The following is a 72,089-nucleotide window of genomic DNA, read 5'->3' as shown; positions in this document are numbered from 1 at the left end:
ATGATTGAACCCAAAGCTAAGCACTTCTCCCATTGCAAGAAAGATCAATCTAGTAGGCCAAACCAAAATGATAATTCGAAGAGACTTGCAAAGATAACCAATCATACATAAAAGAATTCAGAGAAGATTCAAATATTGTTCATAGATAATCTGGATCATAAACCCACAATTCATCGGATCTCAACAAACACACCGCAAAAAGAGTTACATCAAATAGATCTCCAACAGGATCGAGGAGAACTTTGTATTGAGATCCAAAGAGAGAGAGAAGAAGCCATCTAACTAATAACTATGGACCCGAAGGTCTGTGGTAAACTACTCACACATCATCGGAGAGGCTATGGTGTTGATGTAGAAGCCCTCCGTGATCGACGCCCCCTCCGGCAGAGCGCCGGAAAAGGCCCCAAGATGGGATCTCACGGGTACAGAAGGTTGCGGCGGTGGAATTAGGTTTTCGTGGTGCTCCTCGATGGTTTTGGGGTATGTAGGTATATATAGGAGGAAGAAGTAGGTCGGTGGAGCCACAAGGGTGAAGGGCGCGCCCAGGGGGGTAGGCACGCCCCCTGCCACGTGGCCTCCTCGTATGTTTCTTGACGTCCACTCCAAGTCCTCTGGATCACGTTTGTTCCAAAAATCACGCTCCCGAAGGTTTCATTCCGTTTGGACTCCGTTTGATATTATTTTTCTGCGGAACACTGAAATAGGCAAAAAAAATAGCAATTTGGACTGGGCCTTGGGTTAATAGGTTAGTTCCAAAAATAATATAAAAGTGTATAATAAAGCCCATTAAATATCCAAAACAATCAAAAATTATGGATACGTTGGAGATATATCACCTAACATGTCATCTCATATTCTTTTCTTTATAGCATGGACATTTGGACTTTTATATGATTCAAAGCAATAGTCTAGTTTTGACATGATGACTTAAATACTCAAGCATATTAACAAGCAACCATGTCTTTCAAAATATCAATGCTAAAATAAGTTATCCCTAGCCCATCATGCTCAATCATTGATCCATTCATGAAACATACTCGCATATTAACTACACCCAATACTCAAGTACGATCATAATGCCTCCTAGTTGGTGCTTTTATAAGAGAAGATGGCAAATTGAAAATAAAAATTGCATAAAGTAAAAGAAAGGCCCTTCACGGAGGGAAGTAGGGATTTGTAGAGGTGCCAGAGCTCAAAGCGAAAAACTTAGAGATAAAAACATTTTGGGAGGTGTGCCTTTCCCACCAACAAAAACGACTTAGAGTTCCCCTCACCATGAGAATATATCATAGGAGGTTCCCAGACATAAAATAAAGTTTATTCCTTTTCCACCATACTTTCACTTTTCATGGCTAGCCGAATCCACAGTTGCCTTCCATACCAACACTTTTTAAGGAATTTATTATTTGACAACATAAAATAAATTCATTTTTCATTTCGGGACTGGGCATCCCTAATACCTTTTCCTTACTCTCGTGCAATGACAAGTCAATAAACACTCATCATGAGAATAACACATCTAGCATGAAAACTATTAGCCACCCCTCACCACCTCACGAGCGGTACGAACACACAAAAGAGAAGTTTACCACATATAGGTAGATATAGTGGACTCATGTGGCAAAACTAGTTTAAAGGTTTTTGGATGCACAAGTAGTGATCACACTTAGTGCAAAATGAAGGCTAGCAAAAGATTGAGAAGCGACCAACCAAGAAACGAATAATCTCATAAGCGAGCATTAAGCATAATTAACACCGAATAATGCACCACAAGTAGGATATAATTTCATTGCATGACTATTGACTTTCATGCTTGCATAGGGAATCACAAACCTTAACACCAATATTCTTACTAAAGCATAATTACTCATCAACATGACTCGCATATCACATCATCATATCTCAAAACTATTACAAGGAATCAAGTTTATTTTGTCCAATGATCTTCATGAAAGTTTTTATTATATCCTTCTTGGATATCTATCACTTTGGGACTAATTTTCATGTGTTGCTTTTGATAAGCTCAAACAAATATAAGTGAAGATCATGAGTATAATATTTCTTTCTCTCAAAATAATTTAAGTGAAGCCAGAGAGAATTTCTTGAAAATTTTACTAACTCTCAAATAAATCTAAGTGAAGCAAGAGATCATTTCTTCAAAAATACTAAAGCACACCGTGCTTAAAAATATATAAGTGAAGCACTAGAGCAAATCCATAGCTCATAAAAATTTAAGTGAAGCATAGAGAGCAATTCTAACAAGTCATGGCATAATTTTGGCTCTCTCAAATAGGTGTGTTCAGCAAGGATTCAAGACTTAAAAAGCAAAACAAAACAAGAATATCATACAAGACGCTCCAAGCAAAACTCATTGTATGTGACGAATAAAAATGTAGCTTCAAGTAAAATACCGATGGTCATTAGAAGAAAGAGGGGATGCCACTCAGGGCATCCCCAAGCTTAGTTGCTTGCTTCTCTTTGGATAATAACTTGGGTGCCATGGACATCCCCAAGCTTAGGCTCTTCTTACTCTTTACTAGTGGTTGGGGCGCGACCTGGGCGCGCCTCCTCTGCGGTCCTTTGCGCACCTACCTTGATTGTGCAGTTGTGAACGTGCATATGCGTGCCAGAGTAGCTCAATTGTTAAAATATAAATAGAGTTAACACAAGCTTAGCAGAAAAGTGTTCAATCATCAGGCATATCAAGTTAATAGGTCCATATTATCATATAGTATGTGACAGTCTTACAAGGTGGATGATAGAGCACAACATTAAATTGAAATCAAAGCCTAACATGCTCCAAAAGATAGGCAAGGAGAAGAGGAATGGCAATCAGGTGGTCAGCAAACCCCTTGTACAAACTTCAAAAGATTAAATCCCTACTCATGGAAGAAAGAGAAAAAAATTCTAGGAAAACAGAAGGATTGGAGGACATGGGAGCAGTCAAACCAAAGGATCTTCTGATTGCTGCATCGCCGACATCCACGCGAGCCACATCTCGCTGGAATTGTCCAAGCCGTATTCTTCCATCGCACCACCACTTCATGTGTTTGTCGTCAGGCCTGGCTCCTCATCTTGAAGCACAACATGCTTGGGTCTGTGCCATTATCTTGCGGCTTGAAATTATCTGAAACCAACGGCATTATGGTTAGATAAAATGCATCTGAGAGTATGGATTGACATGCCAAGTATCACACGGCAGTCCACATAATAAATATACAGGACTACAGAGATTGCTTCTATAACACATGGCCGACAGTAGAAATATCAAAGCACCAACCTCACAGTTAAGGGATCCACCCTCCTCTAGAGACAACTTGGCATCCCGAAGACAATCATTTTTTGGCATACAACTCGATTGCACCATTTGATGTGCTGAGCTCATCCAACCACATTGGCCTGCTACCAGGAGCACAAGCATTGCATCGCCATTCGCCAAAACACTTCACGAGATCTCCCTTTCTATAGTTCTATTTCCTGCCATCCATCATGTCCATCATGCTCGATCATACCCTTGCTAGCACATTTCCCTGGTGGAAAGAATCATGTATTAGAGTCGTAACCATGGCATTGCTTAGCTCGGTGCTATTTCAGAAAATTATCCTACAGAACTACTAGCATATACATAATATGATTAAAAATAGCACAGTTTGATGCTATGCTTTTGAATTGAACATCACAATTACCTAGATTATTTATTTAACATGGAGATTAGAAAATGGATAGAACATCAGCTCTTTTTCGTCCCTAATACAAACATCACTCAAAGAGAGTTTAACAAAGACTTCGAATTTAGCATATACAATACAAAATGACATTGAAATTCACTCCTGAATTCCAATAACCGATAATCTTGCTTTTTAATTGGGCCGTTAATTTTTCATAAAGTATATGCTTGAAGTTGTTGATTAAGAGCGCACTGTGAGAAGATCTTTGAATTTAAGTTCCAATCCAACAAATGGAAACTAAGTAGTACAGATCCTTAATTGCTAAAAAGCGCAGGAAGATGAGCGCCTCATGAAGGATATGGGAATGGATGCATAAAAATTCTCCATGAGAATTTTTCTAGGTATGATATTTTTTAGGATGGATAAAGGTATGTAAAGTACAGGATATAACACTCACAGGGTTAAATGACTCTGCTCCGTCAACGCCCACATAGACTGAATAATCCCCCAGCCTGCAAATCCCAAAAGGCATTGTTATCGGGCTAATTCGAACTGCGATAACCAATTCAATAGAAAACTAAATGGTGCTTTAGTGCTTCACCTCTGTAGTAATACTACGTAGGGGTCAGCGCCAGCATACATGTTGGCATTCTTGTACTCCTGCTGCCCTATTGTTGCCCACTGCCCTGCGGACGACACCTGAGGGTTTGGAGATGCCACCACATCATTCAGCCTGCCATTGGGTGCTGCCGAGACCTGCACCACGATCCAAATTCAGACAATGGAACGCCACCATAACATGCAGCAACATAGCTCAATGGTACAGCGGACAAATGAACGCCACCATAACATCATATTAGCAAAACAAATGAGCATGCGGAACACATCTGGCAGAAACACTTAATAAACAACAATATAATTTATTTGTGAACACAATCATTAGCAGCCAATAGATAGACTTAATCTTATTAGAAATAGGATAGTTTGATTTCATAACATAATTGTGTTATTACATGAGGCACAAAATCTGAAGCATTTCAATCTACACTCCAAATAACAATAGCCAACGGCATGACTAATAGACTATCAAGGAAAAACATGAGGTTCATTTGTTTCTTTAGGCAACAAAAATATAAGATAGAATGTCTTCCTGTAGATTAGCAACATGAGGGATATATGAGCATACAAGGTGTACTCCAACTTAGATTGCACCACACACCTCCATTAGCGAAATGACCCATGGCAGTATAGTATCAGGAAAGTGAAGTACATCAAAATTTTGTAAGATACTAAGAGCACATGATAAGCTCACATAAAAAAATAGTAAGATATGGATTTCTTGAATGTCAACAAAGTAATTGGAATTCCAAAAGTATGACGTCTTAATTATTACACAGATTAGAGATATCCATGGCAACCATGTAAAAATCTGATGCTATTAAGTATCTTGAAAATCTTTGTAGCTGCAAAGCATACTACAGATGAGAACACCATATGCAACAAAGTTAGTGCCACTAGATATGGGAAGTTGATCTCTTTCGAGGATAACACCCACTGTAAATCAGGGCAAACAAAAACACTTAACAATGCTGCAAAAATATGAAATGGATATTTGTCATAGAAATAGAATCCATCATCAGTACTTATAAGCACAATAGCACATCAATGAAATTATGATAGCACTCCCGAACAAAGCATCACAAATAGAAGTATGTTGGAAAGAGGTTTCTCAATCTTTTTAGCGACGCATTCCGCAGTAGACCAGGTCACGGCGGTCAGTGGCGACGCCGACGACTGATAGGTGTGTGACGAAGAGGGAGGGGAAATAGTGCCTCCATCCTCCTAAGAATAATGCTAGCTAAAAATTGCACGTATGCAAGCTAATACCTTATTACAAAAGCAGAATGACCTGTGTAATGGTGTTTTGGACACCTACAGGGCATTATAATGGGTAAGCCGACATACAAATCTCAGAGAACCATATGAGATTCAGAGGTAGGTTGCTATTTGTAGTGTTTCTAAACAGAGGTGGTGATGTATTGTTTGAAATTTCGAAAACCAGCATCATCTAATCAATGTAATTACACTTGAAAAAATTTCATATTTTATCAGGGCACATCACTTTATTCACTCTCGGTGATATCATGCATGTCCTTCAGTTTATTCATATGATCATGGGCATGGTGTGTTTGGATTAACTAAGCAAACATATGAAACTGTGTACTTGCACAACGTTAGATCATCACTCGCATAACTGAAGAACATTGCATGGCAGCAAAATTCTTGGACGAAGTTTATTCAAATGAAGGTACCAGTTACCCATTCATGAATCCACTTCACATTGTACCAAAAAAACATGCCCTTCCATATTTTTCTGTTTTGATATTACCATGCACAGATATCGGATGGCAGTAAAATCGAACATGCATTTGGGTCGTTAATGTCAGGTGTATTGTTAAAAAAGACCGGTGTGCTAATATTCGCTGCATCGGTTCAATTAGGAAAACGTTCATCGCATCATAAAGACCGGTGTACTAATATTCTTTTGAGACTTATATTTAGGAATGTAGTGTCAGTGCTACATCTACCTGGCACTTCTGGTGAACCTTTCCCACAGATTTAGAGGAAGGACATATTCATACTGAAAACCAATAGAAAGTAGGCTAGTTAAATCTCAAAATGATATCTCCCACGATATTTAGAGTACAGTCAAGACCATTAAGCATTTGGGTTGAATAGATTTGCATACAAAATAAATATGCAGGCTGGCATATGTTGATAAAATAAGCTGCCCCCTGATGACGCTACAGAAATAGCAAGTGTATAGTTTCAACTTTCACTAACACTGAAGACTTAAGCTCATGAATATTTTTTCTCAAACACACAACTAAATGTGTGTTTCCTCAGTTACCTCAGGAATTTACAAATACTGTAAAAAAACTACAAAGCATGAACAAAGAAGGCTCCAAAAGAAAGTATGTTTAATGATGATATAACCTGGTAAGTTAAATCCTCAATGGCTAAAATGGCAGCCACAGAAAGAGCATATCTTAACAAAGTACCTCGTAGAGCACCCTACAACAAACCTCTAAAATGATTAGCTGTATTCAATCATTCTCAGTGCCTACAGAAATAAAATCATAAATAGTAATCAGGACAAACTGTTTTTTGCAGAAGTGCACTCTAAATTCAGATCTAACATTTTCAAAAATACAGTGATGCTGAAGAGGAGATAGCTTGCACAGATTTGAAGAAGTCACCATCATCCCGCATTGGCCATCCTAGTGAGAAACAATTAGATGTACTGAAACAGAGTAGGATCTATTAGAGAAAATTTGAAAACGTGTGTCGGTATGTGACCAGAAAATAAGGCCATAAAGAGACCACAAGCACTCATTTAGATAATCATAATTACACCATGTTGAATGTGGTGTTTTCCCATGCTGGATTTTTTTCTACCTCCTACCAAATATAAGAGAACCATCTCCATCACCAAGAAGCTTCTTCCTTTCTTACAAGGGTATATGTTGGACCCAGAGACATTTTTTTTCTTGCATCATTATGGGAATCCACTGCCCTGACCCCCTTCTCTGTATCTGTCTTTTACATATTTTGTTAGCCATGAAATTTGTAGCAAAAATTTTAAGAAGCAAACTATGACAGAAAAGTGTGAAGCATAGTGACAACAGAATTAGCTCACCCCTTCATACTACTATAGAGTCAAGTATTTTTATATGATCTCTGGTCAGTGTAAGCTGATCTTTAATTCCAAAGGCAAGTGCACCATCGGCATGTGCTTCTGCAAAAATGATCACTGAAGCAATCATACCAGAAACCCATGAAAATGATCTATAGTGTGTACAACAAGAACAAGGGAAAAAAGGACCACAAATGGGCATCCAACACGACCTCGGCCAGCAGCGGCGAACTTTTACATTGTTCAAATCGACGTGCATGTATAATAGGCAACAACAGAATTTATTTATAAACACAATTATTAGCATCCAACGGACACTTCAAGTTTTTAGAAATAGGAAAGTTTGATTTCATATCATAAATTGTGTTCTTTCATAAGGCACAAAATCTAAAGCATTTCAATCTATACTCCAAATAACAATAGCAAACACCATGACTAATAGAATATAAGGGGAAAACATGAGGTTCATTTGTAGCAAAAAAAATTAAGATATAGTGCCTTTCTGCATATTAGCAACAGGAGGGATATAGATGACCATACAAGTTGTACTCCAACTTAGATTGCACCATACACCTACATTAGCCATAAAACTTAGGAATAGTGCAGCCTATTTTCAGGATGGAAACTGCAACTTCTTCAGCTTTAGCTTCCCAGATTTGTTTTCTTAGAGTAAAGTGAAAGATAATCAAAACAAGACTTTATAGATAATCAAAATAAGAACTCATTCTGGCGAATTTAAGGTCATACTCTTATCATGACTTGCAGGGCAGGGACAAGTTCATGCTTACCATACGCACACGAAGGGTTTAAAAACATGGTATAATTACCTAAAATGTGCAGGTGAATTTCCAGTTTGCTCCTTTATGTTAGTAGCCTTGTCCAATGGAAATTTGAGACATGTCATCCACCGAGATCAGGAATAGCCAAGTCAAAGGGGAGACAAAGTGGGGTTTGGGAAGAAGGAGCCATGGCCCGTGAAGCAAGACAGAAACTTTACCCTTGGGGTAACTACATAGCTCCTCATGGGCATGTCAAGATCAATAGGGAGGGGGCGGGGGTAGCAAGTGACCGTACGTAGGCTCCAGGATGAGCTGCTGGCCGGCGAGCGCGTTGTCGACCTGGTCGACCTCGGCCAGTAGCAGAGACCTTCCGTGTGTGCAAGGTCGACGACGGGGATGCTGGCTCCATGGACGTCCTCCTCTGGGCATGGCTGCTACCCGGCGGCGCGGGCGCGGGCGCGCTAGCTCTCTTCTGCGGCGAAGCCTGCATGGCGAGGGGACGTGGCGGCGCGGGAGCTCCTGGTGCGAGATGGAGAGGCCGCGAGCATGGGGAGGGCGGCAGCGGCAACCCTAGCTGTGGGAGAGGGAGGAGAGGGGCGTGTGTTTTGGGAGAGGAAAGGAAAAGGGATCGAGATGATGTTCTGTCTCTCTATTTCTTCTCGACAAAGCGAACGAGAAGCGTCGGGCGTTCTTTTTTGTGACATGGACACAATGAGACATTCAGTTGGCCACCATGAATAGAAATGCCCCTTCTGATGTGGACAAGGCGAGCTAGCACCATTTACGTGACTGTTAATGGATTGAATCCCTTCATCCATCATAAGATAACCCAAAACTTGAAAACTTCAATCACACAAAACTACAACAAAACCTTCGTGAGATCCGTTGGTATAAGAAAACAAATCACTAATATAAGTACTGTATCAAACCAATTCATATTTTATTTTTGCATTATATCTACCGTATTCCAACTTTTCTATGGAAAAACTCATCAAAGAAAATCATATAGTCATCAAAACAAGCACACAACGCAAAGAAAACAGAATCTGTCAAAAACAGAACAGTCTGTAGTAATCTGGATATTTCGAATACTTCTGTAACTTCAAAAATTCTGAAAAAATTAGGACGACCTGAGCAATTTGTATATTAATCTTCTGCATAAAGAATGGCTATTTTATCACACCCTGTGATTTTTAACAATTGTTTTTCTGAGTGCAAAAGTTTCTGTTTTTCAGCAAGATCAAACAACTATCACCCAAGAAGATCCTAGAGGCTTTGCTTGGCACAAACACTAATTAAAACACAAAAAACACAATCATAACAGTATCATAATTGTGCAAGCACTCAAGAACAGAAAGCAAAAAGTAAAAATAAATTTTATTCATTGGGTTACTTCCCAACAAGCGCTATAGTTTTACGCCCTTAGCTAGGCATAGATTTCAATGATGCTCACATGAAAGATAGTAATTGAAACATGAAGAGAGCATCATGTAGCACGTGAGAACACATTTAAGTCTAACATACTTCCTATTCATAGGCATTTTATAAGCAAACAAATTATCAAAAGAAGCAAAGACTAGCATACGCAAGGAAGAAGGATAAAACATAGACAATCTCAACATGACGAGAGGTAATTTAGTAGCATGAAAATTTCTACAACCATGTTTCCCTCTCTCATAATAATTATATGTGGGATCATATTTAAATTCAAAAATATAGCTATCACATAACATATTCTCTATATGATCCACATGCATGCAACGTTGACACTCTTCCAAAATAGTGGGATTATCATAAATAAAGTGATGGCCTCTCCAAACCCACTTTTGTCGAAAATTTCATAAGATTGAGCACTCCCCAAATATGTGGGATTATTTTTAGCTAAAATTGACACTCTTCCAAACCCACTTTTAATATTTTCACATGCATATTCATCATGAGGTTTAAATAAATTTTCAAGATCATCAGAATCATTATCACCCCAATCATGATCATTGCAATAAGTAGTGGACATAGCAATATTAGCATCCCCAAGCTTGGGGTTTTGCATATCATTAACACATTTGACATTAATAAAATTTATAATAACATCATTGCAATCATGCTTCTCATTCAAGGAGCTATCATGAATCAGTTTATAAATTCCTTCGTTAAACAGTTCATCACAATTTTCAGATTCATAAATCTCAAGCAAAACTTCATAAAGATAATCTAGTGAACTCAATTCACTAGCAATTGGTTCATCATAATTGGATCTTTTGAAAAGATTGGCAAGTGTATGAGGATAACAATTGAGTTTTAGCAAGCGAAGATGCAAGCAAATAAAAGGCACATGGTAACACAAGCAAGGAGAGCAAACAAGAGATCTGACAAGAAAAAGGCGAACGAAAAAGAGGCCGAATAAAACAGCAAATTTTTCTGAAGGGGGCGGAGATGAAAACGAGAGGCAAATGACAAATAATGTAAATTGTGAGGAGATGAGATTTGTGATTAGGAACCTGGTATATGTTGAAGATCCTCCCCGGCAACGGCGCCAGAAATTCCTTTTGATGCGGCTTGAAGCTACGTCGGTATTTCCCCAAGGAGGAAGGGATGATGCAGCACAGCAACGGTAGGTATTTCCCTCAGTGATGAAACCAAGGTTATCGAACCAGTAGGAGAACCAAGCAACACAACGTAAACAACACCTGCACACAAATAACAAATACTCGCAACCCGACGTGTAAAAGGGGTTGTCAATCCCTTTTGGGTAGCGGCGCCCAAGATAGGCAAATGGACGTGAGAGAGTTGTAAATATTGATAGATCCAACGCCAAATAAAATAAATTGCAGCAAGGTATTTTTGTATTTTTGGTTTAATAGATCTGAAAATAAAAGGAAAATAAAATAGATCGCAAAGGCAAATAATATGAGAAAGAGACTCGAGGGTCGTAGGTTTCACTAGTGGCTTCTCTCGAGAAAATAGCAAATGGTGGGTGAACAAATTACTGTTGGGAAATTGATACAACTTCAAATAATCATGACAATATCCAGGCAATGATCATTATATAGGCATCACGTCCAAGATTAGTAGACCGACTCCTACCTGCATCTACTACTATTACTCCACACGTCGACCGCTATCCAGCATGCATCTAGTGTATTAAGTTCATGGAGAAACAGAGTAATGCAATAAGAACGATGACATGATGTAGACAAGATCTATTTATGTAGAAATAGACCCGATCGTTTTATCCTTGGTAGTAACGATACATACGTGTCGGTTCCCTTTCTGTCACTAGGATCAAGCACCGTAAGATCGAACCCACTACAAAGCACCTTTTCCCATTGCAAGATAAATAGATCAAGTTGGCCAAACAAAACCCAAATATCGGAGAAGAAATACGAGGCTATAAGCAATCATGCATATAAGATATCAAAGAAGACTCAAATAACTTTCATGGATAAAAAGATAGATCTGATCATAAACTCAAAGTTCATCCGATCCCAACAAACACACTGCAAAAAGAGTTACATCATATGGATCTCCAAGAGACCATTGTATTGATAATCAAAAGAGAGAGAAAGCCATCTAGCTACTAACTACGGACCCATAGGTCTACAAAGAACTACTCACGCATCATCGGAGAGGCACCAATGGAAGTGGTGAACCCCTCCGTGATGGTGTCTAGATTGGATCTGGTGATTCTAGACTCTGCGGCAGCTGGAATTGATTTCCGTTGACTCCCCTAGGGTTTCTGGAATATTGAGGTATTTATAGAGCAAAGAGTCGGTTCAGGGGGCACCCGAGGTGGGCACAACCCACCAGGGCACGCCTAGGCCTCCTGGCGCTCCCTGGTGGGTTGTGCCCCCCTCGGAGCACCCCCCACCAGGCGCTTCTTTGGCCCACTGGATGTCTTCTAGTCCAAAAAAATCCACAAAAAGTTTCGCTGCGTTTGGACTCCGTTTGGTATTGATTTCCTGCGATGTAAAAAACATGCAGAAAACAGCAACTGGCAATAGGCACTATGTCAATAGGTTAGTACCAAAAAATGATATAAAACGACTATAAAATGATTATAAAACATCCAAGAATGATAATATAACAACATGGAACAATAAAAAATTATAGATACGTTGGAGACGTATCACTCCACATGTCGGCGTTCATCGTCGTGTGTGAGGCTCTTCTCCGCATCCCGCCACACTTCGGCCTATGGCTCAAGGTTTTCAATCTGAAGACGAAGGTAGTCGACGAACATGGCGGACTGTGGCGGGGCCATGGTAAGCAAGCTCCCCAACGCTGTCTGGCCCAAAGGGGCATTCGTTCAGACTATCAAGGTGTGGCGGCAGGAGTGGTTCTACATCACCGAACCCCGCGACGCCAAATGGGCGGCCACGCCTGACTTCAGATCCGGACCCCCCACGAGACTCACCTCATGGACCGCCAAGGGCCTTGATTGGGGATCCCAACCGGAGGTGAAGATGCTACAGAAACACATCTCCAACGTGTTGGGTACAAACACTGGTCTCACAAATGTGATTCAAGTGATGCTCTTTCACCGTGTCCTTCCCTACCAACTCCGGGCATCCCCCATGTGGGACTTCAATCTGGAGGAGCCACGGACCTTCAAGCGCTTCTTCGGCACCACGCGTGAAGACATATGGAAGCAGCTCTTCAAGGCCCAAAAAGGTTGGCCGATGAAGACCGAGGACATCGGACTCGACAGTGAGAACCCGGCCTTGGTGGTAAGCATAATCTGTCCGAAGACTTATCCGGTCAATACTTCAAATATAATAAAGATTATATCGCATGCCTTCCGTACAGGGCTGGACGGCGAAGGCGGAGCGGACCAACTGTCCGGCGCTGCTGCCTGAGAACCCGGCCATCCCCAGCTAACAAAGATGTTGGTCCCGGCGCCGGAGAAGAAGGCCAAGAAGAAGAAAGGCAAGGAGGCCAAGGGCAGCCCCCGCCACAAAGGTCCTTCGGACGCAGTGTCCGGAGAGACCGAAGCCCTCTCTTCCCACGAGGGAGACGAGGAAGAAGAGGAGGAGGTGGAAAGCAACTCCCCCCATAAGGGGAAGAAGAAGAAGAAGAAGAAGAAGAAGAAGAGGAAGAAGAAGAAGAGGAAGAAGAAGAAGAGGAAGAAGAAGAAGAAGAAGAGGAAGAAGAAGAAGAGGAAGAAGAATAAGAGGAAGAAGAAGAAGAGGAAGAAGAAGAAGAAGAAGAAGAAGAAGAGGAAGAAGAAGAAGAAGAAGAAGAAGAAGAAGAAGAAGAGGAAGAAGAAGAAGAGGAAGAAGAGGAAGAGGAGGAGGAAGAAGAAGAAGAAGAAGAAGAGGGCGACCTCTGAGGACCTGAAGGGGGAGGCGCCCAAAAGAGGGAAGGTGACCCTCCCAGAAAGTTCAGACTCAAGAGCCCGAACTGGTCCCCAAGAGACCTCCCAGGGTGAATCCCCTTGTTTATCTTCAGTCTACCTGCTTTCATTATATAAGTTATTTTGTTATTTGCCTTTCAACCCTCCCCGCGAGCTCCCACGGACTCCATTATCGGAGGGGAACTCTCTACCACCTAAAATGGTAGAGAGTGACACGCCGTCGTGATCCCCCTTGCCTATCACCATGGAGGACACCGAAGTGTCATCCCGAAGGACCTCTCCTAGCCGAGGGGGGCGAGCGAGGCCGTCGAGAAGGCGCCCGAGGTTAATACCTCAGTCGCCGAAGAGCTAGGGGAGGCGACCCCTGACAACCGATGGCGGGGGGCCCCAACAATCCAGGCCCCAGCCGAACACCATTCCAGAGACCAATGCGGCTCCGGGATCGAATAAGCAGCCCCCTTCGAAAGAGGGGGGAGGAGCATCAGCTCCATCAGCGACCTCCACTAATCCGGAGGTGCCCAACGCTCTGGAGGAAGCACTGCAGTGTGCTTCCATCGTGGCGGAGCACCGCACCCTGATGGGTGAGGTGGTGGAGAAGGTTCAATTTGCTAAGAGCGGACTGAACAAAGCCTTCAACAGCCTACTGACAGGCTTTGAGGTATGCGATGTAATATTCTAAAAACTTTTCATATAGAGGAATATACTTGTGTACAGACAGTAGCCCCCGAGGCTCTGTCCGGTTTAAAGAAACCGGTCAGAGGATCCACATAGTATTCGGGAGAGTAACGTGCTATGCTGTTATTGTAATAGGCTTCCCTGTTGGCGGCAACCGCCCAGGCCGCAGAAGTTTCCGAACTCAATCGAAAGCTTGAGGTAGCCGATGAGGAAATCAACCGCATTAATAAGCGGTTCGATGAAACGCAAGGTATGCGTATAATGTTTAAAAAGGAGTTTAATTTTATGTCAGAAATATGTATGTTTAGAGGTTAACTCATGGAATGCTTTACGGCTGGCGCAGCCGAGGTCGAGACCCTCAAAGGCGCCCTTGCCCAAGCCAAGAAGGAAGCGGAGGCGAATAAGGCAGCCGCTGATAAAGCGGCTGCTGAACTAGAGGCCGAACAAGTTGCCTGCCGCCAACATGAAGATCGGGTGGCCAAAATCGAGCAGGAGCTGAAGGATGCCATCAGCAAATGCGAGACATTGGAGCAGAAGACTTCGGCCCAGTCCCCCGAGCCTGCCAAGTCTCTTCATGATGCCAAAGAGGCGCGGAGCGAGTCCCGGAGCGCTCGCGAAGAGATCCACCAGGCAAGGCGGATAGCGGCTGGTAAGGCCTTTCTTTTGCAAAGTATCTTTGGAGGTCAGAGGTACACTTTGCTCACACGAGTGTGGAGTTCTCCAGGCGCGTTTGCGGATCTTCCAAGAGTGTTGCCGATGCCGCACAGTTCTTCCGAGCTCAGGAGGTAAACTTGACCGAGAAGCTGTTCTGGTCGCAGTATCTTGCGCCGGAACACCCGGTGCTTCTGAACGACCAACTGAAGCAGCTGACGGAGCTGCATAGGGTGGCAGGCCTGGCCATGAAGGACGTAATAGTCCAACTCTGGTCGGTCGAGCCGATTCCTAGCAGCTAATTCGGTTTGGTGAAGCGGCTGGTCGATGCGCGGCCGCGGATTGATGTTGTGAAGCGCTTGGCCTGCATAGAGGGTGCCCAGATGGTCTTCGCCCGCGTCAAGATGCAATGGGCAAAGATGAAGGCCACCGAAGTGGCGACCGCAGGTCCGCCTGAAGGCAAAGATCATCGGAAGTCGGAGAGGTACTTTGATGACGTCCTAGAAGGAGCCCGAGTAGTGGAGGGCCAATGTTCTAAGGACGTGATATTTGATTGGATGTGTTCGGGTTGTACAAACTATGTTATAAACCCATGTTGTGATATATCTATGTTTGCGCCTTTTGTTTCAAGCTATTTTTCCTCTTGTGCGGCCGTTTATTGTTATATTTCTGAAAGTTGCCAGTCGTCGGCTTCAGCCCCCATGTAGATGCTACAGGGGTGTTCGGCACAACACGTGACCACGCTTTATCCAACGTCTTGGTCCATAAAGGAGGTGTTCGCGAGGTCAACCAGACAATCAGACTATGTGGCTTTATTACTTTCACTTAGCCATAGGAGTTTGACTGTGGAGCTAAGTACAAGCCCCCGGTGCGTGTGCGGCTATCCGGACTACGGTGCCTTTTCCACGCGTCTGGACGAAGACCGGCCCTTCGTATAACATGGGTTGAATCACTAACGATATGTAGTATAATACCAAGTCACCGAATCGCCGACCAGCTCTCGCCTATCATGACAGTCACTTTTCTGCTTTCTCTACTGAGGTACTTGACCGGACGAACCAGAAATACAATCGCAGTAGTTCTCCCTTTACTACCTTAGCCGAATGAGCAAAACGTAAGGTGGTAAGCATAGGAGCCGGGCAACCCAACTATAGACCAAAGACATGACTCGGAGCCGATGCATATAATGCAATATCCAGGACACAGAAGAGTTCTCTATAGGTGTTCAGACTTGAAATGTGCAGGGCCGAATACAGCCCCCTGTGTGAAGGTCGGATTAAAGCATGTGTGGCAGTATGAAGTAGGGAGGGAGTATAGGTGATAAAATAAATGAGTACCAAACAAAAGTGGTGATCAACTGCTTCCTTAATACCCTCATTAATACGTCGAGACGTGTTATTGCAGATAATGCCATAAATACCAAGGCCATTTTACATGCCAAAAGTTTACACAAGGGAAAGGTTTACACAGGGCCTAAAATTAGTGATTTGAAGATCCCGATGGTGCCCTGCCGCACGTCTGCGTCATTTCTCCTTGGTGAAAAATCATTTGAGAGGAGGAGTTGATGGTCGTCTGCAAGAAAGAAGGATCTAGAAAAGAGCCCATGTACAACCGTAGAGTAGGCAGATTTTGAACGAACCTGCAGTGGGAAAAATATTTAAGGCCCGAATAGGGTCAAGCCGTACTATAGACCTTTACGGCAGTGTGCCTCCGGCCCTGCCCAAGGTATTTTGAGTGCGTAATTATGTACGCGCGGTACGTATGCCGCAACCTTATGGGGCGATTGGCGGAGGCTAAACTTGTAGGAGATATGCCCTAGAGGCAATAATAAATGATATTATTTATCTCCAAGTTCATAATTATGTTTATGTTCCATGCTATAACTGCTATGGTTCTCGATTCTGCAATAACACGAGGCTCGGAGGAAGACTCATATGCATGTGTTGAATAATAAACGGTAAGAAGTATTCTTAGTCTGGCCTCTAAGACTAGCTCAAGTGTTGCATGATGGTTCTGTTTTCCTGATCATGGGCATGTCAATGCCAGCAACTTTGAGAGCACAATGTTAAGAGAACATTTGTGTTGAATCGACCCGGATTGATGTTATGCTATGAGATTCATTCGTCACAAGTTAATGGTACATAACACAGAGATGGTTAACGTTTGCATGATTCCTTAGACCATGAGAGTATCGAGTTTCTTCATGCTTGCTTCATGAACTTTGGGGTTTGTTAAACGTCATCCGTAAATGGGTGGCTATTACGGCGACTTACGGGTTCATGGAAAAGTATGTCAAGTAACTTGATAGCTCAAGATTGGGATTTGCTCCTCCAAAGATGGACAGATATCTCTGGGCCCTCTCGGTGTTACGGTATCCATCATCATCTGGCCAGACACTTTGTGATTTGATCACGGGGATGCCGGAACACGGGAACGAGAAAAGAGAACAAAACCGGTAACGAGGTAACTTGCATGGTGGACAAATTGTTCGTCCACGGGGATGCAATAAATCTCACCTGGGTGTTTGTGACATATCGCGAAGCAACAGGAATAGCTCACTGCAACTGGAGGTTCACTCGAATATTCATTCGTGTGGGTATAGGGGTCAATATGGGTGTCCACGGCTCCGATGTTGATCATTGATCGGAAGGGGTTCCGGGTCATGTCTATACTTCACCAAACCTATAGGGTCACACGCTTAAGGGTCATCTATCTGCTGAATACTAGATAGGGAGTCTGAGAGAAATTTGCCGAAAAAGTTTCGGAGACAATGGAAGAGTTCCGGAGAGAGAATAGCGAAATAGTTTCGTAACACCGAAAAGTTGTTTCGGGATATACCATTAAGTCAAATTGGTTTCGGGACACGCCTGATAATTCTTGGAGGGTGCCAGAATTATTTTGGAAACTTCTGGGAATTTTTGGGGATAAAAACCGAAAATGTTTCGGAGCTGCCGGTACCGCTTTGGTTGTTTTTCGCAGATGAACTTCACTAATCTGAAATTGTTTCAGAATGAATCCAAAATCATTTTAGTGGGTAATGGAATTATTCTAAGACCCACAGAAATATTTTCGGATTTAATGGACGGGAAAAATTGTCGTCATGGATAGTGAAAACGCATTCTTGTTTGCTTTTCGCAGATGAAAATCACTAAACCGAAATTGTTTCGGAACGCGTTGAAAATTGTTTTAGTGGGTACTGGAAATGTTCTGAGCCCACATAAATATTTTCAGTTCGAACGGATGCTGAAAAATGTCGTCATGAATAGTGAAAGTGCTTTTTGGTTGGCTTCTTGGAGAAGCCACCTTGAGGGCCTTTTGGTATTATCCCCTTGGCTTCTTGGAGAAGCCACCCTTGGGCTTGGCCTATAAATAGGGGTGGAGGGGGCTGCCTAAAGACACACTCTTTCTCACATACAAGTGCCATGCATGATCTAGCTTCTCTCTCCCTCCCGGCGAAATAGTTTCGTAGAGCCGAAAGGCTGTCTGGGTTCCGGTGGGAACTAGTTCTGGACGGCGAAGCCCTGCCGGATAGATGACACCGTATGTGTGCAACCCCGTAGAGAGGTCGTAGTTTCGATCCTTTTGCCCGAGGGGCTGTTTTGAGAGTGCCTCCCGAAGGGCTGTCCAAGTGACGGTCCAAGTTCTGTGAGTCCTCCCGAAGGGCTGTCCGAGTGACCGTCCGAGTTTTGAGGGTCCTCCCGAAGGGCTGTCCGCGACACAGTCCGAGGGACTGTCCGACCGCCTCCCGGAGGGCTGTCCGTGGGGCGGATGAGGGTATACATCCTCGCGGTTGGGAGGTTGTAAATCCTAGCTGCGGGGATCTGCACCGTCGTTCTTCATCGACTCTACTTCCGCTGCGCTACGAGTCGGTAACGAAAAAGATCAAACCTTGTATGTAGTCTCCATAGTGGTCCTGGGCTGGTGCGTAAGTCGGAAATTTTTTGTTTTCTACTACGTTTCCCAACGAAACTGCTATTCAAGCTCCGGATCCGCCGAGCTATCGCACTGTAATGTGGATCGGACTCACTTAGCGGTGTCATGGGTCTTGATGACCGATGAGCTATTCGGCTTAATGAGGCCGCCCTATACCTCGGCTGCTAGGGCCGCGGTGTGCTCCTCAGTACGGAGGGAGCGCTCCATATTTCCATTTATTATGATGACACCATGCGGTCGTGGCATTTTGATCTTGAAATAAGCATAGTGCGGGACTGCATTAAAGCGGGCGAAAGCAGTTCATCCAAGCAGTGCATGATAACCACTGCGGAAAGGGACAATGTCAAAGATCAATTCTTCGCTTTGGAAGTTGTCCGGAGAGCCGAATACTACTTCCAGTGTTAAGGAGCCCGTGCAGCAGGCCTCCTCGCCGGGTATCACTCCTTTAAAGGTAGTATTACTGGGCTTGATTCTTGACGGGTCGAAACCCATCTTACGGACAGTATCTTGATAGATCAAGTTGAGGCTGCTGCCGCCGTCCATGAGGACTCTAGTGAGATGGTATCCGTCGATGATAGGATCGAGTACCAGGGCCTCCATGACGGATACTAGTTGGGTGGTCCCTGCGATCAAAGGTGATCGGACAAGCCGACCATGGGTTGAATTTTTGGGCGACGGGCTCTACGGCGTAGACGTCCCTTAATGCGCGCTTGCGCTCCCTCTTGGGGATGTGGGTGACATATATCATGTTCACCGTTTTCACCTCGGGGGGAAACCTCTTCTGTCCCCCAGTGTTCGGAGGGCGAGGCTCATCATCGTCCTCGCTTTGAGGTCCTTTCCCCTTATGTTTGGTATTTAATTTACCAGCCTGTTTAAAAACCCAGCAGTTTCTGTTTGTGTGGTTGGCAGGCTTGTCAGGGGTGCCATGAATCTGCCAAGGCCTATCCAGTATTTTATCCAAATTGGATGGACCGTCCCTATTTCCTTTGAACGGCTTCTTCCGCTGACCGGATTTAGAGCCACTGAATCCGGCGTTTACTGTCGTATCCTCTGTTTCTTCATTGTTGTTCCGATGCTTGTTTTTGCTACGTCGTGGCCTTCCATTGACATCCCTTGGCTCAGAGCTGCCGGGGTCGCTGGTACTGTTGCTTCTACGAGCCAGCCAGCTATCTTCGCCCGCACAGAAGCGGGTCATTAGTGCAGTAAGAGCTCCCATAGTTTTTGGCTTTTCCTGGCCGAGGTGTCGAGCGAGCCATTCGTTGTGGATGATGCGTTTAAATGCCGCTAAGGCCTTGGCGTCCGGACAGTCCGTGATTTGGTTCTTTTTAATTAAGAACCGATTCCAAAGTTTATGAGCTGACTCCCCGGGTTGCTGACTATGTGACACAGGTCATCAGCGTTCGGTGGCCGGACATAAGTGCCCTGGAAGTTGGCCTTAAAAGCATCCTCTAAGTCTCCCCAGCTGCCAATGGAGTTCTATGGGAGGCTATTCAACCAGTGTCGTGCTGGTCCTTTTAGCTTTAGAGGGAGGTATTTAATGGCGTGGAGATCATCTCCGTGAGCCATGTGAATATGCAGAAGAAAATCTTCTATCCATACAGCGGGACCTGCCATTCCATCGTATGGCTCGATGTTTACGGGTTTAAACCCTTCTGGAAACTGGTGCTGCATTACCTCATCGGTAAAGCACATGGGGTGTGCGGCGCCTCTATACCGGGCGGAGTTCGGATGACATATGTGTTCGGGGCTGACCCCGGATTTGGTTATGTTTATCGTGCCAGGCCTGATGGACGTCATCTCGTGCTAGAGCGCGTCCTCTTGATCCATAGATTGATCTAGTCTGGTCGGCTCTATTGATCAGGTACTGACGTAGGTAGTACGTGTAGCCCGGAGCCGCTATCTCCCTGCCTCTATGGCAAGGGGGCGCAGGCTGGTATTTGGCATAATTGACCGTTTTGTCCCATCCACGTGGCGGTCGGATCCGATTGATCAGCATGATTGTATTTTGACGGTATTGGCTCAAAGGCCTCATCGTCGAATTGCGGCAGTAGCCTGCGTTTGGGATAACTTTTTGTTTGGTGCTCAAAGTCATATCCTTCTTCGGCAGCTAGGACCTTGGTCCATCTATCATTGAGCGTATCCTGTTCGGCTTGAATCTACTGTTGTTTCCTTTTCAGGCTCCGTGTGGTGGCGATGAGCTGTCGCTTGAAGCGCTCTTGTTCGAGGGGTTCCTCTAGGACGATGAAATCTTCGTTACCGAGGCTAACATCCTCTTTTGAGGCCGGTAAATAGTTACTATCTTCCGAATCCTCATGACCGACAAGTTCGCCGGGGTTGACTTGACCCTCTTCCCTCTCATCTTGCTCCTACGTAGGCTCAACGGGGTGGTCAGAGTCTTTGGCATTGTCCGGAGTGTCATTATCTCCGGTGTCGGTGTTTCTTTCCCTCGCCTGACGCAATCGAGAGCGGCGCCGCTGACGTCGGCGCTTTGGTGGTTCATCGACGGGCTTATCCTCATCTGGGTCTTGAGTACCATCGTCGTCCTTCTTCTCAAGCGTGTCCACCATGTATACATTGTAAGTAGAAGTGGTCGTCCAACGCCCAGTGATAGGCGGGTTTTGACCTGGTTCGGCTCTAGCATCGCTGTCCATGCCATCGATATCTTCGGAGGCGTAGTCTAGCATGTCGGTTAGGTCCTCGACAGTGGCTATTAAGTGGGTGGTGGATGGGACGTAAAATTCCCTGCTCTTAGCCACCAGTTCAAGCTGGGCGTAGTTCGGAGGTGATACTTCCGTGATGGCGAGAGATCGTATTAGGTCCAGTGTTTCGTCTAAGAGCAAAAGATGGGCAGGCATCTCCGGGTCTGAGGACCTAGGCTTGGTAATAACCACTTGACCGAGCCCAATGGGCGCAGACCTCGAGAGTTCGGAGTTGGATTCCAGAGGCGAGTTCGGCTTCCTGATGATGGGGAGAGTCCCGTTTGAGCCCGGGTTCGCTGATGGCGTGGTCGCATCTGGGTCTCCGGCTGGAAGCTCCTTGATGGGAGAGAGTCCGGCGGGGTTTATCCTCCCATCTTCGGACGAAGTGGTCCGCCCCGGATCTAAGGCCGAAGCGGGCATGAGCGTCGACCCCTGAACGGAATCTGATGGTGGATCCAAAGGGCCTCCTTCATGTGGGTAGGGAGCGGCGGCCGAGGCCGTGAACCCCTTGAAGATCAGGTCTCCTCGGATGTCCGCGATGTAGTTCAAACTTCCAAACCAGATCTGATGACCAGGGGCGTAGCCATCGACCCGCTCGAGGCGACAGGTCGAGTTGACACACAGCACGAAGCCGCCAAACACAAAGAGTTGTCCAGGGAGAAAGGTCTCCCCGGAAACAGCGCAGTTGTCGATGACAAGGCGAGTCATCGATCCTTCTGTCGGCAACACAACAGAACTCTCAATGAAAGCACCAATGTCAGTGTCAAAACCGGCAGATCTCGGGTAGGGGGTCCCAAGTTGTGTGCCTGAGGATCAATGGTAACAAGGGACAGGAGGGACACAATGTTTACCCAGGTTCGGGCCCTTTTAATGGAGGTAAAACCCTATGTCCTGCTCAATTATATTCGGTGTATATAAGGGTTAGAAGAGTCGATCTACCTCGAATCGTAATGGCTAAACCCTAGCTGTCTAGCCTATGATTATTCTGACGGCCTATACAGACTAAACCCTCCGGTTTATACACACACCGGAGGAGGCTAGGGTTGTACAGAGTCGGTCACCAGAGGAAGGAAATAACATATCCAGACACCAAACTTGCCGTCCACGCATATAGGAGTCCTACCCGGACACAGGGGATAGTCTTCTGCTTTATCTTCACGGCCCATCAGTCCGGCCCATATCAAATAATCTAAATACTCGAGGACCCCCTAATCTAGGACTCCCTCATTTACTACGCAGAAAATTAATACCAAATGGAGTCCAAACGTAGCGAAACTATTTGGATATTTTTTCTGGACCAGAAGACACAAGTTGGGCCAAGGAAGTACCAGAGGGAAGCTCTGAGGGGAGCACAACCCACCTGGGTGCGCCTGGGGGGCCAAGCACGCCCTGGTGGGTTGTGCCCACCTCGGCCGCCTCTTGCGCCGCCTCGTTGCTCTATAAATACCCCAATATTCCAAAAACCCTAGGGGAGTCGACGAAACACAATTCCAGCCGCCGCAAGTTCCAGAAACCACAGATCCAATCTAGACACCATCATGGAGGGGTTCATCATCCTCATTGGTGCCTCTCCGATGATGCGTGAGTAGTTCATTGTAGACTTACGGGTCCATAGTTAGTAGCTAGATGGCTTCCTCTCTCTCTTTTGATTCTCAATACAATGGTCTCTCTCTTGGAGATCTATTTGATGTAACTCTTTTTGCGTTGTGTTTGTTGGGATCCGATGAACTTTGAGTTTATGATCATATCTATTTTATCCATGAAAGTTATTTGAGTTTTGATCTCTTATATGCATGATTGCCTATAGCCTCATATTTCTTCTTTGAATCTTTGGTTTAGTTAGGCCGACTAGATCATTTTTTCTTGCCATGGGAAGAGGTGCTTTGTGATGGGTTCGATCTTACGGTGCTCAATCCCAGTGACAGAAGGGGAAATGACACGTATGTATCGTTGCTATTATGGATAACAAGATGGGCTCTATTCCTACAAGAATAGACCTTGTCTACATCATGTCATCGTTCTTATTGCATTACTCCGTTTTCCATGAACTTAATACACTAGATGCATGCTGGATAGCGGGCGATGTGTGGAGTAATAGTAGTAGATGCCGGAAGGAGTCGGTCTACTAATCTTGGATGTGATGCCTATATAATGATCATTGCCTGGATATCATCATAATTATTTGAAGTTCTATCAATTGCCCAACAGTAATTTGTTTACCTGCCGTATGCTATTTTTTCTCGAGAGAAGCCACTAGTGAAATCTATGCCCCCCGGGTCTCTTGTTTATCATATTTGCCTTCAAGATCTATTTTTATTTGCTTTTATTTTCAGATCTATTAATCCAAAAACCAAAAATACCTTGCTGCAATTTTTTGTTATTTATTTTATCTCGCATTCCCGCTAGAGCTATTTATCCAATCTACTACAATGTTATCTATCTTTTTACCCGGGAGGGATTGACAACCCCTCTTTTACGTCGGGTTGCAAGTATTTTTTTCTTTGTGTGCAGGTACCGTTTACATAGTGTTGCATGGTTCTCCTACTGGTTCCATAACCTTGGTCTCATCACTGAGGGAAATACCTACTATAGTTGTGCTGCATCATCCCTTCCTCTTTGGGGAAATACCAATGTAGTTCAAGCCGCATCAAAAGGAATTTTTGGCGCCGTTGCCGGGGAGGCATCATCAACATCTATCAGGTTCCTAATCACAAATATCATCTCCTTGAAATTTACATTATTTTCCATTTGCCTCTCATTTCATCTCCCCCACTTCACAAAAATTTGCAGTTTTATTCGCCCTCTTTTTCGTTCGCTGTTTTCTCGTCAGATCTGTTTTCGTTTGCAATATTGTTTGCGTGGTTGCGATGTCTCAAGAAAATACCAAGTTGTGTGATTTTCTAATACCAATAATAATGATTTTATTAGCACTCCAATTGCTCCTCCTGCCACTAGTGTGGAGTCTTGTGATATTAATGTGCTTTGTTGAATCTTGTTATGAAAGATCAATTTTTCGGTACTCCTAATGAGGATGCCGCATCCCATCTTAACACATCCATGGAATTATGCGATATGCAAAAGAAAAAAGATGTAGACAATGATATTGTGAAGTTGAAATTATTCCCGTTTTCATTGCGAGATTGTGCAAAAATTTGGTTTTCTTCTTTACCTCGCAATAGTATCGATTCTTGGGATAAGTGCAAAGATGCTTTTATTACTAAGTATTTTCCAACCGCGAAAATTATTTCCCTTAGGACACAAATCATGAATTTTAAGCAACTTGAGCATGAACATGTTGCGCAATCTTGGGAAAGAATGAAATTGATGCTAAGAAATTGTCCTGCTCATGGTTTGAATCTTTGGATGATCATACAGAATTTTTATACGGGTTTGAATTTTGTTTCTAGAAATCTTTTAGATTCCGCCGCGGGTGGTACTTTTATGGAAATTACTTTGGGTGAAGCTAATAAATTGCTTGATAATATTATGGCAAATTATTCACAATGGCATACCGAAAGAGCTCCTACTAGTAAAAAAGTTAATTCGATTGAAGAAATAAATTCTTTGAGTGAAAAAGGTGATGCTCTTATGAAGTTGGTTCCTAATAAAAATGCTCCTATTGATCTTAATGATGGGCCTTTGTCTACTTTGATTGAGCAAAATAGTGATGCCATAGATGTGAATTTTGTTTCACGAAACAATTTTAATAACAATGCTTATAGAGGTAATTCTAATCCTAGACCTTTTTCGGGAAATTCCTCTAATAATTATGGTAATTTCGACAGTAATCCTTCTTATAATAATAATAAGAACACCTCTGATCTCGAGAATAATATTAAAGAGTTTATCAATGCTCAAAAAGTTTTCAACAATACGATAGAAGAAAAGTTGAATAAGATTGATGATATGTCTAGAAACATTGATATAATTTCTCATGATGTAGAAAATCTCAAGATGAAAATTTGTGTGCCTAAGGTGACCTTCGTCACCAAAGCGCAATTTCTTCCCGAAACTTCCCAAGAAAAATGCCGCCTAATTCACTAATTTGTAGGAAGGTACTGAACTTTTGGATTTGAAAAAAGATTAAAAGGTCTGGTTCAAAATTATATTGCTTCATTGGACCCGGGGAAATTGCCAAAGCATTTGGCGATTGACACGTTGGAATATAAAGGACTAGTAAATAAAATCCTAGATAGGAAGTGGCAACAATCAAAGCTTTATATGTTTCTATGGATGAAAGTAAAAACAGAACCGCTATGCTTAGAGCTAAAAGAGAATTTTTAGAAAAAGCGTTTTCTAGTGATTGCTTTCATAAAATTGATGAAGATCTTAAAAAGATGGGTGTTTCTTCTATTGATTCTTTGTTTATAAAAATTAAAATTGATGATAAAGAGACTCGAGAAGAGTCAACTTTAATTAGAAGGTGTCCCGATAATTTGGAGGGTGAAAATCTTGTTGAAAATTTTGATAAAAATGGGTTTGGAGAGGTCAAAAGTTTAACTAGTGATGTGCCCACTCTTTTGGATTACAAAGACTTTAATTATGATAATTGCTCTTTGATTGATTGTATTTCTTTGTTGCAATCCATGATAAATTCACCCCATTCTTATGAACAAAATAAAGCTTTTACTAAACATATCGTTGATGCTATGATGAAAGCTTTGGAAGAAAAGTTGGAATTAGAGATTTCAATCCCTAGAAAATTACATGATGAATGGGAACATAATATCAAAGTCAAGATTAAAAATTATGAGTGTTTTGCCTTATGTGACTTGGGTGCTAGTGTTTCTACAATTCCGAAATCTTTATGTGATGTGCTTGGTCTCACCAATATTGAAGAGTGTTCTTTAAATTTGCACTTGGTGGATTCTACTATTAAAAAGCCTTTGGGGGGAATTAATGGTGTTCTTATTCTTGCAAATAGGAATTATGTGCCCATAGATTTTATTGTTCTTGATATTGATTGCAATCCGTCTTGTCCAATTATACTTGGTATAGACTGTTTTTACGTACTATTGGTGCCGTGATTGATATGAAAGAAGGCAATATTAAATTTCAATTTCCACTAAGGAAGGGTATGGAACACTTCCATAGAACAAGAATTAAGCCACCATATGAATCAATCATGAGGGCATCCTATGGACCTAGAAATAAAGATGACAATACTTGAATCTTTGCTTTATGCCTAGCTAGGGGCGTAAAACGATAGCGCTTGTTGGGAGGCAACCCAATGAATAAAATTTATTTTTGTCATGTTCTTTCTGTTCTTGAGTGTTTGCACAATTATTCTACTGTTATAATTGTGTTTTTATATTTTAATTAGTGTTTGTGCCAAGCAAAGCCTTTGGGATCATGTTGGGTGATAGTTGATTTGATCTTGTTGAAAAAACAGTAACTTTGTGCGCCAGTTGCAGAACTTTTAAAACTCACAGAAGTGTGATAAAATTCTGAATTTTTTACAAAAGATTGATATACAAATTGCCTAAGTTTTGCTAATTTTTCAGAATTTTTGGAGTTACATAAGTATTCGAAGTTTTCAGATTGCTACACACTGTTCTGTTTTTGACAGATTTTGTTTTTTTTTTTGCATTGTGTGCTTATTTTGATGAATCTATGGACTCTATCGGGGGGTATGAGCCATAGAAAAGTTGGAATACAGTAGATATAATGCAAGAATAAAATAGAAATTGATTTGCAACAGTACTTAGAGTAGTGATTTGCTTTGTTATACTAACGGATCTCATGAAGGTTTGGTTGAGTTTTGTGTGATTGAAGTTTTCAAGTTTTGGGTGAGATCACGACGGATGAAGGAATAAGGAGTAAGAAGAGCCTAAGCTTGATGCCCCATGTCATCCCAAGCTATTATCTAAAAGAGAAGCAAGCAACTAAGCTTGGGGATGCCCGAGTGGCATCCCCTCTTTCTTCTAACGACCATCGGCATTTTACTTGGAGTTATATTTTTATTCGTCACATATCATGAGTTTTTCTTGGAGTGTCTTGTATGATATGAGTCTTTGCTCGTTTTGATTTTTATTTTAAGTCATCTATCCTTGCTGGACACACCTATTTGAGAGAGCCAAAATTATACTATGACTTGTTAGAATTGCTCTCTATGCTTCACTTAAATCTTTTTGAGCTATGGAATTGCTCTAGTGCTTCACATATATCTTTTTTGAGCATGGTGTGCTTTAGTATTTTTGAAGAAATGCTCTCATGCTTCACTTATATTTATTTGAGAGTAGTAAATTTTTTAAGAAATTCTCTCATGCTTCACTTAAATTATTTTGAGAGAAGGAAAAAAAATATGCTCATGTTCTTCACTTAGAATTGTTTGAGCTATCAAAAGAAACATATGAAATTAGTCCCAAAGTGATAGATATTCAAGAGGGATATAATAAAAACTTTCATGAAGATCATTGGACAAAATAAACTTGATTCTTTGTAATAGTTTTGCGATATGATGATATAATATCTGAGTCATGTTGGTGAGTAATTATGCTTTAGTAAGAATATTGATGTTAAGGTTTGTGATTCCCTATGAAAGCACGAAAGTCAATAGTTATGCAATGAAATTACATCCTACTTCTGGTGCATTATTCGGTGCTAGTTATGCTTAATGCTCGCTTATGAGATTTTTCGTTCCTTGGTTGGATGCTTCTCAATCTTTTGCTAGCCTTCATTTGTACTAAGTGGGATACTACTTGTGCATCCAAAATACTTAAACCAATTTTTTCCATATGAGTCCACTATACCTACCTGTATGTGGTATTCTTTTGCCGTTCTAAGCAAATTTGTATGTGCCATCTCTAATCTTCAAAATAAATTTCCTTTTTTGTGTGCTCGTACCGCTCATGAAACGGTAGGGGGTGGCTGATATGTTTCCATGCTAGATGTGTTATTCTCAAAATGAATGTTTATTCACTTGTCATTGAACTAGAGTACGGCAAAGGTATTAGGGATGCCCAGTCCCGAAATGAAAAAATGAATTTACTTTATGTTGTCAAATAATAAATTCCTTGAAAAGTGTTGGTATGGACGGTACCCGTGAATTCGGTTAGCCGTGGAATGTGAAAGTATGGTGGAAAAAGGAATAAACTTTATTTTCTCTCTGGGAACCGCCTATGATATATCTAGCATGGAAAGTATTGAGAACTACTCTATCGTTTTCGTTGACAGGAAAGGCATGCCACCCAAAATGTTTAATATCTATCTTTTTCGCTTTGAGCTCTGGCACCTCTACAAATCCCTATTTCCCTCTACGAAGGGCCTTTCTATTTACTTTATGCAATTTTTATTTTGAGTCTCCATCTTCTCTTATAAAGCACCAACTAAGGGGCACTATGATCATACTTGAGCATTGGGTGTAGCTAATATGCGAGTATGTTTCATGAATGGATCAATGATTGAGCATAATGGGTTAGGGATAACTTGCTTTAGTGTTGATATTTTGAAAGACATGGTTGCTTGTTGATATGGTTGAGTATTGAAATCTTCATGTCAAAACTAGACTATTGCTTTGAATCATATAAAAGTTCAAATGTCCATGCTACAAAAGAAAAGAATATGTGATGAACATGTTAGGCAGCATTCCACATCAAAAATTCTATTTTTATCATTTACCTACTCGAGGACGAGCAGGAATTAAGCTTGGGGATGCTGATATGTCTCCAATGTACCTATAATTTTTTATTGTTCCATGCTGTTATATTATCATTCTTGGATGTTTACAATCATTTTATAGCAACTTTATATCTTTTTTGGGACTAACCTATTAACATAGTGCCCAGTGCTGGTTGTTGTTTTTTTGCTTGTTTTTTACTTCGCATAAAATCAAGACCAAACGGAGTCCAAACGCAGCGAAAATCAAGAGGGGGGCTCCGAGGGGAGCACAACCCACCTGGGCGCGCCTGGGGGCCCAAGCGTGCCTTGCTGGGGTGTGCCCACCTCGGCCGCCTCCCGCACCGCCTATTTTCTATATAAATACCCCAATATTCCAAAACCCCTAGGGGAGTCGACGAAACACAATTCCAGCAGTCGCAAGTTCCAGAAACCACAGATCCAATCTAGACACCATCACGGAGGGGTTCATCATCCTCATTGGTGCCTCTCCGATAATGCGTGAGTAGTTCATTGTAGACCTACGGGTCTGTAGTTAGTAGCTAGATGGCTTCCTCTCTCTCTCTCTCTCTTGATTTCTCAATACAATGGTCTCTTGGAGATCTATTTGATGTAACTCTTTTTGCGGTGTGTTTGTTGGGATCCGATGAACTTTGAGTTTATGATCAGATCTATTTTATCCATGAAAATTATTTGAGTTTTGATCTCTTATATGCATGATTGCTTATAGCCTCGTATTTCTTCTTCGAATCTTTGGTTTAGTTAGGCCGACTAGATCGATTTTTCTTGCCACGGGAAGAGGTGCTTTGTGATGGGTTCGACTTTACGGTGCTCAATCCCAGTGATAGAAGGGAAAATGACACGCATGTATCGTTGCTATTAAGGATAACAAGATGGGGTCTATTCCTACATGAATAGATCTTGTCTACATCATGTCATCATTCTTATTGCATTACTCTGTTTTTCCATGAACTTAATACACTAGATGCATGCTGGATAGCGGTTGATGTGTGGAGTAATAGTAGTAGATGCAGGCAGGAGTCGGTCTACTAATCTTGGACGTGATGCCTACATAATGATCATTTCCTGGACATCGTCATAATTATTTGAAGTTCTACTAATTGCCCAACAGTAATTTGTTTACCCGTCGTATGCTATTTTTTCTCGAGAGAAGCCACTAGTGAAATCTACGGCCCCAGGTCTCTTCTTTATCATATTTGCCTTCAAGATCTATTTTTATTCGCTTTCATTTTCAGATCTATTAATCCAAAAACCCAAAAAACCTTGCTGCAATTTTTTGTTATTTATTTTATCTCGCGTTCCCGCTAGATTTATTTATCCAATCTACTACAATTTTATCTATCTTTTTACACGGGAGGGATTGACAACCCCTCTTTTACATCGGGTTGCAAGTATTTGTTCTTTGTGTGCAGGTACCGTTTACATAGTTTTGCGTGGTTCTCCTATTGTTTTGATAACTTTGGTCTCATCACTGAGGGAAATACCTACCGTAGTTGTGCTGCATCATCCCTTCCTCTTTGGGAAAATACCGACGTAGTCCAAGTCGCATCACTCCTGCATTTTTTAAAATCAGGTACGTGTGTAATCAGTATTGCTGGAGTGGCATCTTCATTAAAATCAAATATGGCAGCTGCATCTGATTGTTCATGGCAATTGCAGCTTATTCTAGAAGGCAATGTGCCCACGCATGGATGACGCATTGAATTGAGGCATTGCAAATGTAATTTTTTTCATTTTTTTCACAGGTAAATAACCAGGTATGTTAGTTACATGCCTAAATTCTTGGAATGTGCATTTTTTAAATCACGATAAATGTAATCCATCTTTGCATGGCAACACACAAAGATGCAAGTATTGGTAGCTGCATTTGGCCAGGTATGGCCGTTGCATTTGTCTAGTCATGGCAGCTGAAGTTGACCTAATATGGCATCTACAATTGTCCAGTCATGGCAACCAACATTTTTAACATCAACGTGTTTGCACGATTATCTTGGTTCACAAGTTGGTGTGTTGCATCTGCATTACTGATGGCCCGCAATGGTGCAGCTTGCCACGGGACTCCTGGTGCTATGGTTGTACCGTAAGAACCTGCGAACATATAGACATAAATCATAAGACGGGATGCCATTTTTTGTATACAAATAAATTACATTTTTCCCTTCACGCATCATGTGGAAGTTTAGTTTTTATATCATGGCAAATATAATCCATCATACATGGCAACTATAGTCGACAAGCCCTGACCAAATGCAGTTGGTCAGGCATGGCAACTGGATTTGCTCAGACATGGCAACTGCAGTTGCTCAGACATGGCAACTGCGTGCAATCACATTTGGCAACGGCAGTCATACTTTAATTGCCAATTGCACTTGTTCACGGACAACAAATACAGTTGACCAAGCTTGGCAGCCGCACTTTTTGTTATTTTTTGTTTTGCATCAGCTACATACGCTAATGTCATCTACTTTTCATTTCTGTCACACCTCGCAACTGCCTTGTCTTTCTATAGTTTCCTTTTCCCGATACATTGTGCGCACGATCTTTTTTTAACGTCTCACCTGCATAAGATGTTGATGGCAGGTATCTGGTTGCCAGCTATTGCCACGTGCTGCATGATGGTCTTCTCGTAAGTCTACCATCCTTGCATGATTTTTTGCCACATCAATATGTTTGCATGATTTTTCCGAGTTCACTATACCTTGATTTGCCACATATGCTTCTTGAAGTTGGTCTCTCACATCTCTATTACCGATACCCCCCTTGGTTGCAACTTGCCATGGTATTTCTGGTGGTGTGGTTGCGTCGTAAGAACCTGTGAACAATTTCATTGCAATACATAAGAAGAATGCCATTTTCTCATGTCCATGAACATGCCAAAATGTCACTTTTTATTCACTCATCGCACCTATGTCTGCGTACTGCTGTAGTAGTGACAGCAATGGTCCTCCTGAAATGAGTTCATTGTATCGTATCCCGGGGAGGGGGGGGGGCTTGTGGCTGTCGGGAAAACCAAGGATCAGGCCCGTCTCCAGGATTCATTCTGCTTCTTCCCCTGTTTTTTCACACTCATGTAGAATGTTTTTAACCACTGCATGAATGATAACCCATTATTCTTCCCATTCCCTTTTTGTTGTTTCCAAAAAAACACGACAATCTTATCATATGACTAGCATAAACCCCTAGCATAGCATGTGGCAATCTTTCTACAATCTGGATGGCAACTACCATGTAGGATTGGCGGCAACTAACAACATAATATGGTGGCAACTACCAGCTAAGTTGGGTGGCAACTTTTTTCCTTCGTACTTGCCGGCCGAAAATACTCTGTTTCTGCATTGCTCCTCCCCATACTCAACTTTTTGCTCGATCCTCTTTTTTTCTTCTAAATCTTAGTGTGCCTTAACATACTTTTCGAGCATATTTTGATGGCAACCCCAAACTTACAGCTTAGTACGAACTTCTGATCGCAAGAATTATGCAGATCAAATCTAGGATACAGGATGTCGACTTTGTGGATTTAGAGGGGAGAGGAGAACGGCCGGATTCATGTGTTTTTAGATCCATGTGGCACAAATCTAGGACGTATGTGGTCTGGTTGCCATGACCAAGTGGATCCAATCGCCATCTATGCAGGCAATCTCGAAGTGAAATTAGTAGGGGGGGAGATAGGAGAATGACCTGATCCAGGATGTTTCTCACCTTTGTTTGAGTTCGTTGCTGTGTTTTTCAGGGCGCTAGTGATTGCCATGGCAAATATTGAAGGAGGAGGAGGGAGGTAGGGGAAGATTTGTCGATCCAGAGGTTGGAGATGACTGACGGTGGTTACTCTGGCGTGCGAGTGGGGAGGGAAGACGCCTGAGGGGTGGATTTGGTCGTGCGGGTCGCGGGGTGGCTCGCCCGGACGTGTGGGCGATCATGGTGCACACCGGACATGCGGGTTGCAACGGGGGACGCCCGGACGTGCTCGTGCGGGCGGCCTGCATCAATGCCATACGGGACGTGCGACAGATACCCTCTAGATGCCAGCGTTATCAGCGTCTTAATTTATTTAGCCAATGATGTTGGCCAAACAATTCGGAGACGCCATACTTTTTGGGTCCCGATAACTGCCACACGTGTGGTGTATCAGGTGGTTGTGTCACACGACTCGTGTGGCATGGATAGGAACCCGCCCGCACGACCGCGTTCGGGCGCGCAAAGCCACAGCCTGCATGTCTGGTGTGTGGCAAACCCGCCCACACGTCCGGGCCAGACGACCACGCTGCCCGCACAACCCAGCCGTCCCGGCCTCCTTTCGATCCCCTGTCCGCCATCGTCTCCCACCTCTCGATCCCCTACCTCCATCGCCGGCCTTCTCTGGTTGCCATGGCAACCAGAGCAGATCCGTAGGGCCTTCCCACCGCTAACCACACCCCCCTCCCCCACCCCCACCCCCCCACTCCAACCCCGCCCTCCAAAGACAACCAGCTAAAAGCAGGTGAATCTCCGATCTCCTACTGCTTCTCATCCTTCTTCTGGGCAGAAAATTGCAAATTTACCAACGAAGGTGGCGACTGGATCCACGCTATCGGGGCAAAACACTACATGGTTTTGTGTGTCTTCTCATTTGCCAAGCAGCATACACAGATCTGCCATGTACTACGCTAGAGTTAAGCTTAAGTTCTCAGTTTGCTTGGTGCGAGTAGTTGGTAATGAATGGATGCGTAGGAATCCCTAAAAAAGGGAGAGAAATGATAAATTTGGAATAAAGGGGGGTAGGAAAATTAGTTGCCACTTGTGTCTAACGTCAGTTGCCACCTATCGTTGCTGTTAACTGCCACCATGTTAACCTGTTGCTTGCCATCCTATTGTGGTGGTTGTTGCCATCGAATCGAAAGGATAGCTGGCACCCAGATTTTAGAAAAGAGATTGGATGTGCATGTCCTACTTGCCATGATGTGTTGGTTGCCTACACATGAAAATGTGATAAGACTGCCGTGTTATCTTGTACGTGCAAGCAGTAGAAGAATACATTTTTTGCGGATTGTTGATGCGTTCTTGTTCATGCAGTGATTGAGAACACATTGGTAGAAACGAAACGCGGAAAGAATGAATCACGAAGATGGCGCTGATCCTTGGGTTTCTCAAAGGCCAAAAACGCCCCCTTGGGATGCAGCAGAGTACAGTCAACTCATTTCTGCAGGGCCGTTGCTGCCACTACTAGAGCAGTACACAGGCATTTGGTATGATGCATGATAACAAAGAAAAGAACATTTGCCATGTTCGCGATGATGAAGATGACATTCTACTTATGTCCTACACTGTCATTTTTCGCAGGTTATTATGACCAAAACACACTCAGGGGGGCACCATGGCAAGTTCAGTCACAGGGCGCTAACACTGACAAATGTACGGGCAGCCAACTTCAACTAGCTAATGTGGCAAATAAAGGTAACACATGCGAAAATGAAACATACTGGTGTGGACATGAAAAATAAACTTGCAAAGGATGGCAAAAGACTCACGAGTTATGTCGAAAAAAATGCAGAACCTTCATGCAGCACGTGGCATCAGGCGGCACCCATGTACGTGCCATCAACGTCATACACAGGTGAGTCCATAAAAAGTGAAGTTGCAGACGGTGAATTAGCATAAGGAGCATAGTTGACAACTGCAGTTGCCATGACTGAACAACTGCAGTTGCCATCCCTGGACAACTGCAGTTGCCATGTCTGGACAGCTGCAGTTGCCATGCCAGGACAAACTGCAGTTGCCATGTATGATAAATAATGTGATTGCAATGTACAAACAACCGTGGATGGCAAGTGTGAACAAATCTATGTGGCATTGTTGGACCACTGCATGTTCCATGTTGAAGAAACTACAGTTTCCATGCATTGACCAACTACTACCATGATTACAGGTTATTATGGTGGTGCTACCTCGGCAAACGTCTCATGGCAAGCTTCACAGATTGCAGACAGAGCACGTCAATTTGGTGTGACAGACCACACAAGATGGGCACATGCGGCACAACAAGGTAAGGAAATTTGAACCACAAAAACAGCACTGCATTTGTTTTTGTGGGAATAGCATGTGAGGAAAAGAAGATTTGTAGCAGTGATGGTGGAAAAAATCAAACAGAAAACGCTAACAAGTGGTCGTGTGCAATGACTCATATATTGTCTTCGGGATTTGCCAATTGCTAAAAGCATGTGTGCAGCACTAATGATTGATCGCATTTGCCTAGTGAGCTCAAGCCTAGAATACAAAGTTTTGATGCTAGAATATACTGGTTGCCATGTATTGGCAACAGTATTTGCCATGTATGTAGGACTGCAGCTGCCATTGATATAGAATCCAAGTTTTGGTACTGAAAGGAGCTGGTTGCCATGCATTGGCAACAGTAGTTGCCATGTTTGTTGGACTGTAGCTGCCATGACTGGAGAACTACAGTTGCCATGCATGTCCACATGCAGACTCACGGCTTGCTGTTTGAATGATGTCATACCAAATCACTTGCAGTTTATGTACTCCGTTACGATAAACATGTCATTCAAGCAAAATCTTACGCTCGTACCTGTTTTTTTATTATAGGGCCTTCAACTACAATCAACAGTGGCGCGGGGACATCTACTGCGGGGAGCTCTGAGCGCACGGAAGACGCGTTCCACCAGCCAGCCAACAATCATGCTGCAAAAAATGCCGAGTCAGAGTCGGAAATGGCAATCATTCCAGCAATGCCGACAAGCACACCTTTGAACACAAGCACTGGCAACACTCAAGTAGATGAAACTGCCGCCGATACTGAAGTGAATTATGAAATTGATGACGAAGCACAAGGGGATGAAGATGGTGGGCAATCAGAGATCATGGTACCTCAGCCACCTTACGTTGGGCAGAGATTTGAATCGTTCGCAGAGGCAAAGGAATTCTACCAGACATATGCAAAGTTCCATGGATTTGCGGTCAACACCGAATACCATAGGAAAATTAAGAAAACTAACGAGTACAGCAGAGGTGAGATGAGGTGCCACAAGGCACGAAGGAACAAGAAGGGGAAAGGTGTTGCGCCTGTCGTTCCGGAACGAAAGAGAGGTATCATTCTCAAGACGGAATGCCCTGTCCGGTGTAAGCTAAACGTAGATGGAGCACAGTGGGTGGTCACTGAATATTTTGACGAGCACAACCACAAACTCATAAAGAAGTTCGACCTGGTAAAATTTCTGACTGCCCACAGAGGATTCACCCCCCTTGAGAAGAAATTCATAAAGTTGCTACATGATTGTAACGTCGGTCCATCAAGAATGGTCCAGATACTATCACTCATCCACAGCAAAAAAGGGACTTTGAGTAGCATGCCCTACATACCAGCTGACGTCACAAACCTAAAGGCAAAGTACCGTAGAGAGAGCAAGTTGGCTGACATAGAGGCCACAATGGCCTACTTCGATGAGAAAGCGAAGGAAGATCCAGATTTCTTCTACAGGATAAGATTGGGCGATGAGGACCGTGTCAGGAACATGTATTGGGTGGATGGTGCTGCAAGAAGAGCCTACAAACATTTCCGAGATTGCATTTCATTCGACGCGACATATCTCACTAATATGTACAAGATGCCATGCGCTCCATTCATAGGAATAAATAACCACAATCAGTCGTTGCAGTTCGGATGCGGGCTCGTTCGGAACGAAGACACGGATGGGTACATTTGGCTGTTCAAGACCTTCTTGGAGTGCATGGGTGGACTTGCTCTGATGAACATAATAACATACCAGGATTTTAGCATGCGTGCAGGCATAGAGGAGGTCTTTCCGTTGGCAGTGCACAGGCACTGCAGGTGGCACATTATAAAGAAGGCTGAGGAGACACTAGGACCGTTCTTTGCTGACCGTCCAGACCTGCACAAGGCATTCGAGCTGTGCGTGGACCACAACTTGACGGTGGAGGAGTTTGAAAGGAGCTGGATGGCTATGATTGAAACATATCAAGTCCAAGACCACGAGACGCTTGCTAGCTTGTGGGAGAAGCGAACGTACTGGGTGCCGGCCTACTTCATGTAGTGCTTCTTCCCGTTTCTGCAGACTACACAGCGCAGTGAGGGGTTCAATGCTGTTTTGAAGCGGTACGTGAGCCCTGGCAACTCATTACTACAGTTTGCCAAGCAGTACACCGCTTTGCAACAAAAAATACTGGGATCCGAGCTACTGCAAGAAGCAAACACCGCGCTCAAGCAGCCAAAATTGCTAACGTATTTACCAATGGAGAGGCAGATGAGCAAGATATACACCAACACGATTTTTAACAAGTAAGTCAGTTGTGTTACAATCTTATTTGCACAAATCATGAAGGTACCAGGTGCCATGTAGAATGCAATGCAGTTGAAATGCTTATTTGAAAATGATGATTGTGTTGAAAAGTAGCCATTAGGTAGAGAGTAAACATGATATGTAGTTGCCGTGCTTAATGAACTACAGTTTGCCATGCTTAATGAACTGCAGTTTGCCACGTTCACTCAACTGCAGTTACCATGTTTGCGTAACTGCAGTTGCCATGTTTGATGAACTGCAGTTGCCATGTTTAATGAACTGGAGTTGCCATATTTAATGAAATGTAAATTCCAATGGCCATGATGGTATGGAATGCAAATGCCAAATTGAAGTTGTTATGTAGTTGCCATGTTTAAATGAAATGCAGTTGCCATGTTTAATGAACTGCAGTTGCCATGTTTACTCAACTGCAGTTGCCATGTTTAATGAACTGTAGTTGCCATGTTTGAACGAATTGTAATTCCATTGGCCACAACAAACAAAAAGGTGCTACAAAAAACTTCACACAAGAGTTTAACAAAAACCACACAAAACTTGCAGATTCCAGGAAGAAATAAAGCGTGCCAGCATGTACACGGCTTTCCAGGTGGACGAACATACGTTCAAGGTGTGTTCTATCATGGGCATGTCGGATTCAGAACCTGAAGACCCAGACAAGGGAAGGAACTACTTTGTGAAGGCATCGATAAGCGAAGGCGAATACTACTGCCAATGCTGCAAATTCGAACGGGACGGGATTGTGTGCTATCACATTCTAAAAGTAATGGACTTGAACGTGGTGACACGAATGCCCCGCCATTTCATAAGGCGGCGATGGACTTGGGACGCTGACGCCGCATTGGCGCCGCAAACATCAAACGCAGTTTTGGCCGTGCATGACGAGAGACCAGAGTCAACCATGGAAGCCGTGAGGCACGTTGTGTTGACAAAGAACTATGCTGAACTAATTGATGAAGCGTGCAAGAGTGATGAGACAACAAAGGTCGCAGAAAAACACAGGAAGGCCCTCAAAAGAGAGCTTGATGAGATCAAGAAGAGGAAAGCTGAGGAAGCCTTACACAGGTTCCCCCGCACATCAAGTGTACCTTCGTCCACAGGGCCATCATCTGAAAACTCGGAGGTAGGATCTGGAACAGCAAGCACACAAACACAGGTTAGGAACCCGCCCCGTTCCATCACAAAAGGGCGTCCAAAAGAGATAAGATACAAATCGGGATTGGAGATTCAAGCAAAACATAAGAAACCAAAGAAAGGGACGGGCAATCCGTAAACAACATTGGAGCACTTTGACTTGGTCCATGGTGACATTTTTTTGTAATCTAGATGTTCTAAATTTTGTAAAAACTGGAGAATGACTCTTCAGGTGCATCAGAATCTGAAGTAAAAATGCCATGAAGGAATAGCTGCAGTTGCCACGTGTATGGCACTGAATTTGCCATGTTACTTGAACTGAATCTGCCATGCAATTTCTACTGAATCTGCCATGCCATTTCTACTGAATTTGCCATGTTATTTTTACTGAATTTGCCATCTTATTTTTTACTGAATCTGCCATGTTAGTTGTACTGAACATGCCATGTTAGTTGTACTGAATCTTCACTGCATAGATTTCCATGTTCAGTCAGCGCATTTTAGTCACACATATTGTATTCTGGTGCAAACTATGGGAAACAAGCTGAAACGGTCTCGTGCAGCAACCGCACAGGTTACTGCTCCGTGATCAAACTACCATGCTAGCCGGTACAGTTAGCAGTGCAAAAAAACGAAAAAGCCAAACAAGAAAGAACGATAACTTTCACTAACCATGACTGATCTACTACATTTGCCATGGTTTCAGACATCAAGGACGCATTCAAAACACCATGCTGGTACTACCAACCCACAAGCACATAATAATACTGAAAACACATAAACGTATCTGCTGTCAAACCTAAGTAGGTTCACATCCACACATATATTACAAACTATTCAAATGTCAATCACACGCCACCACTGTATACTAGGCTACGGGGAGATGCAGTCATAGCATATTACACGGACATAGTTTTGAAAAGATAAGGTAATACCTTACATTCCTCGGCAACAGAATGTAAGGTAGGCGTTCGGTCAGGAGCACCACGTGATCACTTGTACTTCTTGGTGGCTTTCTTCACAGCTTCCTCTATGAACTCACGTGCGTTGGACCGCGTGTTGAAATCTTCATTCATCAACCAGTTCCATGTGTAAATTTTGCGGAGCTCGACGACCATTCCAGCTGTGACGACAGGAACCCGTCGACCTTCCCACTTTGCAAGGTATTCCAACATGTGGAAGCCGCAGTCGTGCCTAAACAAGAAAAGAGTCAGGTTAACTCACAAGAACATATAGAAAAAAAATCATAACTTCAATTCAGAGGTGACAAAAAAGAGAGGGTGAGCATTGGTTTGGAGGACACATGAGGAAAAGATGGGAAAATACCGGTTTCCTTGCTTCATAGTCGCCACGTACTCAATTGGAAAATGTCTGATCTGGACCTTTGAGTTTTCATAGTGACGGTTCCATGTCTCTTTGAGGTTGTTGATGAAGTATTCACCATGCGTAGTAAGGTCTGCATCAGCTTCTGAACGCATTGAATCAAGCACCTCAAAACGTTGGTTCTTCAGGTCAAGGCAGATCGCATAGTGGTGACCACACTTGTCGTGTGGGTCGTGTGGTGCAAGCTCCTGGAACATGGGGAACAAGACCTACAAACAAAAATGAAGGAAAGAAAAGAAGCAGAGCTCACATTAAGAACAGAAATGATGAAGTTGGGAAAATGACATGTAAAGATATCACCGGTTACACTAACAGGCACATGAGTGACTACGAAAGCATCAAGGGTCCAAGAAAAGTGGACCAACATATAATGTTTAGTTGTAGTGGGTAATTAAAAGAAGTTGCCGTCCATGTATGAACAAAGTTGCCATGTATTTTAGTTTGAAGTTGCCACATAGGTTGTCTTAGGAAAGCAAATCAGAAGTCATTTTACATGGCAGCTGTTGCCACATGAAACAGCTGTCACAAAACAGGGTGTAGCCCACATCTAAAGCATAGCTACTGGCAAAAAATAACATGGGAGGAAAAAAATGTGCAAAAAAGGAAGGAGTACTCACACATTTCTTCATTGTGAGCTTGAAATCACCATGCGCAGCAAAATGCTTCCTCAGGATTTTGTGGTGGAAGTCACCATCCCATATTTTGCACGTCACAATGTACTGCATGATTGTTTTGTCGGGAGACATATCCATGTGCCTGTTGATGAAGTCAATCCCACATGCAACTACATTCTTCGACATTTTACCGAGTGGCCTCACAGACTCGGCAAGATCACCCAGGTCGACGTACGTCGCATCACATTGTATGATCTTGGTTCTGTCCAAACATGAGCTGTATGAAAATGATATAACATGAAAGAATCATGTCTACTAAGTGAAAAAAAGAAATAAAACGTAAACGGAGCATATCTAGAAATATCAAAAAGGATGAATAGTAAAAAAGAGCAAAGCAAATGAGAGGTTTATGTGGGTGTGGTCATTACGCTTTCAGCTCCTTCATGTGATTGCTGTTGGACCTCGCATTTCCAAAGCGCTTGACAATATCATGCAGCTGGTTCTGATCCTTTGTGGCCTTGACTTCCGGCTCATAATCATCCGCGGGTGGCGCGTGAACTACCCTACGCTGCCTCACAGAACCAGGGGTGGTGCTTCTAATGGTATCCTCAGATACCGACTCAGCAGGCGCGTTGGAACTTGATTGGCCCTGACCTCGTGAGGACCTCCTCTGCAATGCTGCCTCCTCAATCCTGCGGTAAGCTTCATCAAGTGACGGCGTAATCTCCTCAGGGGTGGCTGCAAGGATCAAAAAAGTGGGTTAGGATACCTGGAAAACAAAACAAATTTAGTGTGAAAGAAAGGTTGCAGAATATGAAATGTAGGCACAGAAAGTAGGGAGTTGCCATGTGCAGGCAACTCCAGTTGCCATGTGTAATGCATTGTAGTTGCCATGTGACAACAACTACAGTTGCCATGATCTATCAACTGCAGTTGCCATGTGCTTGCAGAATGGAAAATGCAGCATGGCGACAGAAAAATGTAGGTGACAGCATGCAAGCAAATCTAGTTGCCATGTCCATCAGATAACATTTGCCATCACAAAAGTTAGAACCCGAAAAAAATGCTTGGGACAAAAGTCATACTAAAAAGATGTATACACGAATATGATAAACGCATAAGAAATGTACCTTGCACAACCGGCTCTGCGAACTTCACAGCCTTCTTGCCCTCGACCATTGGCTGCACCATCATTGGGGCCATGCCTGCCGGGAAAGCAAAGGCAACTGGTGAAGGATCTTGCACCACTGGTTCATCTTGACTGCGATCGATGCCAAGTCTACAGCTCGGTGGGGTGAAGGCCATTGGGTGCCTCTCCTGCCTACTGGCCGGACCGCGAACAACTTGCTGGGCAGAATCCAAGGGTGAAAGATCAACAAACATTTCTGCATCGGCCGCTGCAGAATCATCGGGCTTATTCGTAGGGCGGGGCGTGCTGTCAGCGGTATCAGTCGCAGCTTTCTTGACAATCTTCTTGTTTGGGCTGTAGGGGACACCGATGTTGACTGGGAGCTTAGAAGTGCGCAGATTTAAGCTGGGGTTATCCACTGCGGGTAAAGACGCAGTCTGCTCTGCACGTTCACCTCCGTCAGTCATGCCCGGCTTGCCACCTGGGTCTGTTGTACTCCGGTCTTCCGTTCTCTCCATAACATTGCTTCTGGCAGGTGGTGGGAATAGTGTGGACGCAGGCACATAACCGGAGTCATCTCTGCTGCTCCTAGCTACAGCCGGCGTGTTGGGTATGTCTGCAGATTGCTTGCGGGGGCTACGACGCCTAGGTGGAAGACCAGCTCGCGCAACGGTCACCTTGGCAACCTCTGGAGCACCAGAAGCTGGAGCTGTTGTGCCAAGAGTCTCACCTATGGATGGCATATCATTGTGAACTGTCGCCTCAGCCCCTTCTTTCGTGGACGAAGAAGTGCCACCACCCACGCACTTGGAATCCGTGTCAGATGAGCGGGAATCTTCCTTGCTTAGGTTGATCTCGGGGGCGTCCACTTCAACACTTGCTGATCGGGTGGCATGGCTCACAACAGCATCCTTCATTGCTAGCAGAGTGGGCAATATTTCAGCAGTCCTGGCAGATACCGACTCGTCACTCCCAGATGTACGGATGCCTACTGTCGTAGCCTGCACATCTGCAACCGGGGGAGATGCTCAGCCGCTTGCATCAGAGCTAGTGGGAACAGTGGACGCTGCAGCAACAGGTTTGTCCACTGGCGCCTCATGAACGTCTGAGGTGCCACCTGTCGACAGCTTTGAGTGTATGCGTTCGAGTGGGTCTCTGGGGTTCTGCTTCGTCACGCGTGTGGTAGTCTTCTTCACCCTGAAAAAAACACACGAACATTGTTAGATGAACAGATGATAGTTTCCATGTAGGTAGAATAAGAGTTGCCATGTGGACCAGTTAGCAGTTTCCATGCGTAACAAGCAGCAGTTGCCATGGTAGACATCTTAAAAAATGTAAGAAATGTGTGATGTGCCAGGAATGCCATTTCAAAACTAGGTGTGGATGAGTGCACAAACAAATGGAAAAGCTGGTAGTTGCCATGTAGGTGGAATAAGAGTTGCCATCTTGACTAGTTAGCAGTTGCTATGCAAAACAAGCAGGAGTTGCCATGTAGTAAAAAGAAATAGAGCATGGGAGAAACAGCAGTTGCAAATGTGGGACTCATGGTAGAAGCCCATGTAGCAAGCTGAACAACTGCATTGAAAAGCAAAAATATAGCAATATGGCGATGAAAAAGAACAGGGATAACCTACTTCTTGACTGTCTTCCTCAAATCTGGCAACACGGCAGGATCACCGGTGTTGGGCGTCGACGTACGAGGAGATGACCTAGTGGAAGGCGTGTCACCAGCAATAGGGGCACCCTTGTTCAATCGAGCAGAAACACGGGTGGGCGTTGGTGCTTGTTTCTTCGTAACTGCTCGTCCACCAGCTGTCGCCTCACTGCACATATAAGAAACAGGCAAAAAAGGTGCCAAGTGTCAGACACGAAAATCGTTGCCACGCTTAGCAAAAACAAATTGAAAAAGGGGTCAGTCTGTTTGAAAGGAGAGACAAAACAAAACACTAAAATAGAAGTCGAACCTCCTCCTAGCAGCTAAGGGGTCGGTCCTAGGTCTCTTGACAGGAGAGCCCTGCCCAACATCCTCTGGATCCCTCCCCCTCTTTGAGGGCGACACCCCCTTGCCTCTCGCAACTGTATGTTCTTTGACTTTCTCCGGTGAGGGGACATCTGGTGCACCCTTGCCCTTCTTACCACCTGCACGAACTTCAACATGTTCATCATCGTCGGTGTCATGATGCACGTTCTCCATGTCATCGTCATCGTCCTTGTCGAGAGCAGCATCTCCATCTAGTTCATCTTGTGTGTCCGGAAGCTCCTGCGAGCTGTTGTAGTTGTACCGACCACGACAACCAGTTGGCCGATGTGTCCGTTCTGCAACAAAAGGAGTGAAATGCCTCGCAACCGCGTCGCTGTCAGAGCCATTAAGGGACATCCAACCCTCAACCAACTTCCCGAGCAAGCTGGTCATTCCGGATGCAAACTGCCCAATTAGATGCTTAACAGGTGCCCTCGCTTGTGCACGAAACAAGAAGCAACAGTAACCAACCGTAGTAAAGTCACGTGCACAAGATCAAAATAAACCAAACACAACCATAGATATATATATCCTTGATTACCTCAACAGGACAAGACAGAGCTGAGTGCACGTCCATCCACTTTCCAAAGTTTTGAGGCCCACCAAACACGCTGTAGTCTATAGCATGCTTGGCCATCAGCTGGAAAAAACCAAAAAAAACATCTAGCATGTAAAGAGAAAAAACAATGAACACTAACTAACAGTTCATGTATTGCAAAAATAAAAATAAAAAAGAGGAAGAGGATAGAAGTTTCAAAATGGATGGCAGAGTTGCCATGTGGCGTCAGACATGGATACCATGCGCAGACAGCCATGGCTAACAAGGTAGTCATCTCTTGTTAGCCACAGACGGTTGCCGTATGGGGATTTTTTCATATGTTATGCAACGTCAAAATTAAAAGAATGTCGTGCAAAGAAAGAAGCCAGAACTAACCTGCAGTTTCCCGTATTTCGTATCAGTTATCTTGTCCACGGCAAGCACAACCTTGACAGCATCGTAAGTCCACGCAGAAACAACAAACTTGTGTGGAGGCGGCGGGCCTCCTATCCTAGTAAAGTCCACAGTGGACAGATCAAGACGATCGACGTACATGAGCTGATGTACAACAATTTAAAAAAGAAAAAATATCAGTTGCCATCATGGTATTTTGCAAAAAAGAAGCTAACGTATGTTCCTTCAATCATCAAGTTGGAGGGCATGAAGAAGGAAAGAGTTGCCATGTATTTCTGTTAGTTTCCATCTATATGTGTTGGCAGTTGCCATCTAGTTATGTTGGCAGTTGACATCTAGTTATGTTGGCAGTTGCCATTCTAGTTATGTTGGCAGTTGCCATCTTGTTATGATGGTAGTTGCCACAATGTCACCATCATGGTTGCCATGCATGCTTAAGGAGCTAGGAGTGTTTGCAAAAGAGTAGTACAAAAATACCATTAAATGGAGTCGACAACCCTTCTGGTACATCTTGTTTAAGAATGCATCATGCAGGAAGTCCGCAATGAACTTACACCAATTCATGTTCTTCACTTCTTTCAGTTTTGCCTGCACGACACAAATTTCAAGACAAGAAGTTGCTGCATCAGAAATCAAAATGGGAAAACATCAAAAAACTGGCAATGACTAGCTTACAGATGACATAGGAGTCAAAAGATTGAAGGAAAAAATGAAGGAGTAGAGATACATCATTCACCAGGATGGGGAAGCATTTGTTGCTTGGGCGAAGAGATGTGGTCAGCGCAAAAACAGATGAGATTAGGTACATGAGTAGCTTCATCTTAAAGACTTCGCCATGGGTTTTCATGCCCTCCAACGAATTTGCCAGCACGGTCGTGTTTGGCATGGATGTCATCCCAGGAAACAAATGGGCAAACAACGTTTCCTCAATCGTATTATTGACCTCATACGGGACTTTGATCTCTCCGCAGGGCACACCCAACATGCAGAACACAGATTCCTCGTCTAACGGCAGTCTTCCACGTCCCGGAATCACAAATTCCCTGGAGGCGGGCTCATAAATCTCACCGAGCCAATCGCATACAGGGTTCACTAGATTCTTGCACCGAACATCCATCAGAGCCTGCATCCCCAACTCAGCAGCAGCTCCCTTCTGGTCGTCGGTGAATCCCTCGGTCAATATAGTCAGGCGTTCCTGTGAAGCCCTATTGCGATTACGTTTCTTCTTCTGCAAAACAGAGAAATGATCATTTGTTGCCATGTTTCACTATCATGAAGGTTTAGACCCTATCAGACGATTGCAAACTCAACATGACATTCAAAAACATATGGGGAAGGGGGCTGGGGGGGTGGACAGTTACCTCATCGCCGTCTGTTGTTCGTCTAGTTGCGCGATTCTGCCGCAGTAACTCCATGAAATCATCATCATCGTCTAGATGATCGCCGCGAGCCATTCTGCTGAGGTAAGAACAAAGAAAAATGTCAGGGTGAAAATGAAAGTATGAAGTAAGCAGTTGCCACCTAACAGAATGTACTTGCCACATGGGCTCAATTGAAAGTGGCAAAAAGTTTAGGCAATATCGTATGAACACCCACACCCCCCTATGATTGTCCAACAATAAATGTGGCAACAAAACACATTGGCTTCATTTGAAAAAAGTACAGATCATAAGGCACTTGAAACAAAATGCTGAAGTTGCCATGTTAGCACAAGATAGTACGAAAAGAAAGGCACAAATCTTCGGCTGCACAAACATATAATGTGGCAACTCACACTTTGTCCTCATACAAAAAATGAGTTGTCATATATTCAAAGGCAAATGTACTAGGTTGAAATTGCCATATGTTAAAATGCAAGACAATTCAGAAATTGTTGAAAACATCTACTGAACAACCTGTAATGTGGCAACTCACACACTGACCTCATATTAAAAATGAGTTGCCATGTAGTACGGCCAAATATGTTCAGATATCATAAGTTTGCATGGCAAAACACAAAATTGAGTATATGGTACAGTGAATTTGCCACATTATCCTACCTACATCATGGCAACAGCCATAGTGTGTTAACAGAAATACTTGCCACATGAAAATCATACTTGTGGCAACTGACACATTTGATCAGGAAATTAGTTGTCCTCCAGTGCACATAGTTGTCATATATTCAAAGGCAAATGTACTGGGTTGAAAATGCCATGGTAAAATACAAGACAATTCAAAAAGTGTGGAAAACATCTACTGAACAACCTGTAATGTGGCAACTCACACACTGACCTCATATTAAAAATGAGTTGCCATGTAGTACGGTCAAATATGTTCAGATATCACAAGTCAGCATGGCAAAAACACAAAATTGAGTCTATTGTACAGTGAATTTGCCATATTATCCTGCCTATATCATGGCAACAGCCTTAGTGTGTTAACAGAAATACTTGCCGCATGGAAATCATAATGTGTGGCAACTTACACATTTGATCAGGAAATTAGTTGCCATCCAGTGCACATCATTGCTGAAACTGCCATGACTACCTATTTACTACACTTTATCATGCCTACAGCATGGCAACAGCCATAGTGTGTGCACAAAAAAAGTTGCCACATGGAAAACAAATTTGTGGCAACTGACACAGTTGATCAGGGAATTAGTTGCCATCCAGTGCAGATAGTTACTGAAACTATCATGTCTACCTTCATACTGCTTTTTCAAATACAACTACCTAGATCTAGGGTTCATTGGCAACTATCATAACCTGAAATTCGTCAACAAAAAACTTCCTACACTCATCGCAAATAGCATTTCGAGACAAATACATAACTAATGGATAGAAAAACGCCGGCTCAATCCCAAGGCAGAACCAGGATGTGGCTGCAGGCAGGCCGAGCCACACCGGCATGACAGCCGCGGCGGCGGCGGCCAAATTGTGCAATGCCACCGAAAACGACCAGCACAGGACTCCGCCGCCGGCAGAAATGCCGGAGCATCGCGAATCTGCCTGAATTTTGATAAATCTCGAGCGGAACATTGACCACAGAGAAGAGGGGAGAAATGCAAGGAAGGAACGTGACCGTGGGAAGGAGCATTACCTTCACTCTGTAGGCACTCCGGCGAATACGCTCCGGTCCGGCGAGTCCCACCGACGGGCGCGAATGCTGCGACTCTTCCGCCTCCGCTGTCGCCTTCTCCTCTCGCCTTCTCTTCCAATCGAATGAACTGCGGGGTGGGTTGGGTGAGTAATGAAGTGGAGAGTAAATGGAACCGTGAGGGGTGGAGGGGCGAAGTGCGCGACGTGGTTGACAGCAACCGCGGTTCGGGCGTGGCGTGCGGGCGCAGACCAGTTCCACCGCACGCCTCCGAGTGGCAACCGTTGACCGCGGGAGGCAACCGGCGTGTGGGCGAACACTCTCACACACCACACACGCGACTTGTCCTACGTGGCACACAAAATCAGTCAAAACGTGCCAAGATTCGTGCAGAAACTGTTAAACGGCGATGAAGGCGTGTGGTTGAGTTGGCTAACGCGCACACATGTGGGCGTTATCTTTTCCGTACGTTGGTTGTGAATTCTCCTCGCACGTCCGAAGGGACCCTTTTCCCCAACCACCCGAAGGGACCCCTTTCCCCAACCACCCGACGACCGGGGCGGCCGCCTCTGACCAGACTCTGATGTCGCCACCCCCAACCCCCGGTGTGAATCCTCCTCTAGCATTGGACTTACCTTCCCTCCCTCAAACCTTCCTACCAGTTCTTCTTCTTCTTCTTCGCCTTCTTCAGTAGAATCATCATCACCACAAGGGTAGGAGGCTCCGTCGCGGCCGGGGTCTGCTGCTGCGGCGAGGGACCATCGTGCACGTGCGTCGGAGTGGAAGGAAAGGGGAGGAGAGGATGGAATTGGGGGAGGAGGTGGCGCGCGCACTGGGCGCGGGCTTCGACCTCACGTCCGACTTCCGCCTGCGCTTCGCGAAGCTCCGGCGGCGGCTCGTGGACCTCAACGAGGCCGGGGCGAGGGACGTCCCCGTCCCGGGCGGGGGCGGCGCGGTGCTGCGCGGGATACCGCGCGACGTCGGCATCGACAAGGGCGACCGCATCCGCTTCCGTTCCGACGTTCTCGAGTTCAACCAGGTGCGCCCCCGCGCATGTCGCCATCCGTCTCTGTTGGCTTTCCTCAGTTCCAGCTTTCTGCATGTTGCCGTGCCGTGCCGTGCATCAGTTAGGGAATTCCGTGGATTAGGCGTTGTGGCCACATGCTTCTTCTCTTCTCGTATTGTTGGATCGTGTGGGTTTTGTCCTCGCGAAATATGCTTTCAACGATCGGAGGTTGACCAATCGTGCCTTTTTCTTTTGACGAACTACGGCGCCCGGCCTGCCTGAACCCTTCATCGTTAGTAAAAGGCCAGGGCTACACATTAGGCGGAAATCAGTGGGCTAGCGCCGTCGGATCTGCCACATGTGGCCGTTTGGATCAGCTGGAGAACATCAAGGCAGCCCCCGCGTCATCGCAACATCCCTGCTGTTGTGATCGCCATCGCAATATCCCCGCTATTGTGGTTGTCACCATCGCAACATCCCCTCTGTTGCGGTCCTTGCTGCCGTTGCCGCACCGTCAACCTGTCGGCTGTCGCAGTGTCGCGGCCGTTGCATTCGGCACTGCGCAGCATTGTCCCTATTGCAGTTATCACAATGTCACCACCGTTGCATTTGCCGCTGCACAGCATCGTCCATGTTGCACTATGCCACCGCAACATCACAGATGTCATGGTTGTCGCCATGCAACTTTGCCGGCGTTGCAGAAGCGCGTCACCATTGCTGAATCATGTGGAGATTTGGACCCTTCGAAGCATGGGGAGCCCGCAGCAGCAGTGCCCCCGGTACCTTGCTGCACCTCGCCGTCACCCCCGCAGCCATGGTGGCTGTCGCCCCTTCACGCAGCAGCGTCGCCTGCGCGCAGTTCGTGGCGAGCCCATGGCGTTGCAGCAGCAAGCCCGTCTGCTTGTCCAGTTCGTTAGGGCCGCAGTGCCATGTCTCAATTGCGAGGAGCAGCGCTGGATGGGGAGGGAGACTGTGAGGGGGATGGGGAAATCGCTCGTTTCGGAAGAGGAAAGGAGATAAGGAAGGAGAGGTACAGGTGCGGGGCCCACATGACGCGTGTTGCACGCGTGAGCCAGCCGACGCGTGAGTGTAAGCAGTCGGCGGATTGTGAGCATTCCCTTAATAAAAAGCACTGTATGTAGCGGGATAAAGATACATCAGGTAAAGAGGAAGGAGAACAGAAAATCTTTGCACAAGATGGTACAACATAATGCTCCAGTCCATAATTATTAAAAATCCTCTCCTTCTCGCAGCGATTAGACCATAGCATCTGTGCATCTCCTAGTCTATGACATGAAGCCCTTCCAATTCTTGGCGAAAGACCATTGCATTTCACCGTTTCCAAATATTTTGAAGGACAACAATGGCGACAGTCAAATGGACCTTGTTTTCGCAGTTGTCGCCCCAAATCTCTTGTATTGTCAGGATCATCTGTACATAAAATTAGGGTTGCCCCTAGAGATTGAAGAAGCTCACATTGTACTAACATATGTGCAGTTGTTTCTGGAGATAGACAAAAAAGGGCAGCAATCCAAATGAGCAATTCCACGTCAAAACCTGCGCTCATTTGTAAATAACCTGTTTTTGAATGCCAGCGAAAGGAATATGGTGCATTTATTAGGTGCATAGTTCTTCCAAACCGCCATGGCCCATGAGTCAATTGGCCTGTTTGCAAAGGCTGCGGCATATGCCAATCTCGTGGAGAGAGGCTTCCCATCTGGTCTTCCTATGCGGGTGTCTTCCACCCGTGAATTCAAGATTATGGTGGCCATCGAGCGCAACAAGGTAAGCCCATCTTGGCAGTGGAGGAGATCTTAGGTTGTAAGCAGAGGATCAACAAAGAGGAGCTGAGCACTCTAGTGACAGAATCATTGAGCCTCTTATAGTGAGAAAACAACATTGAGAAGCGTGGAGTGGGAGTGTCTCCCAAGATCCAAAGGTCAAGCCAGAATGAGGTAGCCCTGCCATTGCCAATTATGACTTTAGTTACCTGGCGAAAGAAGCTCAGACCATGAGAAATATCTTTCCAGACAACAGTGTCTAGGTGATTTGAGTCCCCAAGTTTTCTGGAGTTGGTCCAACTGTTCATAGAAGTGAACCGAACCTCTGAAGTAGAAGAACCAGGCCAGTCAGTTTTAGCAAGTTTTTTAAAGAGGAGGCAAATATTATGAGTATGAAGGAATTTGAACCCTAGACCACCTTTTGCGAACGGACACATCGTGTCCCAAGAAACCTTGCATTGCCCACCATTAACGTGGTCCTGACCTGTCCAGAAAAAGCTTGTCAAAAGCTTGAATAGTGTTGATAGGAAGGAGAAGCGCTGACATCGCATGTGTAGGTACTGCCCTAAGAGCCGCACGCAGAAGAATCACCCTACGATCAATCGAGAGAAGACTTCTATGCCAACCTGTCAGCCGTTTATCTTCCGTGTAGATCAAAGGGTAGAAGGCCGGGTTTGGAGGTTGACAGAGGCAACCCCAAGTAAGTTTGAGGAAAAGGTGAAACCGAGCCGCCCAAAGTAGACGCCAAAGATATAAACCTGTATAGGAACAAAGCTACTCTTGTCAAAGTTAATATAGAGACCGGTTACTTTGGAGAATGCAAGTAGGATAGATTTGAGGTATCGGACTCCTGGCACGCCTTGACGATAATAAGTGTGTCATCTGCGAATTGAATGACTGGGCATGTGAGAGAATCATCCAGTGGGTGTGAGAGAAGATTATAAGAGCTAGCTTCAAGAGGCACCCTTTGGAGTACGTCGGCGACAATAATAGAAATAAAGGGAGATAGAGGGTCGCCCTGGCGAAGGCCACGACGATACTTGATCCAGGGGCCTGGTTTACCATTAAGTAAAACCACAGATTGACTCGAGGAGTTTAGGTTTGAGTTCCAGCGGCACCAACGCTTCGGGAAACCTTTAGCCTTTAGAACCTCGATCAGAGCATGCCAAGACACCAAATCGACAGCTTTCCGACTATGACATGATTGGATAGTATCCGTGGCATAGATAAATTTTTCCGAAATGCTTCTACCCTTAACAAAAGCCGTTTGGTCTTGGTGGACCTGTTGCATAGTGAACGGTTGAACATGATTAGCTAAGCATTTGGAACCTAGTTTCATAGTTCAATTTTGTGGAGACACCGGCCTGAAGTTGTCAGAGTGAATGGCTCCCTGTTTATTAGGAATAAGAGTTATAAAAGCTTTTAATACGTTTAAGATCTGCCTGGTGTGAAAAGAGGTCGGACATGACATGAAGCTGATCATGTTTGACAAGGTCCCAATTGGATTTGTTGAACGCTGGACCAAACCCATCCAGGCCTGGGCTAGACTTGACGTCCACCGAATCGAGAGAAGAGTTGATTTTGGGTGAAAGGGGTAACAAGGGATTGAGCCTGGGGGTGAGAACCGAATTTCGAAGCAAGGGGGTGAAAGGACATTACCATCAAAGAAAGACAGCTCTAACATTAAAAGAGAAGCGGTTAGACGAACTGGTACCCACTAAGTTTTTGTAAAAAAATGTGAAGGTTAGCTTGCTTGGAGTGAGGGCATGTTATGTTCCTGGTTGCTTCATATTACCATTTTGTTTGTGTCACGAAGATATTTTCTCTGGAACCGCCATAAGTATGCTGCTTAAGCCGTCCAATCAGTCTTAAGAAGTGGCGGAATTTCAGTTTTTTTTGTTCCTTCACCCACATCTTATCTTTCCCACCAACAATGGTTTTACCATCTTGGAATACTTTTATTCGTATGTCTGTTGTGTACAGGTTACCACTGTTTGTCCAGTTGGATCAGTTGGATTTTTATTACCAAGATGGCAGGAGCGTTGCTTTTTCATGAAGGGAAAGAGTTTATATATGCAAGAAATAATCTTGTTTAGAGGGCAGCAGGAGCTCAGATCCCTGCCCACATAGAACTACTTAGTTACTGATTAATACTCCCTCCGTTTGTTTTTTGTTTTGCGCGTAAGATGAAACATGGATACGAAGGAGCGCCGGCAAAGGGTGTTGCTAGATGATTTTGCCCCTGAGCTTACACTGGATGCGCCAATAAATTCACATGATTCCTCGCTCTCCACATTCTCCTCCCACCACGCGCGTGCTCCTGCTGCTTAGGCCCATGCGATCCTCTCAGCCTATTAGGAGCATACATGCATAATCGTGCATCAGATAGGAGCAGTTTGCCCAAAAAATTTCATTCGGAATGGAACTCTGAGGAAGATGTAGAACGCCAATTTTCTATTCCCCACGAAATTGTACTCATGGGAAGAGAAAAAGAGTGCCAACAAACTAAGCATCCGTCTATAAAATCCATTTTCATTACTGGAGCCAAAAAGCAGCTGCCGACTTCTCTACTCTAGCACCAACAAAACTTAACTAGAGTTAATATGCTGTTTATCGAGAAAAATAATGATTCATATGTTGGTGAAGATCTAATTTTCCTTTTTACCCCTGTGGGCAAAAATCTGAAATTCTTGGTTCTCCAACAAATATTTTTTCTTCTTACCCTTTTTGATTTAAACTAGAGCCATATCAGTTATTGATATGCCTTGGACAAAAACTGCAGTGACTTGTATGACCATGATGAATGCAGCTATTGCTCTCTTCTGGAAACTGGATCATTTTGTAGTTAATCACATTCTGGTTTTCTTGACAGATGTCGGAATTACTTAATCAGAAATCCTCAGTCCAAGGGAAAGTTCCTTCAGGCTATTTCAATGCACTTTTTGATTTAATGGGAGCTTGGTTGACAGATGCCAAAGAGATTAAGTATCTTGCTTTTGACGGCTATTTCATTTCGTTGTTCAACTTGAACCTAAAAGCTTCTCCGTTGGTTCTTTGCGATGAGGTCAAAAAGGCTGTTCCATCCAAGTGGGATCCTGTAGCATTATCTTGGTAATAAAACACACTGTTAACTCAGTCCCATAACTCTGTTTTATATTGTCTAATTAACTTAATTTTCCATCAATTAACTATACATATTCATCTCACTGGAAATTCTATGAACCAGATCACCTACTTCACCCATACGATACCTTACATGTACCCAAATAAATATCAAAATAACTTATTTTCCATCAATTAACTAGATATATTCATCTGACTGGAAATTCATGAAAAACATCACCTACCTCACCCAGACGGCACCTTACATGTACCCAAATAAATATCAAACTAGAAAAGATACATGATCTAATTTCTCATCTTTTGATTTTTCTCAGGTTTATCAGAACTTATGGGACACACATAATTGTTGAAATGGCAGTTGGAGGTCAGGATGTCATATGTGTTAAACAAAGTCATTCTTCAACTATTTCATCTGCTGAACTAAAGTTACATCTGGAAGATCTTGGCGATTTTCTATTCTCCGATGGGAAAAATCTCTCCCCCATACATCGTAAGACCAAGGATGGCAAGAGCAAGGTATACATACTCCTACCCTGAGCCGGTGAGCCCATGTTTCTGTATATTGCTTGAAATTTAGCTAACTTGAGTCATATCATTATAGGTGCCTGATGTTTTTGTCAGGATAGTGCAGCAGCCTAATAACCTACATCTTTCCAGTTACTCAGAATCATCAACCAAAGATGTAAGTTTTTCCTACCTTACTGTGCCAATCGGCTCTAAAGTTCTCTGTATGCTTAAACATAGCTTTTTGTCCAAATAGGGCCTGACAATTACATGTTCGAAAAGGGGTGGAGATGTACGTATACCCAGTCACTCCAAGTGGTTACCAACAGTTCCGAAGAATCCTGACGCTATAATGTTCAAATTTGTTCCCATTACCTCTCTTCTTACTGGCATTCCTGGTAGTGGTTACCTCAGCCATGCCATCAATTTATATCTTCGCTGTAAGTCCTGGAGGCATTTTTCTTCTTATACTCTTGTTGCATTTTGCCAAGCAAACTCTCAACAGTGTTAACTTTAATGGATTGTCTAGCTCAAGCATGATATTTGGTTAAGTTAATTCTTATAAAGTTGACTTACCTCTCAGATAAACCCGATCTTGACGACTTACAACATTTCTTGGAGTTTCAAGTGCCTCTGCAATGGGCACCTGTGTTCAATGTGCTTGTCCTTGGGCCCCAGAAGAGAAAAGGCTCTTACCCTTCCTTGCAGTTCAGATTCCTTGGCCCCAAACTTCGAGTTAACACTTCTCAGGTACCAGATTGTTTATTTCCATAGTTGGTTCATTTAGGTAGAGTCTTAATTCCCAGTTATCTGCTGAGAAAGATTAGATTGAAGTACTACTACTACTTTCCAACAAAGCCGAGCTTCCATCTATTAATTAACAATTGTATTTATTGTTCTAGGTATCTAGCGCCCAGAAACCTGTAGTCGGTCTTCGGTTATATCTTGAGGGTAGGAAGTGCAATCAGTTGGCCATCCATGTCCAGCACCTCTCTAGTGTCCCAAGCATGCTTGGAGACTCGATGGCATCTTCGATGTCTGAGTGGCGTGAGTCGGAAGATACAGACCCAGGGTACATTGAGGCTATCCAATGGAATAGTTACTCATGCATTTCTACATCTGTTGTGAAGTACAACCCCGAGTGGAGTAAGAGAGTTTCTGGTGGAGTTTTCATCGTCACTGGTGCCCAGCTCTTCACAAAGGGAACCTGGGCAAGGAAGGTGCTCCATCTGAGGCTCCTCTACACACATATCCCAAAGTGCACCATACATAAATCTGAGTGGACCCGAGCACCAGCAGCATCTCAAAAGGGAAGCTTTTTTACAACAATAAGCACAACTCTAAGCTCTCCTTTCATGCATCGCAACGCACAGCCTGCCCAGAAGCATGAGCCGGCGCAGCTGAACTCAGGTGTTTACCCTGATGGTCCACCTGTTCCGCTTCAGTCGAGGAAGCTCCTGAAGTTTGTTGACATGTCGGAGGTGGTGAAGGGGGCGCATGATGTACCTGGGCATTGGCTGGTGACAGCTGCGAAGCTTGTGAAGGAAGCTGGCAAAATTGGATTGCATGTGAAGTTTGCCCTGCTCAACTATGATGATACAGAACAACCGCATGGAAGTATCATGAGCTACCACTGTAAATAGGACAGGTGATTGTTGATCTTTGTACTCCATGCAGTATCATGAGCCTATCATGGAATCGATGGCAGGATTTTGGAGCAACGTTAGGATAAGAGATTGTTACAGTTTTTTTTTTGGTGGCGTGGGGAAAATGTATAGAGGACACAAACAGTAAACGTAAGAGCCTTGTATTGCAAATTCTCAATTCTTGTAGTCAATAGATTTGTGTAGTTATAGCAGCTAAGATCTCTATTCTTAATGTCTCAGTTGATAGTCTTTGCGGTTAAATTTTGTCCCACCAACACCGGTTTATTTTCGTCCCACCCTCCTCGAAGCAAACCAACAAAAACCACATGCTGCATCTAGGTAGTCCCCTCCCATGCTAGAAAATTGAATGAAAAAAATCTATGAAAAAGAATCCACGGACTGCCCGCACGCACTAGCTAGCGAGGCCTCCAGAGTGCCCTCGAGCAACCACGATTCCCTCACGCACTAGCTAGCGAGGCCTCCAAAGTGCCCTCGAGCAGCCACGATTCCCTCACCCTGGTGTGACGTCCGGGTAATCAAGCTACAGTAACCCTCTGGTAATGATGCCACGTCACCACAATTACTGTTGCTAATCTCGTGCTAGTTTAGAACCGATCCAAATTCAAATTTAAGATCAAGTCGAACGGTTAAAGTTTTCAAAAGTGAAACTAAAATGTTGTAAATGTGTTAAATAAATCCTGGGTAATAGTGGTGAAGAAACCTAAATTTAATAAAATGATTAAGTGTTCAAAATAATTAAAACTGTAGGTTAAATAATAAAATAAATGCCTTTTGAATTTTATAAAATATTAAACTATTTTAGTTGGGGTAAGAATTAATGTGGCAGTAGTTTATTTAAAAGTACCAATTTAGGTGTTAGTGATAATTTTTACTAAAACTAAAATAAATTGTAACTAAAATAAAATGGGAAAGAATAAATAAAAATAAAGGAAATAAAATAAAGTAAGAAAAAAAACAAACAACCCCCCGGCCCACTGGGCCACGGCCCAGCAGGCCAACAAACCACCAGGCTGGCCCACTCCCGCACGCCCGTTGGCCTATTTGGCCAACCCCCCGAAAGCCTAACCCCTCTCCCCACGATCCCATTCCCCCCCCCCATCGCGTGATCTGGATCGGGCGAGTGCCCCGATCCCATCGCCCCCATCGGCCTCGTCCCGACCGCGCCGCCTCTCCTCGGCGACCGCGCCGCCCACTCCTCGACGCCGGCGCCCGTCCTCGGCGCCGCCTCACCTCGCCGCCGTCGCCTCGCCCCGTCACCGACCCCGAGGCCGCCGGATCGAGCCGCGCCCCACCGCCTGGACACCGTCGCCCCAAGTCGCCGCCACACGACGCCGGCGCCCTCTATACCGCCACACATCACTCGCTACCGCGTCTCCCCGAGCCCACTGCCGTCCCCTACGCTCTGCTGTGAGCCCCCGCTGATTCCCCCTCCTTCCCCCTCGTCTCTGTCGTCGTAGGTGGCCGCGCGCGCCGTTGGCCTTCGGCCGTGCTCCCGTGCATCCCGCGACGCCGCTGCCGTCGCCGCCTCCTGGTGCTTCTGCCGCCCCCCCCGCACCGTCCATCGTGATCCCGCCCCTGGCCTTGTCTCCGGCCGCCGCGCCCACCTGCTGCTCTGCCTAGCGCCGCGCCCGTCCGTCCGCTGTTTGGCCGCATCGGCGGTCGTCCTCGTCGGCCCCGCCCGCGGCCCCTGCCCGCCGACCAGCACCGGCCGCTCCTGCTGTGGCCACGGCCATGCCCCTGGGCGTGCGCCCATGCGGGCTGCGCTCGCACCCCAGGAGGCTTCGCCCGAACCCGCGCGCTCGTTAAAGCCCAGGGGCCTATGACAACGGGGCCCCACGCCCCCCTGTTTACTAAAAAAATGTAAAAACAATTTATACTAATAAAAATAATTAATTAATTAGTTAAACGGTTAATTAACTTAATTAATTAAGCTTAATTAGGGTGACCACCTAGTTTAGATAACTAAACTGTTAGAGTAGACTAAAACAGTCAATGACAGGAGGGCCCCACCCCTGTTGACCAGTCAAACGTTGACTGGTCAACTGGGACCCCCCTGGACCCACATGTCACCCTTTGGTACACTTCTGTGTACACAAGGCTGGGTACACCTAGCAATTTCCTGTTTATTTTCGAATTAATAATAATTTCTAGAATATTGATAAACCTTTGAAAAATCATATAAATTAATCCGTATCTCGGATGAAAATACTTTCTACATGAAAGTTGCTCAGAACGACGAGACGAATCCGGATACGCAGCCCGTTCGTTCACCACACATCCCTAGCATAGCAAACACGCAACTTTCCCCCTCCGGTTCATCTGTTCGAAAACGCGAAACGCCGGGGATACTTTCCCGGATGTTTCCCCCTTCGTCGGTATCACCTACTACCGCGTTAGGGCACACCTAGCACCGCGTATTGCCATGTTACGCTTTGTGATGCTTTGATTGCTTTGTTATTTATTGTGTTCCCCCTCCGTTACTTCTTTCCGGTAGACCCCGAGACTGCCGGCGACCCCAGTTCGACTACGGAGTTGACGACCCTTCCTTGCCAAAGCAACCAGGCAAGCCCCCCCCCTTGATCACCAGATATCGCCTATTCTTCTCTATACTGCTTGCATTAGAAGAGTGTAGCATGTTACTGAGTTTCGGTTAATCCTATTCTGCTGCATAGCCTGTCATTGTTGCTACAGTTGTTACCCTTACCTGCTATCCTACTGCTTAGAATAGGATGCTAGTGTTCCATCAGTGGCCCTACACTCTTGTCCGTCTGCCATGCTATACTACTGGGCCGTGATCACTTCGGGAGGTGATCACGGGTATATACTATATACATTATATACATGACACATGTGGTGACTAAAGTCGGGTCGGCTCGAGGAGTACCCGCAAGTGATTCTGATGAGGGGGCTGAAAGGACAGGTGGCTCCACCCCGGTAGAGGTGGGCCTGGGTTCCTGACGGCCCCCGACTGTTACTTTGTGGCGGAGCGACAGGGCAGGTTGAGACCACCTAGGAGAGAGGTGGGCCTGGCCCTGGTCGGCGTTCGCAGATACTTAACACGCTTAACGAGATCTTGGTATTTGATCTGAGTCTGGCCATTTGGTCTATACGCACTAACCAGCTACGCGGGAACAGTTATGGGCACTCGACGTCGTGGTATCAGCCGAAGCTCTTTTTGACGTCAGCGACTGAGTGGCGCGCGCCGCATTGGACCGTAAGCTCGCGCTTGTATTAAGGGGGCTAGGTCTGCTTCCGGCCGCGTACGCAACGTGCAGGTGTGCAATGGGCGATGGGCCCAGACCCCTGCGCGCATAGGGTTTAGACCGGCGTGCTGACCTCTCTGTTGAGCCTAGGTGGGGCTGCGACGTGTTGATCTTCCGCGGCCGGGCATGACCCAGAAAAGTGTGTCCGGCCAAATGGGATCGAGCGTGTTGGGTTATGTGGTGCACCCCTGCAGGGAAGTTTATCTATTCGAATAGCCGTGTCCCTCGGTAAAAGGACGACCCGGAGTTGTACCTTGACCTTATGACAACTAGAACTGGATACTTAATAAAACACACCCTTCCAAGTGCCAGATATAACCCGGTGATCGCTCTCTAACAGGGCGACGAGGAGGGGATCGCCGGGTAGGATTATGCTATGCGATGCTACTTGGTGAACTTACCATCTACTCTCTTCTACATGCTGCAAGATGGAGGTGGCCAGAAGCGTAGTCTTCGACAGGATTAGCTATCCCCCTCTTATTCTGGCATTCTGCAGTTCAGTCCACCGATATGGCCCTTTACACATATACCCATGCATATGTAGTGTAGCTCCTTGCTTGCGAGTACTTTGGATGAGTACTCACGGTTGCTTTTCTCCCTCTTTTCCCCTTTCTATACCTGGTTGTCGCAACCAGATGCTGGAGTCCAGGAGCTAGAGATCCCGAGGATGATTCTACATGGAGTTCGGCTTCGAGGAGTAGTTAGGAGGTCCCAGGCAGGAGGCCTTGCCTTTTCGATCGTTGCTACTTTTGTGCTAGCCTTCTTAAGGCAAACTTGTTTAACTTATGTCTGTACTCAGATATTGTTGCTTCCGCTGACTCGTCTATGATCGAGCACTTGTATTCGAGCCCTCGAGGCCCCTGGCTTGTATTATGATGCTTGTATGACTTATTTATGTTGTAGAGTTGTGTTGTGATATCTTCCCGTGAGTCCCTGATCTTGATCGTACACATTTGCGTGCATGATTAGTGTACGGTCAAATCGGGGGCGTCACAAGTTGGTATCAGAGCCGACTGCCTGTAGGAATCCCCCTTCCAACTCCTTGGCCGAAGTCGAGTCTAGACATTGCAAAACTTTTACTAACATGGCTGTGTGTCTTACGGGCCCACGTCGCCATTGGGTGGTATTAGGATCTTTTACTCCTTGACCTTTACTCTGGGACTCTGATCTCTCTCCTATTCGGGTTAAATGATTTTGCTAAAAAGACTAACTGTAGGTTCTCGTAAATACTTTCTCCTGGAGAGCCCCTTCCGGCCAGATGATCGCCTGCTGCACCAGAAGATTCTGAAGACACTCTCTGACGCTTTCCCGAGACCCTTGTGCCTTCGCCATTGCGATCCTTACCACCGATAAATCTTTATGGATAACTACATACTTTTGTCGTTCATACCTTCATCCCCAGTTGCCCTTGTTATTACAAGGTGCCCTCAAATATTCTCCGATGTTCTCGAGACTTTGTGCTCGTTGCTTTTGCAATTCCCTACCACTGATCTATGGATAAATACTTACACCCGTCGTTCTTAATTTTATTGCAAGTTGATCTTGTTACTACAAGATACCCCGTAATTCTCTCTGTTGTTACGAGAATCCTTTGAGCTTACTGCCTTGCTGTTCTTTGTCACCTGAATACCCCTACGGATAATTCTCGCACTTACCCAGTATCCGCTCATCCCCAGTTGATTCAAGTATTTCACAAAAGTGTTCAAAATATCATTCGATCTTCCGAAAATCTTCAGGAGCCTTTTTGCTCTTGAAATTCTTGCTTACTTGCATTATGATTAATCTTAAGTCTCGTAATCTTATTGGCATCTCTTATCATTATCATTTTGAGTCCGTTGATTCAATTTGTTGCGAATGCTCGCAATCCTCAATCAGATCCTAGAATTCATCCTTCCGGCTCAGACGTCATTTGAAACGTGAGCTGGTTCTCCCCCAATCAAATTGTCGTCGATTGTGCCCCTATGTCTATTGAACTTATCCATCCTTGATCAGAGCGTCTGTTTCTGATCCTTCGCTTTGTAAATCATAAATCCTTTGCAATTGGACTCTAAGTTACTTAGTTGTTTCTATAATCCAAGGTCTTTGCATTGATTCTTCCTCTGGTTGTGTGCCGATACTCACATCAGATCATTTATGGACCATCATAGCCTTGTTGGATTTTATCCGACGACGTCCTTCATATTCAATAACTTTGTGAGTCTTTTCTCGGATACATAATGCCTTTGGTAAATTGTATCCTATGCTTTGTCAACAATACTCTCCTTTCGAGCTTGTGTTATTTACTCCTGAAGTTTGCGGTATATGTTCCCAAGATGCCCCTATGGGTTGAAGCCTTCTCTAATCCGTGTGAACCCGAAAGTTTTCACGAGTCATACTCTTCTGGTGCTTCGCCAGATAAAATTTCAGCACTACAACTTCTTCGTAAACGAGAAGTGAATGAAAGGTTATGCATTGCAGAAGTGGGAGTCGACCTTGAACATTTGTGTTCATGCCCACGGACACGATGTGGAACTTATCATGAAAGCTTCTTGCAAGAATATTTAAACATTCGAATAATTCTTCTGATGTAGTAAATTGGATCCCTTGCAGTTATGGTTTCAACCATTCTAACCTTATTCAATACATCTGGAAGGAAACCATTCCATTGCCTCGTCTATCATGACAAGATTAAAGTATCTGCTATTGCAAGTCTACACTCCAGTTCAGTTTCTATGCTGATCTTCCCTTGAGTAGTACCCTCAAGTATCTCGAGAATACCACGGAACTACCTAACTTCTTATGAGTTCTTCATCAACTAATATTCTTGCCGATTCCAATTTTTCCAACGGGTTCTGAGTTGTTAGAACCCCTCAAGGACACCGATAAGTGAATCAATTCCGCACTCCGATTCAATAACTCTAAGTAATTTTTGTTGCTTACGAGTTTAATAATCCTTCAAGTCATTCCTAGCCTGCTCGGCTATGTCATTATCGTGCCGGTTTTAACTGTGCTACCTGGACCTTCCCAGCGCACAAATTCGACAAGTGAGCTAATCTTGCGTCGATCTTCCTCGTCATATCACTTCTCCTTGAACAGCAAACTTGATTTCGAGTTTGTGTCCTACCCGTGGTTCCAATAACCTTTCGCTTTCATCATTCCTTTGACTTGATGTCATCGTCGATCAATTACATCTTCTTGAAAACCTCTCGACAAATTTGTCGTGATCATTGTCAACAATTTGACTTCTTCCAAGTTGTGTGTGAAATTCAGGATGAGAAATACCATCCTTGCCCCTCGATGAATTGTGTTATCATCGACAACATTCTTGCCTCCCCCCAACACAAACTTGTTCATATTTTGTGTTGTATCTTGATTTCCCTGCTATCCAACTTATGTTATGTTCTACCGTGGAGTATTACCATCTTTGATGTCAAGAATGTCGTGAGCATTACTCCACCTCTTAAGAATTCTTGGTACAGTGATACTTCTCGCCATCACCATTCTTTCTTGGTCCCCGTGTTGTTTCTAAACGAAATACCGACAAATGGTCTGTGATGTGTAAATTCTAAACTTCTAGCAACCCTATTGCTTTGAAGTTATTGGTCTATAGTTTCATTCTACGTCTATGGCTTAATGAATCATCATTCGAACATTGATCGTGCTACCTAGCCCATATTTCGGGTGCACATTTCAACCAATGTTTAACTGTGTATGTTTTCCTCGAGCATACATCATTAAGTCATTCGATCTAGCTAATGTTATCTCCTTGTTCACATAGTTGTGGAAATCCATCTTTTGGAAATCTCAATGGATTGTCGCTGAGTCAATCAGTCACCTCCTCACCTCTCCTTGGTTTAATGATGAACTCTTGTTTCGAAACCTGTTTTTATAGTTCATTTCCTGAAATCTTACAATGTCATCCCATCAATTTGTGTTGCACCTTTCTTCTCAGACATCCTGAATCTGAGGTATCCTGACACCAATCAGATCTGAATCTCGGTCAGATATGATGGTTGGAACATTTTCCAAGAGTCACAGCATTGGTCTTTATATGACCCGGTAAGGTGATGCCATGCCTAGCACACCTGGCCGGAGGACCTATTGTTACCATTTCCTTTTTAGCAAGGCTATCCTTTCTTCCATGAGGAAATTGTAAGACTTATTCTACAAGCGGTTCCTGATGGATCCTTTGTGTTTCTAAAGTCTGATCTTCACCTGATAACCATGTCAATGCTATCTCGAAGCATGTCTGTGGTACTCCGATCTTTCAATAAAACATTTGAAGCACAATGCTAAATTTTCGTTATCAATTATTCAAACACCGTTGTTTGGGTAAAGTCATGAACTTCCTCTTCCCTAACCTAAATGGTTCTCTTCTAACCATGGTCCTTGGGAAGGATATACCCCTGAAATATGTGTTTAAACACATTTTCCTTTCCATTGTTCTGTTTAATCTGATAATCATATTTTCCTTTCCATTGGTTGGTTTAACGTTTCTGGTGATCATTATGATCTAAGCAGTATTAATTCCCTGCTTGTGCAAACACCTCGGTGTACAACTCTGTCAGTAAGACCCTGTTACTATTGTTGGTGACATTTCGGTAACCACCGATGGACGAGAACTTTGCCTAATGGTCCGCCTCGTTTCAACGAGCAGGAAAATGGTTCTCTTCGTCCCTCGCCCTTGGTACCGACGATGTTGCTGACATATAACTGACAGGCTACCCTCTGACATGCCTTGCTATCATGATCGTGCAAGATGTCACCGCCCTTCCTACTTTTAACCCACATGGTGGGCCCATAACCCACAGTTCCACAGGATCGAAACCTGACTCTCCTATACACCCTGTTGTCGAAGTTATTCCTCGAGCTTGACTCGTATGTAATTCACGGACCACCGTCCTACTGATCTATACTGGCATCAGACATAATACTTATTCCGATTGCTTTGAACCCCTTTCACACTTTGTTTCAGGCTTCGAACGATTGCCTACCCGTTTGAAACTTCTCATGGTACTTTCTTACTTGCTCTCGGCTTTTCTTAAGATTTAGTTCGAGAGTTACTTTCCGCCACCTTCCCCGATGATATTGACCAGATAGTCAACCTTGCAGAGGTCCGTTCTTCCAGAATACCCCCCTTACTCTGTTGTAAGTACGATGGATATCCCGAAGAAAGGATGACGACTTGATCATGGTGACTTGAAGCAGAGTAATGAAGACATCAACGAAAGGGATTAACCTCTTCAAAAGGGCAGCCAAGACCGACAAGACTCGTTAGGTTTTCGCTACCAGCACTTTTTCCCCCTTACTCCACCGCTTAAATCTCGGGACGAGATTTCTTGTAGTGGAGGAGAATTGTGACGCCCGGGTAATCAAGCTACAGTAACCCTCTGGTAATGATGCCACGTCACCACAATTACTGTTGCTAATCTCCTGCTAGTTTAAAACCGATCCAAATTCAAATTTAAGATCAAGTCGAATAGTTAAAGTTTTCAAAAGTGAAAACTAAAATGTTGTAAATGTGTTAAATAAATCCTGGGTAATAGTGGTGAAGAAACCTAAATTTAATAAAATGATTAAGTGTTCAAAATAATTAAAACTGTAGGTTAAATAATAAAATAAATGCCTTTTGAATTTTATAAAATATGAAACTATTTTAGTTGGGGTAAGAATTAATGTGGCAGTAGTTTATTTAAAAGTACCAATTTAGGTGTTAGTGATAATTTTTACTAAAACTAAAATAAATTGTAACTAAAATAAAATAGGAAAGAATAAATAAAAATAAAGGAAATAAAATAAAGTAAGAAAAAAACAAACAAACCCCCTGGCCCACTGGGCCACGGCCCAGCAGGCCACCAGACCACCAGGCCGGCCCACTCCCGCACGCCCGTTGGCCTATTTGGCCAACCCCCCGAAACCCTAACCCCTCTCCCCACGATCCCCATTCCCCCCCCCATCGCGTGATCTGGATCGGGCGAGTGCCCCGATCCCATCGCCCCCATCGGCCTCGTCCCGACCGCGCCGCCTCTCCTCGGCGACCGCGCCGCCCACTCCTCGACGCCGGCGCCCGTCCTCGGCGCCGCCTCACCTCGCCGCCGTCGCCTCGCCCCGTCACCGACCCCGAGGCCGCCGGATCGAGCCGCGCCCCACCGCCTGGACACCGTCGCCCCAAGTCGCCGCCACACGACGCCGGCGCCCTCTACACCGCCGCACATCGCTCGCTACCGCGTCTCCCCGAGCCCACTGCCGTCCCCTACGCTCTGCTGTGAGCCCCCGCTGATTCCCCCTCCTTCCCCCTCGTCTCTGTCGTCGTAGGTGGCCGCGCGCGCCGTTGGCCTTCGGCCGTGCTCCCGTGCATCCCGCGACGCCGCTGCCGTCGCCGCCTCCTGGTGCTTCTGCCGCCCCCCCGCACCGTCCATCGTGATCCCGCCCCTGGCCTTGTCTCCGGCCGCCGCGCCCACCTGCTGCTCTGCCTAGCGCCGCGCCCGTCCGTCCGCTGTTTGGCCGCATCGGCGGTCGTCCTCGTCGGCCCCGCCCGCGGCCCCTGCCCGCCGACCAGCACCGGCCGCTCCTGCTGTGGCCACGGCCATGCCCCTGGGCGTGCGCCCATGCGGGCTGCGCTCGCACCCCAGGAGGCTTCGCCCGAACCCGCGCGCTCGTTAAAGCCCAGGGGCCTATGACAACGGGGCCCCACGCCCCCCTGTTTACTAAAAAAATGTAAAAACAATTTATACTAATAAAAATAATTAATTAATTAGTTAAACGGTTAATTAACTTAATTAATTAAGCTTAATTAGGGTGACCACCTAGTTTAGATAACTAAACTGTTAGAGTAGACTAAAACAGTCAATGACAGGAGGGCCCCACCCCTGTTGACCAGTCAAACGTTGACTGGTCAACTGGGACCCCCCTGGACCCACATGTCACCCTTTGGTACACTTCTGTGTACACAAGGCTGGGTACACCTAGCAATTTCCTGTTTATTTTCGAATTAATAATAATTTCTAGAATATTGATAAACCTTTGAAAAATCATATAAATTAATCCGTATCTCGGATGAAAATACTTTCTACATGAAAGTTGCTCAGAACGACGAGACGAATCCGGATACGCAGCCCGTTCGTTCACCACACATCCCTAGCATAGCAAACACGCAACTTTCCCCCTCCGGTTCATCTGTTCGAAAACGCGAAACGCCGGGGATACTTTCCCGGATGTTTCCCCCCTTCGTCGGTATCACCTACTACCGCGTTAGGGCACACCTAGCACCGCGTATTGCCATGTTACGCTTTGTGATGCTTTGATTGCTTTGTTATTTATTGTGTTCCCCCTCCGTTACTTCTTTCCGGTAGACCCCGAGACTGCCGGCGACCCCAGTTCGACTACGGAGTTGACGACCCTTCCTTGCCAAAGCAACCAGGCAAGCCCCCCCTTGATCACCAGATATCGCCTATTCTTCTCTATACTGCTTGCATTAGAAGAGTGTAGCATGTTACTGAGTTCGGTTAATCCTATTCTGCTGCATAGCCTGTCATTGTTGCTACAGTTGTTACCCTTACCTGCTATCCTACTGCTTAGAATAGGATGCTAGTGTTCCATCAGTGGCCCTACACTCTTGTCCGTCTGCCATGCTATACTACTGGGCCGTGATCACTTCGGGAGGTGATCACGGGTATATACTATATACATTATATACATGACACATGTGGTGACTAAAGTCGGGTCGGCTCGAGGAGTACCCGCAAGTGATTCTGATGAGGGGGCTGAAAGGACAGGTGGCTCCATCCCGGTAGAGGTGGGCCTGGGTTCCTGACGGCCCCCGACTGTTACTTTGTGGCGGAGCGACAGGGCAGGTTGAGACCACCTAGGAGAGAGGTGGGCCTGGCCCTGGTCGGCGTTCGCAGATACTTAACACGCTTAACGAGATCTTGGTATTTGATCTGAGTCTGGCCATTTGGTCTATACGCACTAACCAGCTACGCGGGAACAGTTATGGGCACTCGACGTCGTGGTATCAGCCGAAGCTCTTTTTGACGTCAGCGACTGAGTGGCGCGCGCCGCATTGGACCGTAAGCTCGCGCTTGTATTAAGGGGGCTAGGTCTGCTTCCGGCCGCGTACGCAACGTGCAGGTGTGCAATGGGCGATGGGCCCAGACCCCTGCGCGCATAGGGTTTAGACCGGCGTGCTGACCTCTCTGTTGAGCCTAGGTGGGGCTGCGACGTGTTGATCTTCCGCGGCCGGGCATGACCCAGAAAAGTGTGTCCGGCCAAATGGGATCGAGCGTGTTGGGTTATGTGGTGCACCCCTGCAGGGAAGTTTATCTATTCGAATAGCCGTGTCCCTCGGTAAAAGGACGACCCGGAGTTGTACCTTGACCTTATGACAACTAGAACTGGATACTTAATAAAACACACCCTTCCAAGTGCCAGATATAACCCGGTGATCGCTCTCTAACAGGGCGACGAGGAGGGGATCGCCGGGTAGGATTATGCTATGCGATGCTACTTGGTGAACTTACCATCTACTCTCTTCTACATGCTGCAAGATGGAGGTGGCCAGAAGCGTAGTCTTCGACAGGATTAGCTATCCCCCTCTTATTCTGGCATTCTGCAGTTCAGTCCACCGATATGGCCCTTTACACATATACCCATGCATATGTAGTGTAGCTCCTTGCTTGCGAGTACTTTGGATGAGTACTCACGGTTGCTTTTCTCCCTCTTTTCCCCTTTCTATACCTGGTTGTCGCAACCAGATGCTGGAGTCCAGGAGCTAGAGACCCCGACGATGATTCTACGTGGAGTTCGGCTTTGAGGAGTAGTTAGGAGGTCCCAGGCAGGAGGCCTTGCCTTTTCGATCGTTGCTACTTTTGTGCTAGCCTTCTTAAGGCAAACTTGTTTAACTTATGTCTGTACTCAGATATTGTTGCTTCCGCTGACTCGTCTATGATCGAGCACTTGTATTCGAGCCCTCGAGGCCCCTGGCTTGTATTATGATGCTTGTATGACTTATTTATGTTGTAGAGTTGTGTTGTGATATCGTCCCGTGAGTCCCTGATCTTGATCGAACACATTTGCGTGCATGATTAGTGTACGGTCAAATCGGGGGCGTCACACCTGGCTAGGGTTCCTAGCTCCTCCTCCCCTGCCCCTCCTACTCCGCCGCCGCCGAGCGCTTCCTGACCTCGCCGGGAGCAGACAGCAGGACCCCATCGCCGTCTCTCTCTCTCTAAACTACGTGTCGTTCCTCTCTGCAGGTGCCTTCATGGCCGCGTCATGGATCTCGCCGCCGTGGGCTGCTTGCTCCTCCTCCGACGGCCTGCCTCGCCCACGTCCAGGTCTAACTCGTGGGATGACGACGATGCCGCCACCATCACGAATCTCTACGGCAGGCTATGACCGTGGCTGTGGCGCGAGGAGCGACGAGCTCCGCAAGGGCATGCCCTGGAGCGAGGAGGAGCACAGGTTGTAATCTCTGACGATCTGTTCTCTGATTCTCATGCCCCTCCAGATTTTGACATAAAGATTCCTGCTAGAGTCGTCTGCTTCGCAGGATGGTGCTACACTGATCCTCAAGACCACAAATTTATGCAATTTCCTTTTTTCTTTATCATGTGGATGTCAACAAAAAGGGACCCGTGGTATATTGTCATGTGCCAGATTCAATTGTTTGCGTTGAAGTTGTTTGGATTCACCGGGAGGAAGCGGTCAGTCGTTTTTGTCCACACCTAATTGACTACAATTTCAGATTAGTTTTTGTTTTTGCAGCAATTCGAAACTGCAGAACATATGTTCATCTTCCCCCAACCTACACAGTTAATAGTAATAGTTTTTATGATGATACATGAGCCAGTACTATGGCTCATTTTGATCTGCTATTTGGATAAATACACTTCTGTGGAATTGTGCGTACTTCTCTTCATGTTGTTTACAGGCAGCCAAAGTTACACATCCAGCCATGATGACTACATGTAATTGTTTGTACATAAGCCTCAGCTCAAGATAAGGTTGCCGGAAGTACTTTCTATATATGTTCTCCCCATTTAAAAAAATAGGTAAGTTCTATGGGATAGTTGGAGCGATGTCTGTTTTATTTATAATGTGTACATCTATGTATCATGACTTGTGGCTGCATGCCTATCAAGTATTTGATGCATTCACCTGAGATTAGTAATGACGTTAAGTCCTCCTAAATTAATATCATATATACATTTGCAGGTTGTGCTTTATGGTCCTAATGTGGGATTCAACAAGAAATATTTTCCAATCAGGAGAGGTTTCGTATCAGTTATATGAGAAGTGCAATATTTAGTACGTGTTTTTCTTGCTTATGTTTTCAGCCAATGTATCATCTAGCAACCTCTATTCCAAAAACTACCGCACTTTCATTGAAAAAGGAACAATTGTACTTGATGGAGAACAATGGATGTAGGCTAGCAAAATAGATGTGATCTCTTTTCGCCTTTTTCAAATATCTTCAGAATTGTACACTCACTCGCCATATTACACTTTTGATCTCGATAGAGGATTATGTTTGTGAGCATGTTAATCGCAGTCTTCTATTTATGAAGTAGCCATTCATTGGTCCATGTTTTGCTGATCGACTCAGACAAAGTATACAGTTTGCTTGAATTTATACTGTGATATGAAACCAGGATAAGTTTTAATCAATGGCAATTAAAAGTTTTGTTTGAATTGCTGAAGATCTGAAGAATCCACTCACCCAGAGATCTTTTTAGTTGGTACGTATACATGTCTAATTTCTGAAGGTTTGAGCATATTGGACAAGACCTATATAGGCTAACACTTGGTGTGTGCTTCCTACCGATGCTGACTGGGCAGATCTGATGTTGTTTGCAACTGGTGTCTAAGTTAATATGCAACCTTACCAGTGATTTTGGATATGCATAGAGATTGCTTTAGTGAGCATGGACACATCTTTCTTAGTTACGTTCCCGTGCTCGCAAACCTTACCCACCTCATTTCTTAATAGATTGATGATCATCAAGTTCCCAGCCTGGTCCTTTTCTCCGTTGAATAAATTGAGAACAAAAAACCAAGTTTTTGTCTGTCAAATGGTCATTTGGCTACGCCATTTATTCAGGTTATGAGCCCGCTGAAATGGATGTTAGCTACTGGTTAGGAAAGAATAGTTCTTGGTCGTTTTCTGGCCCTGCGTAGTTCAACTATTTCTGCTGTTCCCTTTTGTTTTTGGGTGTTGGCCAGTCATTTCTTTGTCATACTTTGGCGCTTTGGCCCTTCTGTTATTCTATGAAATTTACATGCAGCTCTCCAGTATGGTTTGGAAAAAAGGTTTAATCCCATAATTCAAAGGAAAAAAAAATCAGAATAAGTGTTTCTTAGTATCAAGGCACTATTCATCGCTTTGATGCTCCGAGACACTATTTTAGTTCAGTTCATATAAATCATGTTGATACTCAAACATTGGTCGAACAATAGGACCGAATGTTGATATTTGTACTCCGGCTATCAATCCACATGACCCAGTTGCTACCAACGGATAGTCAACTCTCTTTGCTATTACACTTTTGACCTTGGAATTTTTAGTGTTGGTTTGAGGTTCTATTTAGTTCCTATATGCTACTTTTAATGCCTACAAAGAGATCCCGCAGCAACGTGCGGGGTATGTTACATAAGATGTGAATGCACATGTTACAAAGTTCCTATATTCTGTAGCTCTTTCAGATGTGAATGCGCATGTTACATAAGAAATCATTATCTCTGAAGCATACTCACATTGGACCAAGAACTAGGCGAGGTTCAGACTTCAAAGAAATGATAACAAGGTTAGTTCCTCGCTCCTCTGTTGGACTTTTAGTTTCAAGTTCACATAACTTTGATGATTTCTTATCAGCTTCACAAGTCTGTATGTTTGCTGGTTCGTACTTGATATGTGATAAACAGAGCCAAAACAAATTTGGTCATGTTATTGAGGGGTTTGTCTGAACTCCAGCGCAAGGACTTTCTGGTTAAAAAAAGAACTTTTGGTGTCTTTAATTACAAATTGATTGCAACATCGTGTTAGTCATCCATGGCCTCTAAAAGGATTTGCTAATAACAACAAATAATCAGTACCACCACTAACCCTTTACATGATGCATTGTCAGTATATGTTTCACATCACGTCGCATCCATTTTCTTAGTGTAGTCCGAGCGTTCATCATTTTTTGCAATTGGCCTGAAAGATATCGAACCTCTAATATGTGGTTGTAAGATGTGCTTTGGTTAAACATTCTATTTACCCACCTTCAGGAGAATTGTAAATGGCATTTGGCTATTCATGTATACCACGGATTGTCAATAGCCCTCATATGATTCCTTGATGTACTTATATCGCTTTCTTTTCAGTCTCCTTTTCATTCGAGCGGGGCGATGAGGGAAATAACTCGTTGTGGTGAAAGTCAGTTTAGTGCATCAAGGATTGGAGGTTCTGAGATTTGCAAGAGGTGATGGAGGATGTTTAGTTACTTTGGCTCATGATATAGTACTGGAAGATGAGTACAACCATAAGGTTATTCAAAATCTGAAGTTCCTGACTGCACGAGACATGTACTCCCTCTGTTCCTAAATATAAGTCCTTTTAGAGATTGCACTATAGAGACTAGATCTGGATGTATATAGACGCCTTTTAGAGTATATGTTCGCTCATTTTGCTCTGTATGTAGTCTATAATGAAATCTCCAAAAAGACTTATATTTAGGAACAGAAGGAGTATTTTGTAATCTTTTTATTTTTCTTCATTTTCATTTTCTTCTACTTATTTTCAATTTTAACGAACGGAGGGAACAACATGAAGATGGGTAGCACTATACAATTTTATAGCAGTAACATTTTGCGAGCTTCTTAAATTTGGTATCTATGAATAGTTGATTTGTTTGTTTTGATTTATATAGCCTTGTAAATGTTCACCTCTCTACCAGATTTCCATAATGGAATGTCGTCCGGTGTATTCGATGGGTAGCTCAGCTTGCACGTGAATTGGACGTGGCAAAGCTTATTTTGGAATAGACTCAAAAACAGTGGCGGCTAAATTAAG

General features: G+C 44.6%; 2 protein-coding genes across 34 annotated transcripts; one reads left to right on the top strand and one right to left on the bottom strand.

The window, feature by feature from the left end:
• Window positions 1-2,702: 2,702 nt before the first annotated feature.
• LOC123144451 (uncharacterized) lies at window positions 2,703-8,818 on the bottom strand. 33 transcript variants are annotated; one of them, XM_044563595.1, is made up of 10 exons: window positions 8,363-8,816; window positions 8,193-8,239; window positions 7,369-7,467; window positions 7,185-7,264; window positions 6,869-6,949; window positions 6,666-6,743; window positions 4,270-4,424; window positions 4,126-4,180; window positions 3,281-3,530; window positions 2,703-3,127 (listed from the first exon to the last, which is right to left on the bottom strand). In XM_044563595.1, the coding sequence occupies exons 4-9, from the start codon at window positions 7,209-7,211 to the stop codon at window positions 3,507-3,509; spliced, it is 420 nt and encodes a 139-aa protein (XP_044419530.1). In that variant the 5' UTR covers window positions 7,212-7,264; window positions 7,369-7,467; window positions 8,193-8,239; window positions 8,363-8,816; the 3' UTR covers window positions 2,703-3,127; window positions 3,281-3,506. The 33 variants fall into 33 exon arrangements, 8 of the variants coding, with proteins under 8 accessions (XP_044419530.1, XP_044419535.1, XP_044419533.1 ...); XM_044563600.1 differs by having other exon boundaries at window positions 7,185-7,268; window positions 8,440-8,816; XM_044563598.1 differs by having other exon boundaries at window positions 8,440-8,816.
• Window positions 8,819-48,274: 39,456 nt separating this feature from the next.
• On the top strand, window positions 48,275-55,984 carry LOC123144450 (MACPF domain-containing protein At1g14780). Its single transcript, XM_044563592.1, has 7 exons — window positions 48,275-48,751; window positions 53,372-53,610; window positions 53,937-54,138; window positions 54,224-54,304; window positions 54,383-54,566; window positions 54,710-54,876; window positions 55,029-55,984. The coding sequence occupies exons 1-7, from the start codon at window positions 48,515-48,517 to the stop codon at window positions 55,767-55,769; spliced, it is 1,851 nt and encodes a 616-aa protein (XP_044419527.1). The 5' UTR covers window positions 48,275-48,514; the 3' UTR covers window positions 55,770-55,984.
• The last annotated feature ends 16,105 nt before the right edge of the window (window positions 55,985-72,089 follow it).

Source organism: Triticum aestivum, chromosome 6D (genome assembly GCF_018294505.1).
Source record: "Triticum aestivum cultivar Chinese Spring chromosome 6D, IWGSC CS RefSeq v2.1, whole genome shotgun sequence".
Taxonomy (NCBI): Eukaryota; Viridiplantae; Streptophyta; class Magnoliopsida; order Poales; family Poaceae; genus Triticum; species Triticum aestivum.
This window is presented reverse-complemented; position numbering and strand designations above follow the sequence as displayed.

Excerpts from the sequence above, each read along its gene's own strand:
- LOC123144450 (XM_044563592.1), top strand. The coding sequence starts at position 48,515 with ATGGAATTGGGGGAGGAGGTGGCGCGCGCACTGGGCGCGGGCTTCGAC. Across the intron at positions 54,139-54,223 it reads CCAAGGATGGCAAGAGCAAG|GTGCCTGATGTTTTTGTCAG; the intron begins GTATACATACTC and ends ATATCATTATAG. Across the intron at positions 54,305-54,382 it reads CAGAATCATCAACCAAAGAT|GGCCTGACAATTACATGTTC; the intron begins GTAAGTTTTTCC and ends TTGTCCAAATAG.
- LOC123144451 (XM_044563594.1), bottom strand. The coding sequence starts at position 7,211 with ATGTCTCTGGGTCCAACATATACCCTT. Across the intron at positions 6,744-6,868 it reads ATCACTGTATTTTTGAAAAT|GGTGCTCTACGAGGTACTTT; the intron begins GTTAGATCTGAA and ends GGTTTGTTGTAG. Across the intron at positions 4,181-4,269 it reads TACGTAGTATTACTACAGAG|GCTGGGGGATTATTCAGTCT; the intron begins GTGAAGCACTAA and ends TGGGATTTGCAG.